This window comes from Lissotriton vulgaris, unplaced genomic scaffold (assembly GCF_964263255.1).
Source record: "Lissotriton vulgaris unplaced genomic scaffold, aLisVul1.2 SCAFFOLD_314, whole genome shotgun sequence".
NCBI lineage: Eukaryota > Metazoa > Chordata > Amphibia > Caudata > Salamandridae > Lissotriton > Lissotriton vulgaris.
The window spans coordinates 825,329-897,417 of record NW_028252733.1 but is presented as its reverse complement, the minus strand read 5'-3'; the positions used below and the strand labels follow the sequence as shown (position 1 = coordinate 897,417).

The 72,089-nt window shown below is 44.5% G+C and overlaps 1 long non-coding RNA gene across 1 annotated transcript; it reads left to right on the top strand.

Moving 5' to 3' along the window:
- The first annotated feature begins 35,534 nt into the window (after positions 1–35,534).
- On the top strand, positions 35,535–59,074 carry LOC147662047 (uncharacterized). The gene is made up of 3 exons (XR_015305991.1): positions 35,535–35,587; positions 52,300–52,350; positions 58,984–59,074. It is a non-coding gene; the product is annotated as an uncharacterized LOC147662047 (long non-coding RNA).
- The last annotated feature ends 13,015 nt before the right edge of the window (positions 59,075–72,089 follow it).

The following is a 72,089-nucleotide window of genomic DNA, read 5'->3' as shown; positions in this document are numbered from 1 at the left end:
TGGTATGGATGGAATATGTAAACATGAAAGAAAGACTGCTGTAACGGGTCAAGTGCAAAGCACTGAATATCCGAGAAGTGGCCTGCGTAGTACCATTTAGAAAACCTGTACTAGGTTCAAGTTGGTATTATGAGTATTTTGAAAACACGGGTTTATACATGAATGGATGAATCATGGGCTAAAAAAATACTATGGTGTATGACTAGAGCTAGTGGATAATGAAAATGATAAAAACAGGACGGATGGCCTAATAATACTGGCTGACTATGGTTTGCTAGTGAAAGAATGTGATATATATTTGGTGTGAATGCTTTAATTTTATGGAAAACTGTCTGAAGATCTGGAACATATTTCTTAATAAAATGTTGTCTGTTATTTAAACCTCGTGAGGATTAGAGTTCAGAAGATTAGAAAAGATGATGTGTATATCTGTAGATAAATGCCGGTGTGAATAGCAATTCAACACTTTAACAATACAATAAAGATTTATGGCTTAGCAAATTTTCTCCATACGGAGTGAGTCCCATTTACTACAAATTTCCAAAGATATGAATTACAAGAAACAGGACATATCTATTTTATCATTAAGACCTTTTGGTGTTTGAGTCTGTAGAAAGTCTATCCACCAAATTTCTCTTTGCGAGAGCCAAGATTCATTGTTACGGTCTGGTTTGATTTGTATCTGCTCCAGGACTTGAAATCTTAGTTGCGGAATTGTATGTTTCATCTCTGTCCAATGAGTTACTAGACTGGATGTCAGGCTTTTGTTCCGTATTCTGCTCTTGTGTTCTGTGATCCTGACTTTTATCTTTCGCTCAGTTTTCCCTATGTATAATTTTCCACAAAGGGCATTTTATGCTGTACATAACATGCATTGAGTTGCAGTTCGTTTGTTGTCTGAGAGTGATTCTTTTGCCAGTTTGAGGATGTTGTATGTATGGTCCTTCCATTACATTGTTACAGTCAGTACAATTATAACATTTTTTCATGCCTTTAGTGGATCCTGTAGATCCTGTGTCTTTCTTGGTGCGAGTCACAATTTCGTGTAAGTTGAGGTGTCTAGTATGGGCAAACACAGGTTTATTGGCGAAAATGCCATGAAAATCTTCCTCTTTTTGCAATAGTTCCCACCTAGAGTTGATAATACTTTTGATCAGATTGGTTTGTGAGGAATATTTGGTCACAAGCACTTGTCGTTCCATTTTAGGTTTAGTTTTGGTTTGTAACAATTGTTCTCTTTGGATTTCTCTGATTTTGTTTTCTGCTGTTTGTATCACTTCGTCCGGATATCCTTTTGCTTCAAATCTCTTCCATTTCTAAAGCTGGTGTGGTGGATGTAATTCTTTTGCAACGTATGAGTTGCGAGTATGGTAGGTTTCACAAAAGATTCCTTGGGTGAAAACTGTTGTAGGACAAGGTATTATTTCTGTCTGTAGGTTTATGGTAGACAAAAGTTTCTATTGTCTTCTTTTGCAATTGGACTAATACATCTAAATATGGTATTTCATGTTTGTTGATAGAAAAAGTAAATTGTATTCTTGAGTTTCTTTGGTTGAGTTCTGTGATTTTTTCAATCAATAGAGTTTCTGGTCCTTTCCATAATAGGAAGATGTCATCTATGAACCGTTTATAGAAAATGGTGTGTGTTTTCCAGATGTTTTCAGTTAGGATAAAATCGTTCTCAAATTTGGCCATAAACGTGTTGGCAAAGGATGGGGCTCCTGAAAAACCCATTGAGGTACCGCTGATTTGCAAGTAATACTCATTGTTCCATTTGAAGTAAGAATGTTGTAAACAAAATTGGAGAAGTTCAAGGATGAATACTTTGTTAGCTTTCAAGTTGGATAATTGTAACAGTGCCCATTCACAAGCTTCCAAACCTTCGGCTAGAGGAATCGAGGTGTAAAAAGATGTTACATCGATGGTACATAGTAGGATGTTGTCATCATCTATTGTTGTTTCACCTAGTGATTGAAGAAAATGGCTTGTGTCTTTTATGTAGGATTTCCATCCTTGTACAAAAATCTGCAAAAATTCATCAATGTATACTCCCTGGGGTTCAAACACTGACCCACAGCCGCTGACTATGGGTCTCATTGGTGGATCCGTGGCATTTTTATGGATCTTTGGGAACATATAAAGTTCCGGGCAATGAGGATGTTTGACAGTTAAATATTTTTTAGTGTTCTCATTGATCCATTCCATTTCTAGTGCTCTGTTTAGGATTCCTTCCAATGTTTTGGGGATTTCTTGTATGGGATTCTGTGAAAGTTTTAAGTAGGTAGTTTCGTCATGAATGTGGTTTTCTACTTTGGTATTGTAAAAAGAAGTGTCCATGATGATTAAAGCTCCGCCTTTGTCTGCTCTCTTTAATGTGATGGTGAAATACTCTGCCAGCTTTTTAAGTATGTCAATTTCATGTTTATTCAAGTTCGTTCTGCGATGATGATGCCAATTGATTTGTTGTAGGTCCTGTTTAACCAAGATTTCAAACATGTCCAGAACTTTATGTGATATTGGTGCCATATATGTACTTTGTTCTTTGAATTCTTTGTACTCCATTTCCACTCTTGGTTGTGCGAATTCTGGCATTGTTGGTACTATGTTCTCAAAAAAGTGTCTTAGTCTTAAAACCCTCATGAATTTAAAGAAAGCTATTTCAGTTTCTAATTTGGTGCCTTGGTAAATTGGTACAAATCATGTGCCTTTTTCTAAAACATTAAGCTGTTGTTTATTCAATTTTTTGGATGATATGTTTATTGCTAAACTCTGTTTTTGCTTCCCAAGTTCTGACTGATTGTGTCCTTTTCCCCGCCGGGTCTTACGTTTCCTGATGTTTGCGGGGGCTTTCCTGTTGAGGGACCCTTTTCTAAAAAACTCTGCTGTTCAGGTGTGGTGCTTGTTGAAGCTAGTTCAGTTTGAATTGTGTTTCCAGGGGCTGTTGTAGCTAACGGTTGACGAGTTGTGGATAAATCCTTATCTGAAACTACACTTTCCTGAGAGGATGATACAAATTTTGGTGGTGGTTTTCTCCTGGCATACACTTCTGCCCAAGTGCAAACTTCATTAAGTTTGTAATCTATTCTATCTCTCTTGAACTTTCGTAGTTTCATTTCTTGTGTATCCTTTTCATATTTGTCTAGTTTATCATTTAAATCTTTTAAAGTAGCCGATAGTTCATCCTGTTCCATTTGTTTTGAAATTTCTTGCTTTAGAACATCAATCTCTTCCTCTAACTCCTTGATAGTTTTTGCTAATTCTTCAACCAAAAGTAATATCAGATCCAAGGAGCATTTATTTAATATAGAATACCATTTGTCCATGAAATGTTTGTTGTATTGAAATTTGTAAAGCATGGGTTTGATTGAAAGCCTTAATCCACGAGAAATCCTTTGAACTTCATGATATTGTATTAAAGTTGAAGCGTGAAGTTTTTGGTTAAGTACTCTCCTTGAAATAAATTCCAGTTGTCTCAATGTTTGGGTCAGTGACGTCCGCCACGTGGTACCAGGTAAGTGGAATGAAAAGAAAATGTGCATGAAGAGATTGTCTGTGTTACACTGTTATAGTGTATTTCAAAAGACAGTGGTCCCTAGTAGTTCAGGGATTTAGGCAGAATTGATAGACATACACTCAATAGTCAGTATGACCTTTGTCCAGCAGGACAGGTTTTTATTTTAAGAGATTTTGAAAACATAAAAGGATTTTTTTACAAGGTGGGTACAGCCAGTAACCCACAGGGGACAAGACAAAACAGGGGGGTAAACTTGACGCAAACAAAGGCGGTCTGTGCTAGTATCTCAGTGAACAGACATTGGTAAAGTACAAAGCATCATTGTGAGCAATTTTCATTTGTAGGGTACATATGATGCTACTATGTCGACGGCGTTTCGATGCCTACACACAGATACATGGCATCATCTTCAGGACAAAAAGTTAATTTGTTTGTCTTGAAAGCATAACAGTTTGTAGGGCCAATGTTATGGTCCACAGAGTAGTCTGTTAAGCAGTACCGATGCTTTTTAGAATCAAAGCAAGTAGGGAAAATGAAGCGATCCCCGCCGACCTGTATCCTGCATTGACAAGGAGCAGCCAAACCAGGAATGAGACACGATCGGTCCGGTCTCGTATGTAGAGGCTCCCTTGCCCTGGTTTGGATACTATTGTGCTCCTAAACGCTTTGTTTGCATCAAGTTTACCCCCCTGTTTTGTCTTGTCCCCTGTGGGTTACTGGCTGTACCCACCTTGTAAAAAAATCCTTTTATGTTTTCAAAATCTCTTAAAATAAAAACCTGTCCTGCTGGACAAAGGTCATACTGACTATTGAGTGTATGTCCATCAATTCTGCCTAAATCCCTGAACTACTAGGGACCACTGTCTTTTGAAATACGTAACTGCCCAAGGTCCCTAGTGATATTCCTTTGGGTTTCACTTGTTCTTTGAAAAAAACACTGTTATAGTGATCATGGAAATTGTCCTAAGTGCATATATATATATATGGTTAGTCAGAGACTCATGTGTCACCCACTACGTAGCACCACAAGTCCCAGAATCCTTTGCATCAGAAAAGGCTAATACCCCCCCACCCAATTAAAAACGTGTGCACAGTACTGATGCCATACATACACAACCCAGCTAATTCAATAACTGTACATATTGACAGAAAATGTGCAATGACAAATGGAAATTTTAAATTAAGTTAAATAAATAAATTAGCTAAAGACAAACATTAGCAGGGAAGCGCCAGTACCAATGTGACATGTGACCAATTCAACCCTTGCGCAAACACTGATGCGTTGTGTACATATGGTGGTGCACTGTGGTGCAGGGATAGACAGATGTGTGTTGAATCTGATGGTGTCTAGGGGGGGCTTTGCCGAAGTTGTGTCGCAAGAGCGTTGCAACTCCAACAATATCCATGCACTGCCCATACCTAACGTGCTGTGCCACTCCTTACGTCTGCCTCAAGCAGGCGTAAGGTTGCGTCGCAGCAGCCTCTGGTAAGTGATACTGTGAAATCATGTAGATCAGTGTTTCCCAAACTGTGCTCCGCGGACCCCCAGGGGTCCGTAACACATTTCCAGGGGGTCCGTAGGCAACAGTTTGAAAAGCACAGAAACTTTCTTGTATAATTAGCAGCTTTCCAGCAACAATAAAAGTGTCAAGAGAATGCCAGTGATTAATGTACCTGCTGGAGCATGAGGAGAATGTTGTTCAGTGGCAGCTGTAATTTAACTAATGTAGCACAGAGAGTAAATGTCCGTGACCAGTGAGGGACAGCAGTACTTGTACTGCTAGATGTCTCGGCAGCTTTCGACACGGTCGACCACAAGATCTTGGTGGACCGTGTCGGAAGGATGGGCATTCACCACACCGCGAGAAACTTGCTCTCCTCCTTCCTGGCCGATAGAACGCAGGCGGTCACACTGGGGCCATACCAATCGGCCAAGCTGTCACTACCGTGTGGAGTTCCTCAAGGCTCATCCCTTAGTCCGACACTATTTAACATCTATGTGTCGGTCCTTGCTTGTGTGATCAAAGCATATGGGATGAGCCTAACCTCCTATGCGGATAACACGCAGCTGGTGTTGGCCATTAAAGGTGATGGGCTGGAGGTGGCAGAGCGCTTCCAAAATGGAATGATGGCCATTGGAGAGTGGATGGCAGGTAACTGCCTGAAGCTCAACTCCGATAAAACGGAGGTGGTCATCTTTGGAACCCTCTCCCCGACTTGGTCTGCATCCTGGTGGCCTCCAGCCTTCGGCACCCCTCCTAGCCCGACCCCTAAGGTCAGGAATTTGGGAGTAACCTTTGATGATCATCTCAACTTCATGGCACATGCGAGCAAAGTAGCGGCTACAGCCCATCATAAACTTAGAATGATAAGGAAAATCATCCCTTTTCTAACTGATGCAGCGGCTAAAACATTGGTCAGTTTTTTAGTTCTATCATCCCTAGACTACTGCAATGCACTTTTTCTAAATGCTCAAGCCAGGGTAACTAAAAAGTTGCAGACAATACAGAATGCAGCAGCACGTCTGCTGGCTAGAACACCTAAGTTTGCACCCATTTCCGATACTATAAGGACATACCACTGGCTGACGATCCAAAATAGGATCAAGTTTAAATCACTCTGCATAGTCTACAAGGCACTCCACGATCAAGGACCACGCCCCCTTAAGGACCAGCTTATACCCTATACACCAGCCAGACAGCTTTGATCCACAACCCTCAACCAATTAGTGGTTCCACGCTCCAAAACGGTCTCCTGGGGTGACCGCCGCTTCTCAGTTGCGGCTCCTAAGGTATGGAATACCCTGCCTCAACACATCAGAACCAGCCCCTCACTTCTGCAGTTCCGGAAGAGATTAAAAACCTGGCTCTTTAACCAGTGACATTGCCCAACTATCCTCCGTAGTCATCAATACCTTGGGGAAAGATAGCTGAATAGTCTAGCGCCGAGACGCCCACGGGTATTCGTTCGTGCTCAATAAATGTCAGAAATAAATAAATAAATACTGCAAAGAACCTATAAAATGCATCTTAAAAAGCAGTATTGTATGTACCTAGGTTGGTGGTTACTGCTTTTGTCACAGAGATTCTTTTGTTACTGTGCACTTCATGAGTGACAATCGTAATCTAGCAGAGGGACCCATAAACTGTCATCAAAGAGCTGCCTGCAAACTGCATGGTACCAGTTAGTAACTTAAATTTTCTCCCAGTTATTAATTATCCTGATGCTGCTCAAAAGAAATATTTGGGTGGAAAAACATTTTGTATGCTAAAGTCAATGCTAGCCACTGTGTCATGTTCTGAATCCTGAGTTTGTGCTTTTCCAGACGAAGCACTCTTTAAACATTTTATATACACACTGATTTACATGTACGATTCAATGTCTCTATATGTGTGTGATGTAAAGTGCTCTGACATTCTACATTGGTATGAAAGATGCTATAAAACAAATGAAAAACATTTGACAGAGGGCCTATTACTTCAATATAAAACACTAAGGGCCAGAGGTACGATCGGTTTTAATATGCGCAAACGGGTTCGCTAACCCGTTTGCGCATGCAAAAACCTATTGGGCCATGTACATAGCCGATTTCGCGAGTTGTAATTTGTTTGCAACTCTCTAAATCGGTTTTGCAACTTGCTATTTGGAAGCGGCATTCCCTTCCAAATAGCGAGTCTCAAAACCATGTACAAATGTTTGTGGCCGCAAAACAGTCACAATTACCACCTACTTCAAGTAGATGGTAATGCATTCGCAAAGGGGAAGGGGTCGCCAGGGGACCCCTTCCCCTTTGCAAATGCATGCAAACTTATTTTTTAAGGGCAGGCTGTGGTCCCAGGGACCTCTGCCTCCCCTTAGAAAATGTAAAGACAACTTTTTATTTTCTTAAATGCATTGTAAACAGGCAGCATTTTCTTTTCAAAACTCTTTATTTAAAAGCTGTCTCCGACATGGTGGCCTGCAGAGCCCAGCAGGCCACCATACCTGGGAGGGCTGGCATTCCCAATGGGCTTGCAAATTGCAAGAGGCTCAATAATATTAATGAACCTCGCAATTTGCGACCTCATTGGGAATCCCAGACAGTGTTAAACACACTGTTGTACATTTCATTTAGCGACTCGCAATTTGCCACTCGAAATGTGTCGCAAATTGCGAGGCGCTAAATTAAATGGTCGCACATCTTGCCCCAAAATCCTTAGTACTTTGAGTATTTGTTTTGTGCATTTTTCTCAAATTACTGTTAAAATGATTGAAATTTAACTCATAAAAATTGCATGGGGGACCCCGGCTTCCAGTGGTAACTCAATGGGGGTCCTGAGGAGTCAAATGTTTGGGAACCACTGATGTAGATTACACTGACTCACTTGGACGCGGCATATTCCAAAGGAGTGCACACCCTGCCTACCTCCAAGCTGACGTTGCGCAGGGCCTCACAACATGACGATTCACCATAGTAGCGTCACGTTGCGAATAATCCTAAATGTGTTGTCTATTGTACACCACTGTTGTGTCACAGAAGTGATGCAACAACAGTGTAAATATTTTTTCCCAGGGGCTTGTAAACCTGCCACAAAAGTCTCCAAAAAGTACATCACCCTGTGCCGGCCTAAATCACAAAGCAGATGGTGAGAGTATCCTCTGATGTGAATATGTCCAACACCTATCCTGTTGTCCAATTTCCAATCTGCCACGCCATTACATCCCCAACACACCACTGCTCCTACCGGCCCCGTCTGTGGCAGTTCCACGCAATACTGTTATCACACAGAAGATATGGGCAAATCCTCGAAACGTTACACAAGCACATTTCCCATTTGTCTACTTTTCTCTCTTCTCACCCATTGACACATCCAGCCAGAGCACCGACAACTTCAGTAGCAGAGGTCACCGCATCGCATAGGAGGAATCGGCAACGTACCGATGAAGGCATGTCAACCACACTAACTGGTAAGTCAAAGTGGACAGGAGATGGTCAAAATGCATACATCGTCAGAAGACAACAGAGGGACAAATAGTGCCCAGCTATGTAAGACAACCATTTATGCTACACTTGCTGCATTACAATTGGAGATGTCAATGGACATTCACCTTTAACATATGACATTTGTGAACAGCGAAAGACAAATTATAAAATGTCTTGCCCCATCATACCTTTGTAAATGTGGTACAAAACATGTATTACACCAACAGACCCAGAACGGGGAAAGCAATCCTGTAATCGAGGGCCACAACAAGTCAAAAGGGTGTACACACCATATTGTAATAGTGTTTGTAGACCTAATCAAGAAGTAACATTTGCACCGATACGGAAATGAAGACCAAACGGGGGGGGGGTTTCAGTCTCTGTAGTATTGACAATGCATACAATGTCCAACGTCTAATCTTTCATACATACTTTGTTCAGCACAGTCCACACAGCTGATCATGTACTGCGTTGATTGGATGGATAACATCAACAAAACACGATAGTGGACTTTACCTCTGGATTCGTAGGCATGTCATTGTGATATAGGTAGCATCAAGGTAGTGGGCCCAATCTAAGTTATATGTGGGATCACTCATTACATAATGTATGACACACTTCTGCAACAGTGGTGACCATGACTGCTTGTGCCCGTCCTGTTATAGGAATCCAATGCATCACATGTGGCAGCAGGATTATAAAGTTGCCAAACAAACTTATCATTGTAGGTCCAATGCGGTCCTCCCATAACCCCAGATGCCCACTGACTTGTGCTACTAGGTTGGACTTCACATCTGTCGAGGGACCACAGACTGCTCCGGTGCTGGGCCACGGTAAGTCAAGCTTGCTGAATGCTTATAAATTGTGCCTTTCACCTCCACCGTATGTGTTGTACAACACTGTTATCCTGCATCACAATATGCTCACATAGGGCATTTGAACACATGGCCGATCAGACCCTGGTGGCAAATGAGATGCTGACACAAAATGTATGCCAAGTGTGTGCACAATGGACATACAATACAACAATGTGTCATAAGAAACGTCCACAACAGAACAGGCTTGCAAGTCAATGATATGCTAAATCCCTAGCAAAATTAACATGGTCAAATCAATATGAAATTGGCATGGCTGAGGCACACACTGGTGCCAGTTGTGTACCTGTGAGATGGGTGTAGGGGCTGCTAAGGTGATTCTTCATGCAGTTACACCTGCAAAATTATTTTGCTGAAGAGCAACAGGATAATCCAGTGCAGGTGCGCGGATTCAAAGCTTCTCACCTCATCTGCAATGTGTGATCTAAACCAAATGTTGTCTTTTGCTTGTCTCCCTTCTACCATATTCACATGTATAGGTGAGTGTATGAAATATGAGGTTTGAATGTCTTCTGCACACACAAGACACTATCTGTTGTCATGTAAGTAGTACCATGATGTTGGAAATGGAGCATGGGAACAGAGAACACTCAAAGGATGGACATTAGTAATCTGTGTTCTCTCATTCAATAATGAGTTGTGTGACCTCATGTGTAGGCCCCTGACAATTGCACATCTCACATATGAACTCCTTACTGACTTGTCAACAGACAACATTACACCCATGAAAATAGTCAGTCACAATGGTAAGGGTGAAATCAGTAACCTTCTCATACAAGTCCGTCAGTTGATGTGTCATCTTATTGATGTCAGTGCCGCATGGCTGTAAGCTTACAAATGCTGCTTGTGAGCAGGTGCCCAGATGTTAAGTCAATGAGCTACGCATGCTGCACAGCGTCCTTGATTATCCACAAATGGCTAATGAGAATGTAGTTTGTTCTCATAGCTACGATCTGTTGTACTAAAATATGGACATGTATTTCTCATCACAGGTGCTGACAGGATGAGACCACTGCAGCGGACACCATTCCGGGGGATGCATGACATCCTGGCTGCAGCTGTAAAACTGTCACGCACCTGTCCCTCAGGTAAATCAGGCATGAGGAGTGTCAACAGCTTAGATTACAAAGCCATTACAGAGATTGAGATCCCCTTCTACATGGAATCAACAGTTGTTGATTACAAAGTGAAATACAGACCAGGAGTGACACATATGCATGTCTGTCATTTGGTGAGGCAGATTGTTGAAAATGTTGTTTCTACCCTCTACAGCTATGTCTACAACTACTATGGTGAGACAGGTGCAGCAGGATACACTAGGAGGGAACGCAAAGGGACAGAGAGTTGTGGCTGGAACTGGTGAGTTTGTTAGTATAATGTAGATCTCCGTGTAACACCTCAGGGCTATGGTGTGAGCGGCCATTTGTGGTGGTACCCAAACCAGATCACATGATCCTCATCTGCTGATGCAAGGTGCAGTAAATACAACCCTGGTGTTGTTGCACATGTAATACCTGGTCAATCACCAATACAGTTGCAACCTCTGTGTTTCAGATGATGCTGTGGGAGAGGCTGACAGACCGACAACCAGTGCTGGCTGACGGGAAATCCGAGGGGATAATCCCCTGATCCTCCAGGCAGCAATGTCGGCTGCAACTCATGCCCGAGAGGAGGAGGATCAAGATCAAGAGGACGTTGCCTTTGAGGAGGATGATGAGCACAATTTGTTTGACTCCAGGGATGACAATACTGATGTCTCCGCCTCACATCTTCTGACAAGCAACGCCCGTCTGCCTCCTCTCAAACCATCAATACCACAGCAAATATAAATACAGCCACGGCTACCACACATCCACTCACAGACATCACTCTCTCTTAGCCCTCACGTCCGGGACCGACATGGTGATTCCCCTCCCCACTCTTCCCTACGCAGTGAATCCCTGCAATTCTCTCCACCATCTGTGGGAAGTACCAGCCCTGTTGTGGACCAGGTATCCCCTTGGAACCCTTCTCCTGCCCACAGACTTCTACCTGCCAGCCCCCCTGTTTTTGGACCTGCTCATCTCATCCCTGGCAGACACCAGCAGAGGGGGCCTGCACATGACGATGGTGGCCTGGGAGCAGGACTTCTTCCGACAGCAGGCAGATGTGAGGCAAGATATTCGGGCCATAGGGGCTACCCTGTCTGACATTTCTGGGTCCCTGCAGGACATGGCCCAATTCCCTCAGGTGGTGGACAGGGTGGGCCACGCTTTGTATAGGATGGATAGCACTTGGCAGGAAATGTCTAGAAATATGAGAGACCTGATATCCATCCAAAGGGAAGAGAGTGCAAGATACCATGCCTTGGCCATGAAGATGATGGAGGGCATGGTGAGAGTGATCCAAAGTCTACCTTCACGGTCAATGCAGGGAGGGGAACAATCATGTCGGCCTGTAGGACAGCACATCCCCACACCTGTAACACAAACTGCACAGCACCACAGCCAAGGTACACAAACACACCCGCACCATGAACAGTCACTCCCACCACCCCCACTACCTGCCCGAAGACCACCAACCTCTGCACAGTCACTCCCACCACCCCCACTACCTGCCCAATCACCACCAACCTCTGCACAGTCACTCCCACCACCCCCACTACCTGCCCAAACACCACCAACCTCTGCACAGTCACTCCCACCACCCCACTACCTGCCCAAACACCACCAACCTCTGCACAGTCACTCCCACCACCCCCACTACCTGCCCAAACACCACCAACCTCTGCACAGTCACTCTCACCACCCCCACTACCTGCCCAGACACCACCAACCTCTGCACAGTCACTCCCACCACCCCCACTACCTGGCCAAAGACCACCAACCTCTGCACAGTCACTCCCACCACCCCCACTACCTGCCCAAACAACACCAACCTCTGCACAGTCACTTCAACCACCTGATCAACCAGCCCTTGTCCAGCCACAGACACCTAATGTGCAGACACCATCGGCACCTGCACCTCTTGATCAGCCTGGACAACACCCACAGACATGAAGGAGACAACCTCAACCTCACCCCTCACCGCGTTCCTCCCCACCACAATTGCGGAAACGCAAACATGACCGCCATTGAAATGGCTTATTTGTTTTGGGCTCCTTAGGAGTATTTTGACAATAAATATCTAATACAGCAATATCCTGTTGTGTACTATGTCTCTTCTGACGATGTAGGCATGTGTGTGAGACAGGTACAAGTGTAACACATCATAGCAACACGTTGTAGTGTACATAGCATATGACTTACTAAATATGTGTCTATATTTGGGAATAGACATTCAAAATGAAGTCAAACTAGTCAGACAAAGTACAATTCTGCAAAGTTATTTAGGTAGGAACACAAACAAACCGTCAGTTTGGAAGGGAGAAAGGAAAAAAAATGATGATCTTAATGCAGAAGGAGAAGGGAACTTGGATTTGGGTGGGGCAAAACAAATATAATATGTCAGGTAGCGTCATGGGAACCAGTCTATTCACAAGGGGAGAAAGAAATCTTCGTCCAAAACAATGTCTCAGTCCAACAGTCAAGTGTCTTTCTGGTCATCATCCAGGAGCACAATGTCTCTATCCTCAGGGTCGGACACATCCAGACGTCTGGCTGATGCAGGAACAGGCACCACACGGGAACGTGACACACGAGGAGTATGGGGGGAACCAGTGTGGGCCAACGGACAGGGGGACACATTGACGGTGGTATGGGAAGGCACTTGGGAGATGAAAGACGTAATGGCTGTGTTCAGGGACTGGACTTGGGTGCTGATGTTGTCCATAGATCGGACTAGGTGCGCTTGCATCGAGCGTATCTCCAGACACACCTGTAGCAAGATGCGAGCGGACATGTCAGGTTGACCCTCGACCATCTAACTCAAGTCCCCTGGCACAGCCACAGGAGGAACAGCACCGGCACTGGGGGGGGGGGGGACACACAGAAGGGACGTGGTGCCTCAGGTCCGGAGCGGATGGGTTTGGCTTGGCGGCTAAGAGGAGGGGGACAGGTATCAGGGGATTGAGCAGGAGCCCCCGATGGCATGGGGGACTCTAGAGGTACGGTGGGGCAGATGGCAGGCCCAGATTGAACGTTGGCCTGCCCTGGGGACACCTCTTTGTGACCCACTGGTGATGTACGTGTGGGTGAGGGGCTATCCCCCACATCATGGTCCGAGGTGTCCGGTCCTTCACCCCCCCCTTCAATGTCCACAGCCTCCACCCGGGACATAGTACCAGTGTCGTGTTCGTCTTCATCCCAGGTGGGTTAAACCCTCTGGCCTGCAGATGTTGATGGCCCCCCTCTTCCTCCTGCTCCTCCTCTCCTTCATCGCTGGTGGAAAGAGGGTTTAGCCGTCGCCGAACTGATGGTCTACTTCTCCGGACTTGTTCCTGCGGAACTCCTGTCTCATCAACCGTGCCTGCAGAAGTGTAAGCAAAATCTTGATGTGGTGGTTGTTCCATGCATGACGTTACACATACATAGAATAGCCTAGGTCCAAATTTGTTTATCTCTGATCACACTGTACAGTTATCAGGGGGCGATTTACAACTTCTGGCTCAGCTCCGCTAATCAGCAGAGGTGTGTCTGATGAGTTGCAACGCATCAGCCCACCCGTGCGTCACCCCTGATGGACCACATGTACAAAGCGGCACACCGTGGCGCTTGGGTGGGCAGATGTGTGATGCATCCCCGGTCAAAAAACTAATTGCACAGATCGCTGATCTAAAAAAAGAAATCTTGGATGATAAGGCCTTGACCAACGCTAAGGAGGCCCTAGAAAGGGCAGAGAAGGCCACAGCGGAATTCAACACAGTAACTCTAAATAAAAAATTGGAAAAACTAGCCAAGGACATCAAATCGTACGATAAGAAACAAACTTATCCCTACATCAGTGACGATTACTACGTCCAAGACGCCCAAGGATACTTTACAAATCGGAATCGTCAAACAGTCAGAAGGTTTACCACCTTCTCCAACTCCTCCTTTGGAAGCGGCCCTGAAAGTGAATCTGACAACACTAACCTAATCCCAAGGGGACAACAACAAGGGAACCACTATCAACAACAAGAACCGGTGTTACCACCAGGAGCAAATTACCCCGCAGGGGTTCAATATCAAGGTCCATCTTCATCGGCTTTTTTAGGAGATCCCTCCTGGAACAGCAGAGCCCCGAATTGGCGTCGACCATCCCGATGGAACCAGGGAGCAAACAACTGCAGAGGGAATACGAGAGTACACTTCAACCCCCAACCTCGTCAGAATCACGGCGAGATCAGCACCAGACAGAAAACGTACAAATGGTAGACGAAATTCCCACCATCTCTTCCTCGGAAACACATGAAATGGCAGAATCAGTAAATGAACAACCACTCCCAACTTCATCTACATCAACCCAAGAGCAACATCAGACAGAAAACCTACAGATGGTAGAAAATACTTCCATAAGGTCCTCCTCGGAAACGCTGGGACAAACCCCAAACTTGCCAGAAAATGCCGAGAGGATAGAAGGGATTCCCTCCACGTCTGCCACTGAAATACAGACAACCAACCTACATACCGATAGGAAAAATCTGATCATTAACATCTCGGACCACATGCTGACTAAATCAGAACAAGACATATTATCGAAGGGACTATCGTTTGTACCCACGACTCCACCCAATACCTTCAATGTAAAACTTGAATTGCAACAATTTTTCCGGAAGATTCGATTGAAATATTCTTCCACCAGAAAAAGGATGAATACATTAGAAAACCAGCAGCTACTAACTTTCGTCCAATATCCACATTCAATCCAGCAAACCACCTTATGAATGAAAGGATCTTAGCCTACGAAAAAATTGTGATGTCAGAGGTTATGAACGTACTAAAAGAATCCAAGTATATCAAACACAACATCACAAAAGAAGAGAGACGGGCTCTTATGACACTCAAAACCAACCAATATATTGTGATAAAAACAGCGGATGAAGGGGGAGCTGTAGTAATACAAAACAGAGAGAACTATATATCTGAAATACTGAGACAGCTGAACTGTGAAGATAGCTACACCAAAATACCAGGTGACCCCACAAAAGAGATTAGCAAACTTATAAAGAATCTGACCACGCAAGGGTTAGAAGATGGCTTCCTCACTGATCCAGAGTCACGTTTTCTGAACAAACTACATCCGAGAATTCCAACGATTTACACAATTCCCAAAATTCACAAAGACCTGACCAACCCACTGGGAAGACCCATCGTATCTGGATGTGGCTCAATACTTGAACCCATAAATCAATATCTAGTCAACTTTCTCCAACCGTTTGTTCTAAAAACCAAGTCATATCTCCGAGACACCATGCACACGATTCAAATATTCGAGAACCATCCGTTCAACAAACAAGAACAACTATTTGTCACGCTAGATGTTTGCTCTCTGTATACAAGCATCCCACAAAATGAAGCAATGGAAATAGTGAATAAAATACTGAATACCAGAGAAGCTCCACATTGGGTATCCACAGAATTCTTAATACAGCTTCTACAAATAGCAATGACCAAGAACTACTTTATGTTCCAAAATCAATTTTATGTCCAATGTAAGGAGGTAGCTATGGCGCGGGCTTTGCGCCTAGCCTAGCGAACCTCTACATGGATGATTTCGAGTGGAAGCACATCTACTCTGAAGAAAATCCATACTCCAACTGCATCACTAAATGGAACAGATATATAGATGACATCATAATGATCTGGAATGGTACTGAGTAACATCTAAATACTTTCTTGCTTTGGCTAAACGACCGCTCTACAGACATCAAATTCACAATGGCATGCAACAGAGGCGCGCTGCCTTTCCTAGACCTAACATTCGAGGTGGAAGATGACAAAATTGTAATGAATCTCTATAAAAAACCAACTGATCGCAACACATTGCTACAATATAATTCCCACCACCCCAGAAATCTTCGCGACAATCTACCATACGGACAATTTCTACGGATCCGTAGAAACTGCACCAAACGATGTGATTATTTCAAAGAAACAGACATTTTGCTCATGAAACTAAGAGACAGAGGATATCCCAAAGGCCTACTCAACAGAGCACGAAAGAGGGCATGGTATCGACCCAGAGAAACGCTACTAGAAGTGGTGGAAAAGCCTGATACAACTGAAAGATTGATCTGTGTAACAACCTTCAATACCAGGAGCCATGATATCAACAGAATAATTAAGAAATACTCGAATTTAGTAGGGCCAGAGATTGGAATTGAGGAAATACCCATGTGCACTTTCAAAAGGGCCAAAAACATTAAGGACCATGGGGTCTCCTCATTTTTGGATACACCTAACAACACGAACATCAGGAGCCAACTAGGAATGCCACCCATAACAGGACACCGTAGATGTGAAGCATGCAAAGCATGCAAATACACTAAGACTGTTAATTCTTTTATCCACAGAAATAAGACATACACAGTGAACAACTTCACAAACTGTAACAGCCAAAATCTCATCTATGTCATCAAATGCCCTTGTCAACTGTTATATGTAGGCCAAACCACCCAACGAGTAAAAAACAGGATCCTACAACACCAAAGTAGAATCCGGTGCAAAGTCCATGGTGCCCCGCTAGTAGAACACTACAACATGTCCAACCACTCACATGAACACCTGGAATGGTGGGTTTTGGAACAAATTGAACTACACCAGAGGGGAGGGGACATGGCCTCCATTTTGAACTACAAAGAGTGCCTCTGGATCCATAACCTAGACTCTGTAGCACAGGGTTTGAATAGCCAGGAAGAAACATGTTTACAAATGAGCAGACTTTAACAAACACATGTTATGTAACCCCAATTAGGCACTGTATGATAACTTGCTAATGTGTCTTTTGTATGTGCATTTATCAAAGATAAACATCCTAGATAAACAGTGTAATAATTGGATGCCGTACAGACCCAGCACAGACTGTGTTTTCTAACTTGTACGTTGGCGCTTACACGCTAGGACCTCCAGTTCCAACAGTCACAGTCACAATTGACATTGTCCCATTAAAAGTCCTGTTGCAATCGGCCCATTTCCACTACAATAGTGGTTGTAATTTAACCTCTGCCACTACGGGTTTTCCAATTAACCCTGTCATATGAACATGCCCTCCGGGTTTTGTATACCCCCTACACGTCACACATGGCGTGTTTTCGAGACGTGCACGCTACACTGACGCGATCGGCTTTTAACAGGTAATCAGACGCGATCCCCACCCATTGACTCATGAACGGGAGAGAGATACAGACGTCTGCTGTCATACTCCTCAAGTAAGTCCTCAACCAATGAATCCAAAAGGCTGATACAGTGCGGTCACCGTAAGTGACATGGCCACCGTTATGGTGCCTGGAGCACCCCTCCTTCCGTTAACCACTAATTCCTACCCATGTCGAAAGGAAGTTGACTAATTAAGGCATGTTCATTGTTTAGGTGATCGCGGCTGCGGCACTTCAAACCCGAATTCGTCACCGGACGGTGATAAATTCTTTTACGAAGGTACGTGTACCGATAACTCGAATGTTCATCCCCTCCCCCCTCCCCCTTTTTCAATTAACATGTAGAGCTGGTATTTATTGATATTAACAACCTACAGATACCACGCTTCCATATAAGAGAGAACAATCATCCCACGGAGGTTATGAATAAGACACCTCAGTCTCCTTCTTTAAGGTGAGCAAGTCCCGCCGTGCTTTTCCATTTCTGGATGAGTTATGCACACACCCATCACTAAAACAGGCACCTTTTATCTAATTTTAGGTTGTCCCCCCCTTATGTCCTGATGAAGAACCGAAACGGTTGCTAATAAACCGGCACCATACCGCTGGGTCGAAACGTCGACGCTAATCCACCAATTGGTCCTCACTACATCTCAACAGAACAATATGATTTAAAATACTGTTTGAGTAAATTGAAGTTATTGCTGGACCAGTGTATCTAATTGCATTTTCACGAAACTGTATCACTATAACAGTCACCATTAGTCACAGATCACGTTTATTCACTGCAACACTTATTTTTTGTCATTATATTTTCAATGTGTATGGACAACCGATCTTTTAATATTTAAAATGAAAAAAAACTTTGCAAAGTGATTGAATAATTACAACTTTGCGTACAGAAAAAAACGTTTGGTGTGTGCATTTTTCCTTTAAAGTATTTCTATGTTTTCCATGAAAAAGTACATATGAGAAAATACTGAGCCAAGTAACTGTGTAATCAAAGAGATTGAGTACAATCCGACAGAACCACTATTTGCATATCATGTGAAATACGTGGCAACAAGCAGATCACGGACTTGCATGCCCTGACGTCAGTCATGTGCAATAGCCCGGTCTCCCACATTCAGAGCTAGTCGAGGGTCGAGAGGCATGTGTAAGCCATGCATTAGAGCAATGTTGTGCAAAACACAACAGGCTAGTATGATCTTGCACACGACTACTGGGGAGTACAGAAGCACACCGCCTGTACGGTCGAGACATCTGAATCGCGACTTCAACAGACCAAAAGTGCGCTCGATGATGGCTCGAGTACGTATGTGTGCCCTATTGTACCTACGCTGAGGTACAGTGTTGGCACGCCTGTAAGGGGTGAGGAGATGTGGAGAGAGTGCAAACCCAGCGTCGCCTGAGGGAAGAATGGGCAGTTGTTAACATTTCACTCTTTGACTTTCACAGAACATGATCTATACATGCAGTGTCTGTTGGGCCATGTTTCTTATTGTACAATCGTTACTATTGGGGGGCATTCAGACATTTCAATGACGCATATCACTCATTTTCAGTGCTTGGCACTTACCCAGTAGCCACATAATACCAAATTCTCCAGCAGCCATACGCCGAGCAAGAGGTGACATGCGGAATATGAAGCGGTCATGTGTACTGCCTGGGAACGCTGCATGCACATTGATGAACCTTCCACTGGCATCAAAGACTGCTTGAACATTGATGGAATACCATCTGTGTCTGTTGCAGAAGATGTGTGCAATGTGGCGGGGTGGCTGAAGGGCCACATGGGTGCAATCTATTGCACCCAGCACACGTGGGAATTGTGCAAGGAGATAAAAATCTCTTGATGCCCTTTGTCTCATGTCCAGTGTATATGCATTTTGATGTAGTTGGGGGCTCTCTATCAGTGATGCATCTCAGTACCTGATGCAGGCACCGTGACTGGCTCGCCTGGGAAATGCCCACATGGTCACTGGTGACCCTTTGGAAGGACCCAGTAGCAAAAAAGTGGAGGGCAGAAAGGATCTTGAGGTATGCTGGTATTGCATGTGAGCAGCAGGTCACAGAGTCAAGTTCCTGCTCCCACTCACATAACATTTCCAGGATTACTTCAGGTGGGAAACGGTACCAGGGTCTTACATCCTGGCTGGGCATTCCAAATAGGTTGGTCCTCTGCCTGTAGATCCTCTCTGCTCTCCTCCTCCTCCTCCTCAAGTAGTTTTGCCGCATGGCAAGGGGTAGTGCTACAAACACGTTCAGTGACATCCTGAAAAGGGATTGTTTGTGTCTGCTCTGCATTAATACATGCTGCACTGCTGGGATTGGCTGCTGTGTGTCAGCTGATCCATGGTGGGGGATTGGTGGACCTTGGCCAGGTGTTTCCACTTGGCTAACATGACAAACGGCCCGTAATCGTAATTTACGGCCCGTAATCGTAATTTACGGCCCGTAATCGGATTTTGCGCTGATATGACGTAAAGTCCGCCAAAGTGCCGTAAAATCCGGCCAGGTGGCGGAAATTACGGCCCGTCGGCGGACGTAAAGTTAGTAGTCGTAAGTCTATTCTGTGAATCCCGAACAATAGTAAGTTCATTCTGTGAATCCCGAAAGTAGTAAGTTCATTCTGTGAATCCCGAAAGTAGTAAGTGCTTTCTGTGAATACCAGATGGTAGTAAGTGCATTCTGTGAATACCAAATTGTAGTAAGTTTAGGATTTAGTCTTAAGTTCATTCTGTGGATCAGGCCCAGTGGGTGCTAGGCTGTGACATTTGCATCCTGAAGGCTCATCACCAGGCTAATAGCCTACCCGCAGTAGATTAGGAGGGAGGGGTTGACACCTGCACCTGAATAAAGCTGTGCCTGTCCCCACACATAGAGCTGCATACTCCCCTGTAGAGCATCTGGAGCCAGGTAAGGAAGGGCAGGCGACATGTGAGGAGCAAATGCCTCTTCTGTTGTCTCCTACACTTCAAAGAAACATTTTGGTATAAGTACTAAACCTCGGACACCACCAAATCAGTTCACTTTGGGGACCTGAGCAGACTCTGTACCTAAGAGAAGCTGTGCTGCCAGGAGGGACGGCCCCTTTGTCACTGATTGCTGTGTTGCCAGGAGGGACTTCCACTGTGCACTGCTGTGTTGGCTTAAATTGTCAATAGGTGTAGGACATATCTCAGTCCAACCCCTCAAATAATCATTGCAGAGCTATGCAAATATTTTCCGAGCCCAAGGCAAAAAAACACAACAGCTCATTTTTTGGGTTCTCCCTCTTCCCCATCAAGACTAATCGGGGCAGTCTGGTACCCTCTTTTGCTGGCAAAGGAAGCAGCTGTCTGAAATACTAGGGTGCCAATTACTTGTGATACCTGTTCCCTCTCTATACTGTCTTAGGGGATGTCTTAGAACACTACCTAGATGGACAGGAAATTTGGCCCACTCCTGCCCTGCAATGGTGATCCTGGAGTTTGCAGCAATGTCTTTAAATGGAAGATGATATTAGACTTTGGACTCGACTTGTTATTTTAAACATTAGTTTTACTTACATGACCACTGCCTGTTACTCTTACACTTGCTAGGTATGGTAGGTTTTCTTTCTTTTCACCTTGGCTGTCCTCCAGTGGCCATTTACCTCTTATTTGGTTTCATTTTTAATAATTTAATCATGAACTGGGTGCCCCTGCGTGAGGGCATCTGAGGTAAATGTTCTACCTCAGGTTTAGGCAGAACACAGATGAGGTGAACAGACACAGACTTGTTCCCAAATAACCAGGGCGGTCCGGTTGCTGTTGCCAAGAGGGACTAGGCAAAGCTGCAAAAGCATTCTGACATTACCAGTGAGAAGGAGAAGGAAGGGGGAGTAGCGGAGGTTGCGGTACCAGCTCGAAAAAAGAACAAAAGTTAACTCAGATCGAGAACAATGAAGTCGCCATTAAGGATGGCAATCCCTTCAGGAAGAAATACCATAAAAGCAGGATTTTGCACGTGACAGTGGCTCATGCGCACTAAAAGAAATATACCTAACAACAGTAGTGCTTCAGAGATTCCCATACCGGGTCATATTCATTATATTAACATGCTATTCTTCCAAAACATGACTAAAAAACTTCATAGAGCATATTGCATTTATCTACAACTTTACACTTTAAAATATTTATTTTATTAGAGAGTCATGGACATCGGGGGTCCCCCACCACACCACACTACGTCACCTGTCATTATAACACAAAAAAGCAAGCAGCGTGTGCGCTGCTGCTCATTCCCGAGGCAATACTCTATGAGAGTTAACTTTAAAAAAAAGGTAGGACATGAAACATCCATCAGCCATTCCCACACTCACACTTTTAAGTGATACACAAATAAGCCAATCCTAAGCAAAGGAGGTGTCAGACTCCACAAAGTAGATACAACAGATCACCTACAGTGCAAGCGCTGTTTGGGCTCGACCTAAAAACTGGAGAAGGAAGGGCTGCACGCAGATACCAGGGAACAGCCTGACTGGATGGTCTTTCTGCTAATATTACTCTGGAGTTTTAACAACTTCCTAACATGGCAACACTCACAAACTTAAACTTTAAGGAGTGCATCTGTGTGGGTTTGAGGGGGAAGTGGAGGTGGGGGAGGGAGTCCTGGCAGTAGGTTCCTCTTGGCCTCTGGCGAAAAGGCTCATTATATTAATCTCCTACCCACAAGCCAAGGCGTTGTTCGAGATACCAAGGAATCCAAAATAAGTGGGAATGTGAATCTGCAGATGTTTAGCCAGTCCTCCACTGCCCCAAGCACCCACTCCTACATGCAAAACGAGATGCAGCTCTACAGAAAAGAGGCCCAGTCCCACAATTATTCCTGTAGGTAGGCGTTCTGCATTGAGTAACTAAGGTGTTAACTTCAATCCCAGATTATCGCAATGTACCACTCAAAGGTATCCATTGTATATAGAGAATATGGGTGCATTTGTGCCCTGTACCACAAGGATAAGTGGTCGCCTGAAGGGTGGATCAAAATATTCAGAACAGCGACAACACGTAGGAAAATAATGGTGACAAGATAAGACCATGACAGATTCTCTACAACAACCGATTTATAGGAGGCAGTTAATGTAGACGAGGGAAAGAAGAAAACCTGAGAATGGAAGAACGTTATCAAGCACCATGAAGAGAAGAAGCACTGCAGGCCTGACTGGGAAGAGGAGGAATGCAGCCGATGACCCCTCCTTTATGAGCTAGAGGAGCAATTAAATGCTCTACAGAGAATAGCATATCTAATGTAATTCCACGGTGATACACTCTACACAGAACAATATTAACTAGTAGAATTCCTTAGTTCTCATTCGGCATTCCCCGGCTGCCACGCTCATTCCATGCCCCTCGCTGTTTTCCTTTGTCATCTACCCACAGTCCTGGATCATCTTTTCTCATTCCCTGGCTGCTGAGTCAAATTAAGTTTGCGTTATTAGCTGGTAAGCCAATCAGCTCATCAATGACTATCTGTTTAGAACCACCCTTTTCACTAGTCATCTTGCCTCCCCCACGAATCAGCTGCGTTGTGTTTAGTGGTCTCTTACCCAATGAGAGGGCAGCAAGCATCAAATACTTTGATCACCTAGTCTGCCCCAATCATAAGTCTGCCTATATGGAGCATTCCATTCTATGCGCTAAATATCTTGGTTCTGCCTCCATTAGCGTAGCTGGTGGCACTGTCACTCACCCAGTTCTCTGCTCCACTGACTGCTCACTTTGCCACATTACTTCCTCACTGTACCGAGTTTACCTGTCGTTCTTCTGACTGGTTGGTCACCGTGCCTCATCTTATAGTCACTTTACATTCACCTGCCCATCACTGCTCAGTAATCCTCAGGAAGAGTAGCCTCCTGTTTCCTCACTGGTCATCACTACCCACACAATGACCCAACCGCCTAACTCACTGTTCCATCCACCTCATTCATTGGTCACCAACCTCCAATTACCGGGCAACGTCCTTCATTTGGTCACCATGCCTGCTCACTAGTAAGCCTGCCTCATTCACTGTTAACCCTGCCTTGTTCACAGACCAGACTAATCTATAACTTATCTTCCTTCTTCATTTACGGATTACTTTCATTTCCTACGTCATACAATGGTCAAACTTCCTCAGCCACTGGTGACTCTGTCTCTATCACAGGCTAACTTGTCCTACTGCTTTGCATTCTTGATATAATAAATGGGAGGCTGCAATCGCTCTAAAAAAATCTGTCTCCAATTAACATATTACACACAAATTCTGACGGCTCTATTTATCTGTATTAAAAAAATGACATAGCTGCACAACTGTATGTACAGTTGAGTTCTGATGTCAGGATGCCTGCTGCCAGAGCCAGCCACCGGAGTAAAAGGCAGGGCACGGAGCAGAATTACAGCTGCTGTTTAAAAAACGAAAATAAGAACTGCCTTTTCCTCCTGATTTGTTTTTCTAAAACGAATAGTGTCAGGAAATAGGTGAAACTCATGGAAACATTTATTTTTGGTGCTATGATTCATCACAGGAAAGATAGTCTCTATGCAAGTTTCTACACATTCTGAGCTGCCTCATTTTTAATCTCACTTATGTTAAACTGATTCTAAAACCTTTTGGCAACAATTTACTAACTGCTTTTGGTAGCTGTAATTTTGTACTATTAATTTCACTTTTATTCATATCTGCAACCAAACTCACTCTTTCATAAGAAAGAGCAAGACACCAAGGATATAAAGGGCTTGAGGAAAGGGTGATGGTGTGCCAGTGTATTATAAGGAATAAAATACCCTCATTAAAAGGATTGTGCAAGTCACCTTAAAGTTGCATTACTCTGTCTTTGTTCATCTATATGATCTTGACAGTGCTCTGTGACTTGCAGTATTGTTATAATGTACAGCTGGAGGTACCTTATTCCATAGTTGGTCACTGGTCACCCTGCACAATTCTTCCTCATTCACTGGAGTTCCATCCTAATATGCTCACTGATCAATGAGCATCCAAATCAATCTATAGTCTTTCATTCTTTTCTTGTCTCCTGTCCCTAAGAGTCTGCATCAGATTTCAATTATTGGTTTTAGTTAGATACTTTTCTGCTCCTTCACCTAGTCCCTCGTGGCTGCTGTGATATTAGGAATGTCTATTATGTTAAAAGAACTGTGGGCCTGATTAGGATGGTGGGCGGACGTGGGAATGGGGACTGCCCGACATAGTATTGGAGGTCCCACAGGCCAAATTACGAAGCAACCGCCACCGTGGTCGTCGTGTTGGCCACCTTTTCCATTGCGATGGGTGCTGCTGGCTGCTGCACCCGCCGCAGTGGAAAACAGGGATGTGTAACATATCCCTGTACTACATGAAAGGCACCATGCGGTGCCTGTCACTTGGTACTGGGATAGGTTGGGGGGCACCATAGGTGGCCCCCCAAACCCAAAAGAAAAGACCAGGAATAAAGGGGGGGGCCGCTACGGACCCTCAATATCAATCCCCACCAGCCTTTTCATGATGGGTGAACCGCCTTGGAAAGGCTAGCGGGAGGGAACATTCTAATCCCTACGGCGGTGCCTGGTATGCACGCCACCATTTTAGGGATGGGAAGGACTCCACCGCACCAGTGGGCTCAATGAGTCCGTCGGATGCGTGGCAGTTGAAGTTTATGACCGCCATGGAACAGCATGCCATTCTAATTTGGATGGGCGGAGAATGGCCGTCTGATGGCAGTGAGACCGCCACCAACAGCCTGTAATGAGCCCCTATGTGGCTATCAGGGCACATCACTATGCTGTTGAACATATACACTCCCAGCTTCTCTTTTACCATATTTGGAATCTTACCCATGGTAGCATAAATCTGGCTTACCCATGGAAAATTACAATACTTAAATTAAGTAATGAATTGTCTTGTGTGCTGGTGGCATGAATAATAGAGTCAGGTCTTAGAAGTTAATGAGGTTGGAAATGACTGCATATAGTGGGGGGACTCATGTAGGTCTATGTCACCTCTGTCAAAAGGATGATCAACAGAGCAAGGGCATAAGCAATTGTTTATAGCCCAATTAGTGACCTAAAAGACCTTTATATTTGTGCCTTTTGCTCCCTCTGTAAACCTCAGCAACCACGTGTTTTTTAGATTGCTCACCTTCAGCTTCTATAACCCACTATAACTACGACCTTCAGTTGGGAAGTAACTGCTGGACGTCCGTCACCCGAAGCAATTCTTGGCTGTGGCTGCAAACTTTGCGATCATACCCTCTGGTTTAGTCAGTCACATAGTCTACAGTGTTTCTCAGAGCCATGTCCATCCATATTTATTGGCCAGTCTGGTAGAGTTTATTGCCTATATGATGTATGTAATATCTGTGTAGCATGGGGCTGTGTCCATGTACAACAGGGCCACTGTTGTCACATTCCATCTTAGAACCAGGTATCTGCCCACACTGCTCCTTGACCATTTCTAAATTGTGAGGAAGCAGTATTTCGATGATGGGCTATTCTTTTTAAGTGCATACAGGTATATTAGCCAATACTTTCAAATAGGCCCAAGGGATGTGCACAAGACAGGCCTGAGAAGGGGCCCTAATTAAATGTTTTCTACCTGGGAACACTGTGTATTAATCCATTCCCATATCTCATCCCTCTCTGGATTTGCCTTGAATTAAACACAGAATTCAGATCATTCTTTGACTATCTCCACGTGGTGCATGCATCCCCGATCAAGGCAACTCCACACAGTGGCAGAGTCCAAGAGACTGATTTTGAGTTTGACGTACTGCGAGAAAAAGCGTGGTGGTGCACTGGTGGAAGACCAACCAGCTCTGCACCGGTGGTCCAACAACTAGATTACAGCTTGGGTGATCAGATCGCCCTGGGTCGCGTTCATTATGACGCAATATGTTTTGTGGTGCCCTAAGGCACAAACAAGCTTATTATGTCTTTCAGCAGTCTCATAGAGGTTGTTACAACGTGAAAATGCTGGCAGTGAGTAAAGGAAAGAACATGCACACGGTGGTCCATGCAGGGGGGCACATTTTGTGTCACCATGTGTGCATGCACCCAATACGAGCACAGCATGGACTTAACAGTCCATGACGTGCAGGAACGTGCACTAGTGGTCCCATTTGCCTTGCAGTTAAAAGCTCACATATGAGCCTTTACACTGCCACTCAGCGATACTGACACACTGCCAGCCAGACCATAAAATTATTCTTAATCTGTCAGGTGGGTGGCGGTGCAGTTTAACAGTCCTGGGACAGTTTTCTAAAACATTCACCATTGACGGTACTTTAAATTGCTAACTATTGGCTTTGTTATCACAATTTGATTCTCTGAAATTTTAAGTAGAATTGCGGTACTTGCTTGAAATAATTATTATGAATTGTTGATCCTGTAACTTATATCAAAAATACAACTTTAGTGCTGACAAGTATTGCATAATACATTAGGTTTATATATTAAAAAGTTATGGGCCTTATTTCGATGTCGGGCAGAATTCGTTGCGCCTGGGACCAACCGAAACCCGGTCGGTGCAGCCAACGATAGCAGTGAGACCCCCACCACCATCAGAAGGCCATTCCCTGCCTGCCACTTTAGGATGCCAGGCAGTTCCTTGGTGGTCGGAAACTCCGACTGCCAAACAACCGATGAGATCCTTGAGCACACCGTTGCGGCGGAGAACCTTCCTAGCCCTAAAATGATGACGGTGCCCACCAGGCACTGCCGTAGGAATTTGGACGTTCCCCCCCGCCAGGCTGGTGGAGAGGGACACTGGGGGCCCATAGCGGGCCCCTCTTCATCCCTGGCTCTCTTCTGTGGGTGTGGGGGGCTCCTATGGTGCCTCCCAACATATCCCTGTACCCAGTGACAGGCACCGCATGGTGCTTATCACGTGGTACAGAGATTTGCTACACATCCCTGTTTACCATTGCGGCTGGTGCTGCAGCCGACATTATGTTGGGCGGTCCCCATCCCCATCGTCCTAATCAGGCCCATTGTCCGGTCGGTCGTATTGCACTTTTGTTATTGGGAGCCTGTGTTATGGCCAGTTGATAAAAGGAAGGTGCAGTTCAAAACTGCAACCTGTGGCAGGCACCTCAAGGTGCGTGCCACATGGTCCAGGGACCAACAGGGTTGCACCATAGGTGCTGCCTTAGCCTCCAATCGACCTCTCTGCAGCATTCGACACAGTCTGCCACAGCACCCTTTTACAACGCCTCACCAACATCAGAATAAATGGAAAAGCACTTGAATGGATCACTTCGTTCCTCACCGGAAGAACCCAGAGAGTCCGCCTTCCACCATTCAAGTCCGAGGACACCGAAGTCATCTGTGGCGTACCACAAGGATCCTCTCTCAGCCCCACCCTCTTCAACGTATACATGAGCCCCCTCGCGACCATCGCCCGCCAACACAACCTCAACATCATCTCTTACGCGGATGACACTCAACTGATCCTTTCTCTCACCAAGGACCCCAGCACCGCCAAAACTAACCTACACGAAGGAATGAAAGAAGTTGCTGAATGGATGAAACACAGCCGTCTGAAACTGAACTGAGATAAAACAGAAGTCCTCATCCTAGGTACATCCCCCTCTGCATGGGACGACTCTTGGTGGCCGGAAGCCCTTGGAAAAGCACCCATCCCGACAGACCACGCACGGAACCTAGGCGTTATCCTGGATTCTTCACTTTCAATGAACAGACAAGTCAGCGCCGTATCCTCATCTTGCTTCAACATTCCTCGCATGCTCAAAAAAACATTTCGATGGATCCCCACCGAAACCAGGAAAACAGTCACCCATGCTCTAGTCACGAGCCGACTGGACTACGGAAACACCCTCTACGCAGGCACTACCGCTAAACTCCAAAAGAAACTCCAACGAATCCAAAACGCCTCAGCCAGAATCATATTAGACATCCCACGCAACGAACACATCTCTGGTCACCTGAAAGACCTCCACTGGCTACCCTTCAATAAGAGAATCACTTTCCGACTGCTAACCCACGCACACAAATCACTCTACGACATTGGACCAGAATGCCTCAACTCAAGACTGTCCTTCTACACCCCCTCCCGCCAACTACGTTCCTCCAGCCAAGCCCTCGCCACTGTACCTCGCATCAACAAGACCACCATGGGAGGCAGATCCTTCTCTTACCTGGCTGCTAAAACATGGAACTCACTCCCCACTCACCTTCGCCTTACCCAGAACCACCTAGCTTTTAGAAAACAACTTAAAACGTGGATATTTGACAAGTAATCCTCCCCCCCCTCCTTAGCGCCTTGAGACCCTCTGGGTATGTAGTGCGCTATATAAATTCTCTGACTTGACTTGACTTGACATGCACCCAAGGGAGGCCTGATAGGAACCTCCACAGTTGCATTCCGAAAGCCTTTCTGTGCTGGAAAAGCCGGCATAGAAAGGATGCCGAAACCCGATCTTGTAATCTCATGGGTGTAAATGAGATTACAGGCCAGATTCCAACTGTCCGACGGACTCTCAGAGCCAGTCGGAATCCAGCCGGAATACCCGGCCGGTTTCCCTTACAACCGCCTCCATCGTAATGAGGCGGTCGTAAAGTAAACTGACAGGCCCTTTATGATGTGGTTGTAAAGGATCCAACGCAGGGTGGGAGCCTTTTACGTCCGTATAGTAATCGGCAACTATACCTCTTTATATAAATTCTTTTTCAATATATAATTTTTTAGAGACAGATATAGTGCATAAATTGCTTTTATTAAATTGCGTATATATTTTGGATTATGTGAATGTACTTTCTTTTATACATATATTATTTACTGACATATATTTGAGTTTATTTAGAGATACATATTATAAATTTAAATGGCATTCTATTTGACATGCATACTAACTGAAACACTTTTATGCTTTGTAATTTTGGTTTTACTAATAGATGTGAATTTGTTTTACACTGGTAAAGGAAATAACACAAGAGTTGTCATTGGTGCTGAAGCTGCAAAAAAAATATTGTTTGAATTTCATTCATCTCTTATTGGTGGCCATTCAGAAATTAACAAAACAAAAAAATTTATTACCACCCAATTTTATTGGCCAAATATGACGGTTAAAATTGAACAAACTGAGGGTGAGCTAGAAATATTCGAGTGTTTCAAAACTAATTGTTGTGAAATAATCTCACGTGAAATTATGTCTTATAAGATATTTTTAATAACCGATTATTCTTTAAAAAATCTCAAATGTAAAATCTCTCCTTATTCTGCGGCATATGGGTATTTTGGCCCAACCATTACTGTTAGAAATATTGAGTAATTCAAATGCATATTCAATTTAGAGTGTTTCTTTAATCTTAAATTGTAGGTAACTGATTTTTAAGGCAACTATCAATTATGCCATTGTGTGCACCAATATAAAGATGCTATTTGGTAAGGATATGTTCCTTAAAATGTTAATGATTTGGCAGGTGTACTTTAACCCCTTGTATGCTGGTGACGAACCCCAGCCGTCACGCTTCACGGTGCTCGTGTGCTGATGATGGCTGGGGTTCATCACAGCCCCGCCCTGTTAGTTTGTTTACCGCACAGCGGCGGAAACGGGCCAGCAGCGAAGGGGTTAAATATTGTAATTAAGTCAGGCACTAGTGTTGCAGGGTATGGTATTTCCATGAACACCGTCTACACTTTGTAGAGATACGAAGTCAAAAAGATGTTGTAAATTTGTTATTTGGGAGACCCCATTTGAAAATTTTCTTTCAAAGATCTTTATTTTTTCATTTCTAGATCAAGGAGTGCGATACTTGCCAAAAGGAACAATCTGCACTCCGGATTTCTTCTGAGTTCAAACCAATTAAAGTATGTATGATATGTCTTATGTTTTGCTTTATGAACTTACATTTCTGTAGGCATGATTTTTAATAAAAATGTTTGACACTTGTGTACATTAACAGGTGAAAGAAGTTTGGGAACTTTTACAAGTGGATCTGGTGGGACTTTAATGACCACTCCTACAGGATACAAATATATTTTGACTAAAATCAAAGAGCCGAGGTTGCTTCCAGACTGTTGCAAATGTACATAGACGTTTGTGAATGAAGTGAGTGTACAATATAGGCCTCACATACTGATAATGCAATTATGATAATAACTAATTTGTGTATTAAATATATATAATATTTGTTTAATTATTAACATTTGAAAGGTATTTTTACTTTTTTAGATAAGAATTTATTGCAATAAGGTTTGAAAAACAATGTGTTTTTTTATATGATTTAAGAATGCAAAAAAGCATGGTATAGGTAAATCTCAATTATAATATTGAGACAACCTTAATGCTTCTCTACTATTCATTCACGTACTACATTAAAGTAACTGAGATCTTTTTATCAAAACAATTGTATGTAAATCTAGAAATTCATCATCTTCTAAGCCAAGGAAAATGGGATTTGGAAAAGTCATAGATATATAATTAGAAATGGCATGGTTAATTAATAAACAAGAGGAATTACCAATCTGTCATATTTAATGACAGTGCTATTTGAAAAATTGCTCTGCGCCCTTTGATTCAGTGGATGATTGCCCCCTTGGGATCAGAATCCTTTGTTACTCTGTTAGAGTCCCCACTAATTGCTACCCACTTATCAGTAATGTGCAAAATTAATTCCATGTGATGCAAATCAAGTAGCATTTTTATTACTCATTCTTTGAAAACATTTACATTTGACCCCTAATTTGGTCGCATATAAATTGAACAAACAGATTATACTCCAAATTCATTAAAGGCCAACAGGCACAGTCTTGTTATACTGTAGGTTTCTGTTTGTTTTTGAAACTTGGATGATTTAAATCTATCTTTATTTGAAAGGTATTATGATTCTGTCCTTGACAGTCTGATTGCGCTTTTAAAGGTGTGATACACATCTGTGTACTACATAATTAAATTTCACTCATTTTCTTTATACTTTTTACTGCTAATTCAAACATCTGAATATAAAATATGAAAACAACTTTTCAGGTTAATTCTGAGTTATCAAAATGCTTAGAAATAGAACGTTCTTTAAGTGCAGCATATCATCCACAGTCAAATGGTTTAGATGAGCGTACTAATGCTAGAATTAAATGGTAAAGCTAATTCTGAATCAGTTTTTTTATACACATGTTGATCAGTAATTTATTTATAAAATATTTTCAGTTAAATATTTTTAAGGGTGCAAGTACTTGGGGGGGTTATTCTGATGGCGGTCTAAGTGCATCTGACGGCTCATCGGGTGCGGTCCAACTGTCATCTGTTGCAGCTGGCCAACTGACGCATTACAATGCGTGCGGTCGGAGGCAGCTGGCGGAGAGACAGTCTGTGAGCCTGTTGGACCATTGGAGGGTCCGTAATCCCTACAATAGGGGCAGCGCCTGCTCAGGCACCGCCGTAGGGATTCCAATGGGCAAATCCACCGGGCCTATCATGGAGGTTCGCACACCATGAAAAGGCAGGTGTAAAGTGACTTTGGGTATTCCTAGGGGGGCCCTCTTGCCCTTGGGCGTCCACTATCGGGCCTGGGAAAACATCCCTGCATAGTGTGGCACACACAGTGGAGTGATGTTTTTAAAGTGTGAGTTTTCTATTGCGGCGCGGGTGCAGCCTGCAGCATGAGCAGCAATGGAAAATATACACTTTGTGACCGCTGTGAAAGGTGGTCGCATTTGAATGAGGGCAGCGGGACCGCCAACTCCTTTTCGGGAGGTCACACTACCGCTATGTTTGTTGTCAGTCAAACAAGAATCCGATCTGCAGGTCTTTGGTGTTCAATGATATATTAATAGTAACTTGAAACATTGAAGATTATATAAAAACAAATGTAGTTGAAAATATTTGATTAAAAGGGAAAGAAACTTGATTAATATACTGTCAGTAACGATCATGCCACATACTAATATATTTGGAATATTACAGCACGTTGTCTAAATTCTGTGTATTAGGTACTACAGGAGAAAGAAGTAACGAGGTGAGGTGATGGTTAGCCCTATTAGCAATATTGGTGTTGAAACAGTAAGCATGTCCTTGAAATTTATATACATATATACATGTGTTTTTTAGGCTTGAATAGCAGAAATAGAGAGGTGTGATTGGATGAAACGCTAAAAGGAATTATGGATATTTAAATGGTAAGCTAAGATTTGGGACTTGGAGTGGGAGCCTCTATGGTACATGTAAATAGTGAATGTGTATGGATAGTGAATGGGCAGACATTATGTTATGTCTTACAGAGACTTTAGCAGAAGACGTGGAGCAAATAAAGGGAAGTTGAGGTCCTGACTTGGAATATTATTCACTTAAAAGGTGAGACACTAGTTGAACCAAGGTCAGGGAACATGAAAGTAATGCTCAGCAATAATTAACTCTTCATCACATGTACCATGTATATCATTGGGATGTTTTTATTGCAGATATTGAATTACGATCAAACACTTATTGCTAACGTGGACTAGAGAGATATATCGCACAAAACTGATCATTTTGAAAGGTAGGCGTTTTGTTGGTTTTGGGTTACACCATAGTAGGTGTTGATTCTGTGAGGCTGGGATAATAGATCTTTTAAGTTCAATTGAATACTTCAGACTGCCAAATAGGCCGGGGTTGAAGTATACAGAATCTGTGAATTTGCAATGGTATATAAGCGCTGTAATGTGGAAGAAAAAAACTTTTGTAATGCTTCAGACTGTTAAATAGGCAGGATGATGGACGTTAAGTGTAAATGACTGTGTTTTCATGACAATATTGCAACATTGGTTTAATGTAACTTCAAAAAGTGTAATATACGTTTTTTGTTTGATTTATATTTTAACAGCCCTGATGATGTCCTTCACAGGATGAAACGCGTCGGCTGTCTGATGTTTTGAGTGAAATTTGGATTAATTATTTGTTGAAACTGATATTCTTGCCTTTTTGATGCGTCCAACTCGAGGGAGTGCGAACCACCCCCTGTGTTGCTGAGCCTTTTGGAGTCTGTGGGAGCCCAGGATCGGCAGACAGTTCAGCTGTGTTGTGGTGCTCCTTCACTTCAAGGGAGATTCCTTCAGGTGTCTTGGATGTCCACAGGCCTCGTGAGGAACCTGTAAGGAGCACGGAAACGGACGTAGCAGCAAGATTGCAGGACGAGGAGGCCAGTACCAGCAGGGATCTTCCCTGATGCGGTCTTGGTGCCCAGAGTGAAGTTCAGAGTTTACAGACTGTCAAAGTTGAAGTGGTGTCTGATCTGAATCTTGTCCCACAACGAATCTAGGGACTCACCCAAAGGTAAGCCTTTAAGTACCCTAAGGTGAGGGTTGGAACGATTCAGGGGTCCCTCCAAGAGAATGGGTTCGACAGTGGGAAGGATATGGTCTGCAGCATAAGCTCCCATTGAAAAGGGGGAAGTATACCCTGCTGGGCTAACCCAAAGTTGCTTTTCAACAGCCAATCCATACCGGGAAGGCAGACATGGATTTGCTGTAAGAAACCAACATCTTAATCCCTAAGGCGGAAACGCCTTCTTTAAGGGATTTAGTTTGGAACCTAGTAGTATTGACCGTCTGGTTTACCATCTGACCGCCTACATTGTGATTCGGCAGTCGGACTGTAAACCTACAATGTCAGTTGGAAAACCTCCAACCAGCAGTTGCAGGCTTTCCAAATGACATTGTAATAAGGCCCTAAATATTTATAGTTAATGTATGGATAACAATAGTTTTACTCTAGATAAGTTCAAGTAAGTTTAAAAAAAAGTATTCTAAGTAATCAAAGTATTTTGCTTTGGGTGACTGACAGTTTTGAGTTTATGAACGTGTCTTGCAAACTTGTTTAAAATTATGTTTATCACTTATGTATCCATAGACTTAAAAGACCATGCATCTAACAACCTGAAAATACTTTTGGCTGTAACAAATCAGTGATTGGACATTTAAAAACAATAGTGTCTATCATAAAACTGTATGATTCTTCATTCCATTCACTCAAAAAGTCCCAATGGATAGTTGATGAGGTTGGTTTCTATATCATGTAGACACAGTTTAGTCTGGTGAACGGCGTGGCATGTACAGAGTGGTTCCTCTTCCAAAGGTCATGGTGCTTTTCAAAAAGCCACTGTATTAGGAAATGCCTCACAATGTGCTGACCCCATGTGTGCATCCAGATGAAGAGGAGGCACAAGCGGCCCGGAAGGTACCCCTTGGATTCCTCTCCGCCACAGTAAACATGGAGGTGGAACCCCATATCACCGCTGTCAGAGAGGAAACTTAATATGCTTTGCGGTGCTGCAGCGACTCCACCGAGCATATTGCAGCCTCTGACGGGGGTGGTTGTACCGCCGGTGTGGCGGTGGCTGCACCGCCACTGCCGCGCTCACGCTAGTCTGGTGGTCCTCCCTCTTCCAGAGTCGTAATCGAATACTAGTTAACAACTAAGTGTCATTTTGAATAATTTTGTTAATAGGTAATCGATGCGTACCTTGCCAAGTTATGCTTGTCAAGAACCAATGTACGTATAGTTTCATGAATATTAAACCCAGACCAACCAAAAAAAATGTGTTTTTCAATCTATTTAATGATTTCCTTTATTTTCACTTTAGCGTTTAGCACTTTCTGCAACAGTGTTGTCCTCTATCTTCATGGGCAAATATCAATCGTGACTGTTCACTATATCAGGTTGTAATGACTTGGTAATATATCTGTTTGTTTATTGTTGAAGTGTACAAGAGACATACAAAAAAGTAATGAAAAAAATTGAACAATAGGCAAAAATTCACATGTCGGTATGCTGTGAATCTGTGTACTTCTTTTCAAAGAAAATACTGTTGCTTTTGAATTATGATGGAAAAGCCATTCATACCTTGGCATTTTTGTAAGTGTTTTCGTATGGAGTTTGGATGACAGGTAAAGTTATTCATGAGCACATTCTATTCTATTCTATGCAGGTACCTTATGAAACTTGTCCTACGAATACCGGTGTTCAATGGATTCTTGTAGTAAGTGCAACCCTTTTTTTTTCTTTTAACAGACAGACGTTTGAACGGTATTGTTGAAAAATACGTGAGTACTTGTAATATTAAGAGAGGCCTTAATTGATTATTTCATATATAAATTGGCAATTTGTTTCACTATTGTGTTTTGGGATGTAACACAAGCTGACACCTATAGCAAGAAATTGTAAAACTCAATATTAAAAATTTAAGTAAGGCAACAATACATAATATTTGCAGCATGAGTCAGAAGGACTATTCTAAAACTGTGTCAGGGTACTTGCATGTTATGGACAATTCATTTTTGTTAGGTATAATTCAACACACATTATATTTCAAAGTACTATAATGATAGAACAAGTGGTTTTAAAGTACAACTAACATTCATTTATTGCCTTTGTCTTGCTGATGGTTTTTTTCCAATTGCTTTTATATAATTTTCTCTGATATTGAAACCTTTTACAAAGGAAATTATAGTTCATGATTCACTGACAGCATCTCTTCAGACCTACCAAGTCTTCCTGAGAAATTGGAGGTACCCTTTCCCCTAAAAATTTTTACTTATCTAGTTTGTAGTTCTAAGATTGCAACAATTGAAGCAGGCGCAAGGCTTGATGCAGCATTTGGGAGATAGGGCCCCCAGAGCATTGCTGGGGCTGCGTTGCCAGCTCGACGCAGCTCTAGCAATGCGCTGCTTTTACGGCACAGATGTGTGACGCATCTGTGCCGTTTTTGCCACATGGTGCGCCTCATTGTAAATGCGGCGCACCATGGGTGGGGGAGCTGCGGCGAACAATAACTGGCGCATCCCTGGGGATGCGCCAGTTATTGTAAATTTGCCCCTATACATTTAGCCAACGAGGGAACACTTACTGATTAGACAGTAGAAAGTACTCCAGTTGAGTAGAGGTATTGCACAAAAAGGTGGCCTCTTCGTGGACAAACAGGCAGGGAGGGATTCATTCTGCCCACTGTTAGACTCGTTTTTTGTGCCCTTCTGCCCTCTGCTACTCGTTTCGTTTTGTTTCAAAAGCTTTATTCGATTATTTCAAAGAACAATCATAAAAGCAAACATAATATATACAATATACATCCACTGATACACTCTATTTCCAATATCACAACAAATACCAGTTAAAAGACATTATTAAAAATATAGACATGATGCAGCTCGTAATAATTAAAAAACAGCTTAAAAGATTAAAAGACCATGCTTTTCCTAGCGGACATTGATTTCAAAATAAATATAGCTGTAAAAAAACAGATATCGGGATCCTCCAGGGAGAACAATAGACTCATAGCTGATTTTATCGTTGTTACAGCCTTTTTTTTAAATAAAGGTTTCAAATAGCAGTCCGAAAGTGTAGATAAAGATCACAAATAAATATTAAATGCACCGTGCTCTGTTTTGTAACCTTATTACAAGGGCAGGGTATGGAAAGGTGATTTTTCATACGGGGAAACGCCACCAAATGGTGGACGATTCCTAATCGTAATCTGGTAAGGACAAACCGGTGGGATGGTCTAGTAACTATCCTCAGATAATTTTGAAAGCCAGGTGTAACCTCATTGGAATAATAAACTTGTGGTGTAATTAGCAGCATATTTACATTTCTCCGTAATTGTGCTTTTTTTACTCAAATAGCGACACTTTAACTCTTTCTTGGGGATATCGGATAATCTGCTGGGGTCGGCCTGAACATCTAGATTAAATACATCTTTGGCTGTTTCCACAACATAATGAATCCATGGGATCTGTGAGCATTTATCTAGGCGAAGGCAATCACTAACAATACTCCTGGTAAAACCAGTTTCTTCCTTCACCCAGATTGCTCTCCACACCATCAGGGGCCTTAGGGTAATTAAGTCGGACAGATACTCCAACCCCAATTCTTGGTTTGTAATCTCAGTTGAGGCTGCTTTGGGTAAGCATAACATTTTTTTAATAAAACAATTCTCTTCCACGTGTAGATCCACATGGCGACTATACCCCCATACACCGGATCCATATAATGCGATTGAAACACATCTGCAACAGTAGATGTGCAGCATATCACGGATACGACGGTCCCCAAGCTTGGTCGCAAATTTAAAAATTCCATGGACATTTTGGCTTTAACATTAGTTATCGCTTGAGACCACATACCATTACTGCTAAACGTAATACCTAAATAGCAGAATTTTTTTACGATTTCTATTTTCTTATCCTTTATATAAAATGGCTTCAGCTTCCTCATCTTCTTCCCACACTGCATAATAAAAGTTTTAGTATTATTAATTTTTAACCCTTGATGAAGCCCGCAAACTTGTCCATTAACCTCTGCAAACCACAAGGGGTTTTAGATAAAAGCACCGAATCTTCGGCATAAAGTAAAACGGGAATAGCCAGACCATCTACTTGTGGGGCATTAGAATTGACCTGCTTAAGTTCAGTTCTCCCCCTTGACCATATCTTATGCGGGCAGATAATTTAGAGTATAATCTAGCTAAGAAATAAATAATCTCGGCAGGAGCACCTTGCTCTAATAAGGTTGACCATAGCAAAGCATGGTCTACAAGGTCAAACGCGCTACTAAGATCAGCGAAGCAGAGAAACAACGACCCCTGCTTGGCGCGCGTATACTTTCCTATTAGGAGGTCTAAATTTATACACTGTTCTATGGTTCCCAAACCTTTACGGAACCCAAATTGGGACCGCGCAAGGATGCCACCAGCTTCCGCCCATTCCTCTAACTTGGCCAGCAGTACTCGACTCATTGTTTTAAGTGATGAGTCTAAAAGGGAGATAGGTCGGTAGTTCTTCGCATCCGACCTATCGCCTTTTTTAAATATTGGAATAATTATGGATTCACCCCAAGTATATGGGATGTTTTCCACAACTGCCGCATTAAAAACCTTGGTCAGGACGGGGCCCCATAATTTTATGTCGGCCTTATACAGGTCGATGGGGACCCCATCAGGTCCTGGGGTTTTCCCACCCTTACTACGTCTAATGGCAAGCTCTACCTCTAGAACAGTAATGCCTAAAGGGATAGTTGGCCATTGTTTGGCCACCATGGTCACGGAATTACCCACCCCTTCCGGGTCAAAAATGCTCGTAAAGTGTGAGACCCAGCATTCCTCACTAACTTGGGCAGTGAGGGCTGGTGTGTTATCGCTCTTAAGGAATGGACAATTAACAGTATCCCAGAAAAGTTTACTGTCAGAGAGTTCGACAGCCCTGGTCAACTTATCCCATGCTTCCTCCTGTAGTTCATACTTCCTGCGCTTTAACTGTCCTTTATAAGCAACCCTAAGATTTTTAATAGTCAACCTATCTCTAGGCCTGCTAGCTAGGGCCTTCTTTAGCTTCCGTAATGACTCCGAACAGGCGGTGTCAAACCACCCAGCCCTCGGTTTCTTATTACTAGTTTTAGTGATGGTCATAATATTACCAATTAGGGCATTGATCTTACTGAAATGTATCAAAATGTCCCTTGAATCTGTGTTCACATCCAAGCAACAATGCAGGTTAGGCAAGCAGGCCGCCACTATTTTAGCCAATAGGTTTTCAGAGTTATCTCCCCTCCATTTAATCCTATGGCCATTTGGTCTGCTTGGGACAATATCAGTAACAACAGTTTTAACTGCTAGTACTTTATTGCCCCAGATAGTTAATACCAGTGTGACACAGTTGTGGTCACTCATCGCAAGATCCAATACAACTGGGGTATCACAAAACCCGCTGATATTATTTAAGATCAACACATGGTCAATAACCGTAGCGGCATTCCTCCCGGTAAATGTAGGAACAATATGTATAAAATGCAGACAACCATCACCACTATCATCTTTGAAGCCACATACTTTGCTTAGAACATTAAAATCCCCCCCCAGATGAATACAAAATTAACAAAATTAGTCCTGCAGATCTTGTCCATGGCCTTCTCCAATTCAATAACTGCAGTTGAGCGTAATGAGTCTGGCAGGTTATTATAATAATTAATCAACAAAACGTTACGGCCATTTTTATGACGCAGCCATAACAGTTGGGAGTGACATCCAACCTTCTCATGTAAAATAACTTGCACTAGGAGGTTAATAAAAAGCAGAATCAGGAGACCGCCTCTGGCTCTGCCCATGGTCGAACCTTGGGCTGGTAGGTTAAATGAGACAAATCCCTCATAACTTATGTCTTCCACACACCATGTCTCTTGGAGGCAAATGATGTCATATCTATCCACAATATCTCTCCATCCCAAGGACCCTATTTTGCTGTTCCACCCTGCGATATTCCAACAGGCAAATTTATACCCCCTCTGAACTTTTGCTTGTTCCAATTCGGGTATGATATTCGTTTCCCTGGATACAGCATCTCTAGCCCCCGGGTATACTGGGTTGGGGTTCACGCTACATTTCCCCGTCACAGGAGGAATCGGTTGGCCACATATCTCACCCTTATCTACACCCTCCTGCAAACCTGAGACTACGCTACCTTTTGGGTCACAAACCTCCATAAAGTTAAGCTCTACTTGACTTAATGGCTCTAACTGTTCTAAATTGGCCCTTACCTCCCCTTCCTGATCCTGGTGAAACCGTATCTCTAACAATGAGCACCGTCAATCTACCGCCTCAAGACAATTAAAACGATTGTAACTAATGAACCTGTCCAGAATGTATATAGGATCCGGTCTACTCCAGGTTCCCCTATTCGCTAACCTCCTTTCAACCCTTGTTCATTGATTAGACCTCTCCATGGTTGCCCCTACAAAGGGTGGCGGATAAAAAAAGGTTAAAGGAAGAGTCTGGATAACTCCATTCAACCCTTGGCTAGGCCATGCAAAAATATGAGAAACAGTACTAGGGTCTCTAAAGGTAACCACAATGCATCACCTTTTATCCTTTTTGCCGTTCTACCTATCCAGGGTGTTCTCCTTACCATAACGATCTCGCTGGTAATTTGGGGAGGCAACGGTCTATTCAGATTGAGCCAATTAATCACTTTATTTTTAAGCGAGGCAAAAGATTCCTGCGCATGCTCCCTCAAAGTTGGAACGCCAGCTAGAATAACCACTAAAGGGCTTGCTTCCGGGGGTAGCTCCGGTGTTAATATTCTCCCCCTCTTACTATAAGCTTATTCCCCCTTTTCTTTGGGTGAGGCATCAGGCTCCTTATGGGTAGCCAGGGCTGCCGCTGGAGGCCCGGTAAACAGTTTAAATGCAGGATTATTATTTGTAGCAGGTGTGATACCTCCCTGACAGTACTGGGGGTCAGCATTAGGGGTGTGTACAGTTTTACTTACAGGCTTCTTAATAATTACCCATTCAGCACCGCAATGTCCATGTGGCAGACTATCAGTAACAGGTGCCTTGGCAGGCTCCCTGACAGAGACTAGCTTACCCAGTGTGTTAGCATTATCCTTTACCAGCTTTTCTAGCTGGTCCAATTTGCTGTTAATCATTTTTGTTCGTTCAATGAGGGGCAATATTAGAGATTTCATTAAACATTCTATTTTCCCCAGTAGCTCATTATGTGTACTGCGTTCAGAAGGGTAGATGTCACTAGGGAGCCCGATCTGTAAACTAGAGGGCTGGGGGCTCCCGATTGGATGAGCTAATTTAGGTATTTTGGCCAGACTCCCCTTCTGGGCCCCGCCCCCTCTTTACTCTTACTATTATTATTGTTGATTATCTTTTTCGGGCTAGGTTTACTTTTCTCCCTTAGGACAGGACTCAGTGTTTTTTCTAGGGGACTAAGTGGTAAAGGTGGGGTAGGCGGTAAGGGAGAGGTTATGGAGATACCTTGCAAAGTCAGTGACTCAGGAGTTCCACTAAAAGCTGTACTAATTTGAGTGGAATTTAGGGTAGCCTCTACAGTATCTGACTCTAACAACATGGAATTTGACATAGGACGTTGGGCAGCTGTTAGATCTCGTAATCCTGGATCAGGTGAAGCAGCTACCCCAATATGACCCAGGGATGAGCGTTTTCCTGTCACAAGATCTAAAGACAGTCTTTTTTCTGTCAGGGCTATTTCCTTTTCCAGGATGTCCGTAGCCCGCTTAAGACATTGGTCCATAGTCCCCGTTACTACACCACCAGCAGTCGAAAGGGTTACCTTCCTTCCCTTCCCTGAGCGAAGAACCATATTGCCTTGCACTTAAGAAGATAGAATAAACCGAACCTAAAAATACAAAACGCAAGGCATGGTTCGTAGCAAGGGAAACCAAAACGGAATAAGCCCGGCCCGGCCTCATACGACCCCGCGTCCCGCGGTGCGTGAGTGGGGCCTTATGAAATAGAGCAAGTAAGCGGGGCTGGTTGGGGGGGAAGAGGACCGGCTGTTATCAACAACAAAGGATGCTGATCCTCGCATTCCCCCACAGCCGCGTCTGCAAAGCAGTCACCAGTTCCACAATTCAGCAATGGCTCCAGCAGCGGGATTGTAACCGCTTCATTTGGTCGTTAGTCTTATGCTATAGCAAATAGCCAGCAGGGGTCTGAGTCAACACGACCAAAACAGCAACAACAATGCACAGAATGTAGGAATATATCTACGGGAGGTGGCGCCAGATATTACACTACCTTTGTTTTCATAGTCCGATAGGCCGATAGGACCTGGTGAGTGATGGAAAGGGTATGGCCCAGCCCAGTCTCCTCAAGCCTCGGAGGGCCACAGAAGGCCCGCCCTTTGCCCGGATTTAGCCCGTCGTCGCCCGCGCGCGTCCCGCGACGCGGGTGCTGGGCTCGATTTTAAAGCGCCTCCAGGCACGCGGATCAGCTGTGGCGGCGGCTCCTGACGCAGAGCACCCTGGATGATAGAGTCTCCCCCACTCAGCGGCCGCGCCGAGGATGGTGAAAGCTGCGGCGGCAGGGGGAGACAGGGGCGTGGGAGAGGAATGCTGGATAAGCCACAAGTCAGGTGGGCAACAGCGACAAAGTCCTGCAGCAGAGTTACCGGAAACCCGCTCCCCTGGGGCTGGCCTCGATTTTAAAGCGCCCCCAGGTGCGCGGATCAGCTGTGGCAGTGGCTCCTGCCGCAAAGCACTCTGGATGATAGAGTCCCCCCCACTCAGCGGCCGCGCCGAGGATGGTGAAGGCTGCGGCGTTGGGGGGAGACAGGGGCCGTGAGAGAGGAATGCTGGATAAGACACAAGTCAGGTGGGCAACAGCGACAAAGTCCTGCAGCAGAGTTACGGGAAACCTCTGTTACTAATTTTTCCCTTGTTTTTCTGCCCTTCTGCCCTCTGTTAGACTCGTTTTTTGTGCCCTTCTGCCCTCTGTTATTCCCTTGTTTTTGTGCTCAACTGCCCTCTGTTAGACTCCTTTTTGTGCCCTTCTGCCCTCTGTTAGACTCGTTTTTGTGCCTTTCTGCCCCGTTAGACTAGTTTTTTGTGCCCTTCTGCCCTCTGTTAGACTCGTTTTTCCCTTGTTTTTCTGCCCTTCTGTCCTCTGTTAGACTGTTTTTTTGTGCCCCTCTGCTCTCTGTTAGACTCGTTTTTCCCTTGTTTTTCTGCCCTTTGTTAGACTGCTTTTTGTGCCTTTCTGCCCTCTGCATCACCACATCACTCAGCACTACCCCAGCATCACTCAACACCACCACATTATAACTCAGCACCACCACATTATCACTCAGCACCACCACAGCACCACTCAGTGCCACCACAGCATCACTCAGCGCCACCACAGCATCACTCAGTGCCACCACATTATCACTCAGCACCACCACAGCATCACTCAGTGCCACCACATTATCACACAGCACCACTCAGCACCACCACAGCATCACTCAGCACCACCACAGCACCAATCAGCGGCATCACAGCATCACTCAGCACCACCACAGCATCACTCAGCACCACCACAGCATCACTCAGCACCACCACATTATCACTCAGCACCACCACAGCACCACACCAGCATCACTCAGCACCACCCCAGCATCACTCAGCACCACCCCAGCATCACTCAGCACCACCACAGCATCACTCAGCAGCACCACTCAGCACCACCCCAGCATCACTCAGCACCATCCCAGAATCACTCAGCACCACCACAGCACCACCACAGCACCACTCAGCATCACCACAGCACCACTCAGCACCACCACAGCACCACTCAGCGCCACCTCAGCATCAATCTGAGCAACCTTTCAACAACAACTGGTTCAAATATGCTCTCTCAATGCTTCAAACTTTATTACAAATATCACAAAAAGATGTTAATATTTCACTTCTGTTCTTGGATTTTCGTCACAATAAAATACACTGAACATAATCTTCACAAAAGTTATTTACAAAAGTTTAAGCTATTGCCATTATAAATTAAAATCACTTTTATTTAAGTATTAATTTTTTTAAAAAAATGAAAAGCCATTGTAATTTGTAATATCAATACAGGTAAGCCATGTAAATACAAAACATGTTGCATTACAAATGCTAAAGGTGTCACATTTGCGAAAGTTATAACTATTGGCAATGTAAATGACAAAGCTATTAATTTAGCTATTTTCAAAACCAACACATAAATAAAAAAAATTGTAATTTACAAGACCAATAGCTCAAACTTTCCTAATGCGAGACCTATTGCATTGCAAATGCTTGTTTTTATATCTGTCAGTACTTCCTGTTGAGGTTTAATTTTCGTGACAGGCGCGTCATTGCCTACTTGTAACTATTCTTTGACCCTGCTTCAAGGGTCAGAGCAGGGTCAGAGAATAGTTGCAAGTAGGCAATGAGGCACCAGGAAGCACTTACAGGCTTACAGCAGCAGGTGCCCAAGTTGAAGTTAATTTCTTTGTAACCCTTTTGTAAAAGGTTACAATAATTAGCTTCAACTTTTGCACCTGCTGCTGTAACCCTGTAAGTGCTTGGCTGAAAATTCGTCCCCGCTGATTCGCGGATTTTACCGCGATTTCGCGAGATTCGCAAAATCGCGGAACCGCAAATTCCGCGAGCGGAATGAATTTTCAGCCCATGCTTACTTAGCAGCAAATCTAAAAACACCGAAAGAATTTTTGGCCATTTTATTCCGAATGTTGGTAAATTCTTCGGTCCATTTCCTGTCTTTGGAGAAGGTGATACCAAGGTAACAAAATGTATCTACCTGCTGCACCTTTTCGCTATCGATAAAAAAGGCATTTGAAAATTTGCTTTTAACCCCACAGGTCATAGTGTGTGTTTTCCCCTTGTTGATTACTAGTCTTCTATCCGTAATAAAGGTAGAAAAACTATCAATCAAACGTTGTAATCCCAAGGGGGTTCTAGAAAGTACACGACTTCATTGGCGTATAATAACACCGGTACAGGGACGCCATAGATCTGGGGGGCATCTGCATTAATCTTTTTCAGAATGGCATCCATTCCATTAATAAATAATATAAAAAGAAGGGGGCCAATACACAGCCCTGCCTAATCCCTCTTTTGACACCACATTTTGGGGTGCATTCGCCTTTGGTGCCATAGCGCACACATGTTTGTAGATTCCCGTACAACCTGGCGAGGAAGAAGATTATGCCCTCTGGAGCTCCCAACTGTAACAAAGTTGGCCATAAGATAGAATGGTCTATCATGTCAAAGGCGCTACTTAGGTCAGCAAAGCAGAGGTAAAGTGAGCCAGGTTTTGCTTCAGTATATTTCCCGATAAGTAAATCAAGATTGATGCACTGGTCGAGTGTACCCCTGCCCTTCCTAAAACCATACTGGCTGTCAGCCAGTATGCCCTCTCTCTCGACCCATTCCTCTAACCTGACAAGCACGACTCTACTCATGATCTTAACTGAGGAGTCAAGAAGAGAATTGGGGCGATAATTCTTCACAACGAACCTGCTGCCCTTTTTATAAATCAGGACAATGATAGATTCTCCCCAGGTTTTGGGGGCCTCAGTACACACAGCTGCATTAAAAACATTAGCCAGGAGAGGTCCCCACATCCCAGGTGCTGCCTTGTATACATCAATTGGCACCCCGTCAGGGCCTTGGGCTTTGCCCCCCTTACTCGCACGTGTGCCAAGTTCAACCTCGCCAGCTGTTATATCCAATGGTAAAACAACCCACCAGCTAGGGTCGGTGTCTACACTTCCATTTCTATCAAAGATGTTAGAAAAGTGAGCGACCCACCCTTCACTCCGGACATTAGAGGTCAACTCTGGTGTCTTTTCGTCTTTAAGAAAAGGAGAATTGACCGTCGCCCAAAACAGAGTATTATTGGATAACTCCGCTGCTTGATTAAGGGAGTCCCAGGTCAGCTGCTGTAAATCACTCTTCCTCTGTTTCAGTGCAAGCTTGTAGTTCGCTCTTAATTTAATGATTGAAGCGGTGTCCCTGGGCTTTTTTGCAAGCGCCTGTTTAAGCTTAGATAATGAGATGGTACATAAATGATTGAACCAACCAGGTTCATTTCTACGCTTACCGGTATTGTGTTTAGTGAACCTGGCATCAATAGAATTATTAATGCCAAGGAAAGAGGTTAAAATCTTCTCATAATCAGCACTATTTTCAAGAATGAAAATAATATCTGCCAAGCTGTCTTTCACTATAGAACATATTAGGTCATGGGCCGTATCCCCTGCCCATCTTAATCTGACCCCGTTAGGTCTGTGTGGCTCAACATTTGTGATTGTAGTTCCTACTTTAACCAACCTAACACCCCAAAGAGTGGTGTCCAGGATGATGTAATTGTGGTCACTTAATGTGGTTACTTTGATTCGGGGGGGGGGACAGTCATTTTATACTATAGGTGTCTGTTTGGTTTTGAAACTTGGATGATTTAAATCTATCTTTATTTGAAAGGTATTATGATTCTGCCCCTGTTAGTCTAATAGTGCTTTTAAAGGTGTTACACATCTGTTGACTACATATTTACATATCACTCCTTTTCTTTATACTTTTTACTGCTACTTCAAACATCTGAATACAAAATATAAAAACAACTTCTCAGATTAATTCTGAGTTATCAAAACCCTTAGAAATAGAACATTCTGTAAATGCAGCATATCATCCACAGATACATGGTTTGGATGAGCATACTAATGCTAGCATTAAAAGGTAAAGCTAATTCTCAATCTGTTTTTTAGACACATGTTGACCTGTAATTTATTTATAAAATATTTTCATTTAAATATTTTTAAGTTTACACCTATTTGGGGGGTTATTCTGATGGCGGTCTGACTGCATCTTACAGCTCATCCTGTGCGGTCCAACTGACGCATTACAATGCGTGCGGTCAGAGGCAGCAGGCTGCGGGACAGACCTTGAGCCAGTTGGACCATTGGAGGGTCCGTAATTCCTACAATAGGGGCATTGCCTGCTCAGGCACCGCCGTAGGGATTCCAATGGGCAAATCCACCGGGCCTATCATGGAGGTTCGCACACCATGAAAAGGCACGTGTAAAGTGACTTTGGGTGCCCATAAGGGGGCCCTCTTGCCCTTGGGCTTTAACTATGGGGCCTGGGTAAACATCCCTGCATCATGTGTGGCACACAAGGTGCAGTTATGTTTTTAAAGTGTACGTTTTCTATTGCAGCGAGTGGAGCAGCCCGCAGCACAAGCCGCAATGGAAAATATACACTTTGTGACCGCCGTGAAAGGTGGTCGCATTCGAATGAGGGCAGAGGACCGCCCACTCCTTTTCGGGAGGTCACACTTCCGCTATGTTGTCGGTCAAATAAGAGTCCGATCTGCAAGGAAATCAGGTCTTTGGTGTTCAATGATATATTAATAGTAATTTGAAACATTGAAGATTACATGAAACAAATGTAATTGAAAATATTTGATTAAAAGGGAAAGAAACTTAATTCATATATTGTCAGTAACAATCATGCCACATGCTAATATTTTTGGAATATTACAGCACGTTGTCTAAATATGTGAATGAGCATCAAAACGGCTTGGATTTATTATTGGATCATGCATTGTTTTTTTTTTAAAACCTTTATTAAAGATTGGATCATGCATTGTTTGCTTTAAGATCGAAGCCACATACCGCAACAAATGTGTCCCCTTATTAACTTATGTATGGACGTGAAGCCAAATTTCCAAGTGAGGTTGCAGGGGATCTGGTATGAAATTTTTATTGTGTTTTGAATTAGAAGAATTGTTCAAATGTTCTTTGGGGTCAGCCTTCGTGTGATAATAGGCATACTATTTAACCACTTAAATTGTGTAGAGTGCAGTAGGAATCGTATCTAGGTCCTGATGAGAAACACAGTGGGGACTGCGTTCGAAAGTTCGAAACATGTCGACCAGGTAGGAGTAAATTTAACCCCACTTATTTGATTCCCCTTTTTAAGGTTGCCAGCTAGGGAACTGAATACAGTGTTTTTTTCCACTGGCCAGGAAATTTTTAATCGTTTATAATCTTCACTTTCCCTATCACTCTCACTAATTCCACCACACACATAGTCTTTTCACAATAAAAGTGCTCCCGCGTAGTCGTAGGTCGTAGCATGCCCCACCCGTAGAGGGACGGGAAGACCCCTATGATGAAGCATGACACTATGGGACTCATAGTGTGTGAGGGGTATTTTTAAAAACACATAGTGCTTCTCTCTAACATCTGCAGAGAAAAGCCTCTTTCACCAGTCATAAAAGCAATTAAAAATTAAAAAAGAGATATACAGGATAGAATCCCATTGTTTTTATAAAGTCTATCAGGAGGCAGATTCTATTCATTAGAAACCTCTATCCTCCCTCTTTTGTTGTTTTGATAACAATAGTTTTACTCTAGATAACTTCAAGTAAGTTTAAAAAAAATTATTCTATGTAATGAAAGTATTTTGTTTCGGGTGACTGACAGTTTAGAGGTTTATGAACGTGTCTTGCAAACTTGTTTAAAAATATGTTTATCACTTATGTATCCACAGACTTAAAAGACCATGCATCTAACAACCTGAAAATACTTTTGCTTGTACCAAATCAGTGATTGGACATTTAAAAACAATAGTGTTGATCATAAAACTCTATGATTCTTCATTCCATTCACTCAAAAAGCCCCAATGGATAGTTGATGAGGTTGGTTTCTGTTGGACTTGGCCCTTCTGGCAGGTTCACCCCTGAACTTTTTGCTTTTAATTGTGACCTGGTGTTAGTGATTTTTGGCTTCTGCGCACTTTACCACTGTGTCCCAGGGTAAAGTGCGTGCGTGTGGTAAGGTTGGCCTGCCCTCCCATAGGAATGCATGGGGAATGTATGTGTCCCTGGTAGTTCCTGATGCGTGGGGAGTGCAGGAGCGAGTTTGGTATGTGCAGGCTCGTGTGATTAAATGCTGCACGATGATGTGTGCGGCGTTAATGTGTCTAGTGTGGAAGTGCCACTTCTAGAAGTTGCCATGTCTGTGTAATAAAGGTGAAATGACCTTTTGGCTTGTGATTGGCTGGAGCTGGCTCCAGGAGTCAGTATGGGTCTGTCCCTGTGGTGAATAGAGATTGACAGCCAGATGGGTGGGAGGAGTGCAGCTGGGACCACAATGCTGGCTCCGCCCCCTGTGGTGCAACTGATGACCCTAGCCTGACTAGCGAATGGGGAGAGGGGCTGAGCATAACAGAGTGCTCCAAAACCAGCTGCGACTGGTCTTCCCCCACCCTGCGACAAAGGATTTCTGGGTATAAGAAGGGGCTGTGACCCCATACATGTTGTTCTCTTGCTGATCCTAATTGGGAGGGGGACTGCTGCTGGGCGCCAGGAGGACCGCCACTGGGACTGCCTCCTTGCCTGGAGGGCCCTGTGAGCTGGCCCCTGGGCCCAGATTTGCCCCCCCACCTCCTACACAACTTCCCTGGACTTCCTTTTGCCTTCAAGTGCCTGGAAAGCACTTTGTTTTTCCTCCCAGGGGAGCACTTTTATTTCTAGTGCAGCACGGAGCTGGAAGCCTTGGGCGTAGGGATTCTCCTGCATTTGTGTCTCCATCACGGGAGCTCACCCCGCTGCATGCTCACTGTTGCGGGCGGGTACTCACCCCGCTTTGTGGAGATTTGGGGCTGCTCGCGTCACGGGTGCCCACCCCGCCTGCCGCATATTTGCAGAGTGTTTTTTTAAAATATATTTACCATACGTGTGTCCACCCCGTTGTTGTGTCTGGACGTGGGGGGAGCCTACCCCTCGTTTACCTTCCCTGTGTCACCGCCGCAGCCCAGGAGTACCAAAAATGTAGCCGGGACCGGAAGTCAGGCACTCCTCCCCGTGACTTGGGTGAGGCCTGAAATCCGTCCGAAGAGGAGGCAGCAGCTTGGAGCCTTGCAGACTCCACACGGAAGGCCCAGTCCCGAGACGGGGGACCGGGTGAAGCCGGCGCCAGCAGTCTTGCCCTAAGGAAGGGGCTTCCCTTGGAGAGAGGAGAGTCCCGTGCGCAGCTTCCCCAGCTGCCGCGAGACCGGAGCCCAGCGGAGACTGCAGCTCGCACCAGACAGGGCCCGGTGAGTGTCGACCGGCCCGAGGAGTCCTGCAAACCTGGTGAGTGGGGCCAGAGATCGCCTAAGTGGAGCGGGAGGTCGGGTCACACAAGGAAAGGTGTGCAAGGCTCCTGGGGGCATTTGCTGATTCCGGGCCACCCGAGTGGGACTCCAACAATTCCGGGCAGTTGTCATAAGAGCCCACGTCTGAGAGCCATTGTCTTTCGAGTTCCCCGAGAGGGACTCCAACGTCGGGGACATTGTGTTTAGAGCCCCGTGGTTCCCACTTCTTTGGGGGCATTTCGGAGGGTAGAGCGGCCCCGGTTGACAGCCGTCCGCTCCCCCCAGTGCGGCAGCATTTTTCAGAGCCCTCAAGGCTTAAAGAGGGCATATTTGGTTCGGAGCCCCGTGGCTCCAACCTGGGGGCATTTTGTTTATCTAGAGCCTAGAAGGCTCCAAGTGCGCATTTTATTTCTAGAGCCCACGTGGCTCTCACGTCGTGCTTGGGCCCCATTGTCTCTGTTGGAGCCCAGAGGAGATCACCAGCTGACCAGCACTTAGTGGGCAGCTGCTATGTTTAGGCTTGTCCCTCTGGCGCATTTCTGTTGGCTGCCCGCACAGCCTGCCCTGACATTTTGGACAAAGGGCGTTTGAGCCCCGAGAGGCCAGTTGACCTGGGGACAGTTTATGTGTTGTGCCCTTGCGTGGGGTACGTGTTTATGCCCTGTGTGATCTTTTTCTTTTGCGCAAATGTGATTAGCTGCCTAATGTGATTGCTATATCATATGCAATGCTTTTATGCCTATACCTCTAAATGTATTGTTATGCTTAGGAGGGTGTTTCCTAGTATAGGTGATGCTAGTGAGTTCATGGTTCCCTGTGTGATATTTGCCTAAGGTGTTTAAGATTGCATAGGTGGTACTTACCTTTTACCAGTGGTTACTGGTTGTGTGCTGCATTTGCTAGTTGGTGCTACAGTTATTATATGTGCTATGGGCTAAGCAATATTCCTACAGAGTGCTAATTCTACCAAGTTCGAGTTCTAAAAGTGCTTATTCCTGACAGTGGCCCAAGTGGCCCTGTCCCATGTACACAATCCCCTGTAAATTCTGCCCGTGCCTATGGCACATTGTAAAGTGTGTGTTTATTATCTAATGTGTTTGGTATAATACAAAGGCTATTTTTATATATAACCTTGTGTGGAGTTTCCTTTGTGGTGGGCCTTGGGTGTTGTTGCTGGGTGCGTGCACACACGCTTTACACATTGCCTCTGAGATAAGCCTGACTGCTCGTGCCAAGCTACCAAGAGGGTGAGCAGGGGTTATCTTGGCGGGTGACTTCCTTACCCTGACGTAGAATGGTGGTTTCTGCCTGGCTTTGGCGCAAGCCTTAGCCAACCGGAAATCGCCATTTCTAACAGTTTCTATATCATTTAGACACAGTTTAGTCTGGTGAACAGCGTGGCATTTACAGAGTGGTTCCTCTTCTAAAGGTCACAATGCTTTTTAAAAAGCCACCGTATTAGGAAATGCCTCACAATGTGCTGACCTCTTGTGTGCATCCAGATAAAGAGGAGGCACAAGCGGCCCTGTAGGTACCCCTTGGTTTCTTGTCTGCCACAGTAAACATGGAGGTGGAACCCCATATCACCGTTGTCGGAGAGGAAACTCTTAATATGGTTTGCGGTGCTACAGCGACTCCACCGAGCATATTGCAGCCTCTGACTGGGGTGGTTGTACCGCCGGTGTGGCGGTGGCTGTACCGCCACCACCGCGCTCATGCTAGTTTGGTGGTCCTCCCTCTTCCAGAGTCGTAATCGGATACTAGTTAATAACTAAGTGTAATTTTGAATAATTTTGTTAATAGGTCATCAATGCGTACCTTGCCAAGTTATGTTTGTCAAGAACCAATGTACGTATAGCTTCATGAATATTAAACCCAGACCAACCAAAAAAAGTTGTTTTTCAATCTATTTAAAGTTTTCCTTTATTTTCACGTTAGTGTTTAGCACTTTCTGCAACAGCGTTGTCCTCTATCTTCATGGGCAATTATCAATTATCAATTGTGACTGTTCACTACGTCAGGTTGTAATGACTTGGTAATATAACTGTTTGTTTATTGTTGAAGTGTACAAGAGACATACAAAAAAATAATGAAAAAAATTGAATAATAGGCAAAAATTCACATGTCGATATGCTGTGAATCTGTGTACTTGTTTTCAAAGAAAATACTGTTGCTTTTGAATTATGTTTGAAAATCCATTCATACCTTGGCATTTTTGTAAGTGTTTTCGTATGGAGTTTGGATGACAGGTAAAGTTAGTCATGAGCACATTCTATTCTATTCTATGCAGGTACCTTCTGAAACTTGTCCTACGAATACTGGTGTTCAATGGATTCTTGTAGTAAGTGCAACCCTTTTTTTTTTCTTTTAACAGACAGAGGTTTGAACGTTATTGATGAAAAATATGCGAGTACTTGTAATATTAAGAGAGGCCTAAATTGATTATTTCATATATAAATTGGCAATTTGTTTCACTATTGTGTTTTAGGATGTAGCACAAGCTGACACCTCTAGCAAGAAATTGTAAAACTCAATATTAAAAATTCAAGAAAGGCAACATTACATAATATTTGTAGCATGATTCCGAAGGACTATGCTAAAGCTGTGTCAGGGTGGGGGCGTGGCCACGGAGACAACTAAGATGGCTGCCTCTGCCTGAAGCAACGCAGGTCGGGCTTCCAATCGTACATTTTTTCATGTCATAGCACATTTCTAGGCCCTACAACACACCTCCATCCTGAAGCGGTGCCGATCTGCTGTCATCTGGTGCCCGAACAGTGTTTGGGGAAGGCGTGAGGAGCGAGAAAGGCGGAGGAGATCAAGGGCCTCACTCCCCTCCTCAGTGAAATCCCTAGCTGCGCCCGGCCGAAAGGTGAGTGCTGCGCCTGTGGGGCCTCGGCTATGTCCTGCACCCGATCGCGGCGCTCGGTGCGCCCCCTCTTGCTCCCCGGGTTCAGTTCGGGGTCGGGCCGTGCTGATCCCGGTCTCTGGGGCGCGCTTGCGGCTCTTGGGCCTACGGCGTGGGCCCGGACCGGGGCCTCTAAGCGGCCCTGTCCGGCGGGTTTGTGTTGGGTGTTCTGTGGGCAGCGGTGGTGGCGGCGGGCGCTGCGGACGTGAGTGCCCCCCCTGCTTAGTGGCGGCCCGCCCTCCCTCGCTGCCTTTTCCCTAGCCGTGACCGGGCTTATCTTTAGCTCTGCACAGGCCTCTCCTGCTCTATGCTGGCTGACGGTGCTCGAGGAATCCTTGGAAAGTCGTGGTGGCCGAGCCAACTGCTCTCCCTGGTCATTTCACTTCGGCCAACTGGGAATATTGCAACTGCACATCGCAGCTATACGGTGCTAGTGGTGTCTGGCCTGGGGCTGTGTTGGGTCGAGTCTGTGGTCCCCCCACTGGTGAGCCATTTCAGAGACACGCGCCGATTGCCGCTGGGATTGACACAACTTCAGTCTTCCGCCCTTTGGCCTCTGACACTGGGTCTCTACACCATATCAGTCTCCTGACTGGTTGGAGGATACACCACTGACTTTGGTGCGGTTCTTATGTGCCTTGTCGTTGGTGCCCCCTAGATATCTCATTGTCCGCTTGAGCCTCTGCCTATATCTCTGCCAATTCGTTAATAGTGGTAGTGGGTGACCCCTCGCTGACCCTGGTCTCCCCCCTGCTGTGCGAAATCATTGTCCTCTACCGCATAGCTGTCTCGCCGCTGCTTACCATCCCACTGCTTCCCCTATGGGGAAGAGGGATCCGAATCAACAGAAACTCAGCTTTGATAAAACCTCTATTCTAACTGCTGATGCCCCTACTGGCTCTTCCACGGGCGCGATGGAGTTCTCTGATCGTGAAGACGCAACCTCTTTGGTCACCGCCATGATGAGTGAGATGAGGGCCGGTTTCCAGTCGCTAGACAACCGATTTGATAGCCTCAAACAAAAACTGGCCGACATGGGGTCTAAGGTGCAGGCTCATGACCAGCGGTTGGATGTTGTGGAGTCCAGAGTTTCGGACATGGAAGACAGCGCAGCAAAATCATTGAAACGGCTAGAAGTAGCTATCAAGAACGAGGATCTTGAAGCGCGTAGTAGACAACATCCGCAACAACATCCGCATCATTGGCGTGGCGGAGACGACTTCAACTGGACGCATGGATATCTTCGTAGAAAAACTTCTCATCGACCTGTTCAGCAGAGAGACATTCACGCTGGGGTTTGTGGTGGAGCGTGCCCATAGATCCTTGGGCCCCCGACCTCGCCCTGGCCTGCCACCACTCCCCACCATGGCAAGGCTTATTAATTTCTGCGACCGCGACGCTGCTCTCCGTGCTGCCCGTGAAAAAGGAGAGGTCCAGTGGCAGGGTAGCGCATTGTCTTTCTTTCCGGACTTCACCTTCATTGTCCAGGAGGCACGACATAAATACAACGGTGTCAAGGCCACCCTGAGGAACCTGGGCCTTAAGTACGGTATGCTCTACCCAGCACGTCTAAAAGTTGAAGTTGCCAGCAGGTTCCGCATTTTCGACACGTCTACAGAGGTGCAAGAGTTTTGCCAGAACTACAAAAAACATGGGTAGAATGCAAATGTTGCTTCCGGATTCACAAAACAGCGTTACATTTTTTACAGACCCGGGAACTGCCTGACGGCCCACCATGCCATATCCCTTTCTTTTTGCTGTGTTGAATGATTAAGTACATTCCTTGTTCATTCATGACTTGACACATTGGTCTGCCCGACCGTCGAGGCGTTGCTGCCCCCCATGGCGGATGCCTTCGTTTACTTGCTTTTTGTGGGCGTCTTTGATATTGTGGATTGCTTTCTTAATTTGTCAATGTCATGTATCTTGCTACGCTCTACTAAAAGATTGCAATGGGTTTGCCTCTTGGGGGTTGACAAGAGGCTCGGTGGTGGGTGTTTTTTTTTTGTTTCATTCATGACTGTTACATCGTTTATCATGCCGTTGAGTGGGAAGGGAGCTGCACACAGTTCAGATTATTCTTGCTACGGTCATCCAAATGGCCAAGTTAGGTCTTCAGCCCAGTCCTTCCGAGCTCTAGCTGATGTCCTGGAATGTTCGGGGGCTGAATAATACTAAAAAGTGTAAGCAGGTCCTCAACTATATAACTAGACACAAGGTTGACATTGCCTTTTTGCAGGAGACACATCTGTCCCCCTCTGACACCTCTCAGGTTGCCAGAAGCTGGGGTGCCCTCCGTTTTTTTCCCATTATAGCAGGTATTCTAGAGGAGTAGCCATAATTATCCATAAACGTGTGCTGTTTGCTCTTTCCAACAGCATCATTGACAAAGAGGGCCGATACATAACGTCACGGGGACCCTTATGGGATACAAGTTCACATTAGTTGGGATTTGCGGCCCTAATACAGACTCCCCTTCTTTTTTCCAAGATTTACAGGTGCACCTCTTTAAGCTTGATCCAGGATTGTTAATTGTTGGAGGGGACTTTAATTTGTTATTGAATCCCACTAGGGACAGCACGTCCTCTTCCCCCAACACTAAAGCCTGATCACGCCCGGTATTGCTTGACATATGCACACACTTCTCCTTAATTGACATCGAAGCAAAACTGCACCCACTGCTGCCTGCCTATACCCATCACTCTGGGTAGCACAATACCTGGACCAGAATTGATTATTGGCTCCTCTCCACTGGGGTTGTTGGTTCGGTTGATAACCTTCTCACGCTCCTGCGTATGCTGTCGGACCAATGCCCCATAGTTCTTAAATTTAAGATCCCTAGATTGGGTGGATACGAGAGACAATGGCGATTTCCTGGAAGAGCTCTAGCTGACCCCGTTTTCACTGAAGAAGTTCAACAAGCCATTGAGGAATACTTCGACCTCAAAACTGGTACGGTGGATTCCTGGGCAGTTCTTTGGGAGGGATTCAAGGCTACCATTCGTGGTGTCTGCATTGCCAACCATGTTGGCGTTTTAAGAGACATTCGTTCCACACTGTCCCGCGTTGAAAGGGACATTGCTGCGCTAGATGAGGAACTATTACAGACTCACTCATATGAGAAGGAAGCCAAATGGCTGGCGTTAATGATAGAGTTTAGAGACAAGGCAGATAGGGAGCTGAGGTTCCTGACCAAACAATACACAGCACGGCAGTATGGAGAGGGTGACAGACCAGGCAAGCTTTTGGCACAGTTGCTTCGCCCCCCTTATAATTCGTCTTATATCACAGAAATTGTGGGGCCACTGGGTGATATACTCCATTCCACGCCAGAGGTTTGCAACACCTTCTTGTCCTACTATAAAACCTTATATACATCCACACTATCAGATGGCCAGGGAGACCGGGGTAGCTATCTCAACGAGATTGCTATGGTATATCTTGAAAAGCACATGCAGGAATTCCAAGCTACACCCATCACTCAGGACAGCATAGCTGAAGCTATTGATTCGCTGATAGGTTCCTCGGCGCCTGGCCTTGATGGCTTCTCCGCTGAGTTCTACATGGTCTACAAAGAGATCTTAGTCCCCCACTTAGTGGAAGTATATGCTGAGGTGCTTGAAACGGGCTGTCTGCCTCCCACGTTCAGAGAGGCAATCATTCTTCTTCTTCCAAAGCCAGGCAAGGACGTCACTTTATGCAGTTCATACAGACCTCTCTCTTTATTAAACTCTTGATTATAAGATTCTGGCTAAGGTTATCGCCATTCGACTCTCATTGCTGATGGAGTATTTCATATCCCCTGCTCAATCTGGATTTGTCCCACATCGCTCAACTTCGTTAAACCTGAGGACCATTTTCTCTGTTCTGCATCGCATAGATCCCTCCACTCCGGCCGCAGCGAACCTTCTTGACGCGGGGAAGGCGTTTGATTCCTTGGAGTGGCCCTTCTTCCTGTCCATCATGAGACGCATGGGCATGCCTGAATGTTTTGTCTCCACAGTGGCACTATTATACACAGCACCAACGGCCAGATTGCGCCATAATGGCACCATCACTGAGCAATTCTCTTTATCGCGTGGCACAAGTCAAGGATGTCCCTTATCCTCTCTACTTTGTATCCTGGCAATGGATCCTCTGGTCCGTCATTTTCAAGAAAAACATTTACATCGTGGACTCCAGTTTCGTACTGGTCCACTTCTGATATCGCTGTATGCGGACGATACGATCTTATATGTCAGAATGCCTCACATTAACCTGAAACCACTGATTCTGGAAATAACTCGTTTCTGCAAATTCTCTGGTTTACGCATTAATTGGTACAAAACAGTCATCTTCCCGCTCACCCCATGCACTACCACATGGAATTGCTCTTTCCCCCTCGAATGGAGTCACGACTCAGTTAAATATTTGGGGATCCATATTCATCTAGACACCGCCCCCATCATTAGACTAAATTACGGTAGTGCGGTTGCTGCACTAGAAAGCCAGATTGAGAGATGGATTCGCCTCACCCTACCTATGCCCGGGCGAATTGCCATAATTAAAATGGTTGTTCTTCCTCGCTTTTTGTATCTTTTTAATAATATCCCCATTCCTCTCACCAATTTTTTCCCCAATTGCGTTCATTGCTATTGCGGTTGGTCTGGGGTGATAAGAATCCGCGTGTTACTTGGCGGGTTTTGATGCCTCCATATGAACGAGGCGGCTTTGGTGTTCCTGATCTTTATTTTTTAATTGCACAATGCTCATATGCGTACTCTTAGTTTCACGCAGATGCCCGCATTCTGTATCTGAAATCGGAAGCAGACCTGGTCCTTTCGGGACTCTTATCCACTGTTCTTCCTGGGGGCTTCCCTCGAGATCCGCTAGATATACAGACGGTTTCATCAACCTGCTGGGCATGGGATAGATTGCGCAGACTTCTTGGCCTGGACCAATTGTATTCACCAGCCCTTCCTTTGCCCAACGCTTCTTGGCTCCCGATCACCGGGGAGTCAGTAGTAAAACACACTTTGGCCAAATTCCACATTCGCACCATTGGCGATCTCTTTCCTGATGGCCATGCTTTTTCTGCATCTGAAGATCAACGCTTCACAGACCGATCGTTCATGGACTCCTTTGTCTTGACTAGATTACGATCCTTGTTGAGGGCCTCGTTTCCTACATTTCCGCTTGCTCCCGTAGAGGCTTCCCTGCTCACCTTCCTCATCCAGCACCCATCGGGAGCTCACTTAGTTTCCAAAATATACAGAATGTGTAGTGTTGCACTCCCCAACCTTGGCGCTAAGGTACGCGATGCGTGGGAGGGGGACCTGGGAAAAGCAATATCTGACGAACAATGGGAACAGTGCTGCAGAGCCACGAGGGAAATTTCCCTAAACAGTAGACACAAACGAATCCATTTTAAATGTTTACGTAGGTTGGATCACACCCCGGCACACTCACACAAAATTGATCCTAATCGTCCCCACTAATGCCCCAAATGTAAGGCCCCCTTCGCCGACTTCGTCACCTCTCTTGGACCTGTCCCCTTTTACATGATTATTGGTCCCACATACATCGCACTTTCAGCAACATGCTAAGCCTAAACCTGATCCCCACCCCAGAAATTGCACTGCTGGGCTATGTTGCCAACTTTTCACGTAACGTTCGTAAACTTGCAGCACTGGGATTCTTGCTGGCAAAACGGGAAGTTGGGTTGCTATGGTGTGACAGACGGCCGCCAAGACTGAAGTCCTAGCTCAGGAGTATGGCCTTTTGTAACATTAATTGCGAGGAGTACTCGACGCTGGTCCCCTGTCAATCCCGTCCTATTGATATTTGGGGCCCATATACACAGCCAAGATCACGGCTGAACGCCAGTCTCAGCCTGAAAATCACAAAGACTCGGAGGGAGTGGGCTGAGGAGTTGTGTAATATTGTATTGTGGTATCTGTAATTTATTTGTCTGATTGGTTATCCTTATCTTTCAATTATTTGTGTGTTGTATACAGGTGGGATGCCATTTCAACGTGCTTATGTAAGCCGCTGTTGTATTGTTTTTGAATTTTTCCCCTTTTTTAGGTTTCACACCTGCGAACCAGATCGCAAAAGCGATCCGTCGCAGCGAGACTCTATTGCAATCATTTCAGCTTTCAAGGACTCTAGGGGAACAGACAGGAGACAAGAGATCTGAACGCGCAGATATTCGACTTGGATTAGGTCGGACGCGTCAACTGTGAACAGCATGTCAGTTTCAGTTTTACACACGCGCTTCTAGTGTGCTACTTTGTTGCAGTTTTAAAGTTTCGTTTTTGTTCTTACTGGTTCAGGGGCAGTAAAATAACATAACGGATCCATGTTACAAGTGCTTTACAGCTTTCCAACTGCGTGTAAAGAGTTTTAAATATAGTGTGCGTGTTTTCAATACAATGAGTGTGTTGAAAAGTGGGTGTTTTCGATATAATGAGCGCGTTAAAAAGGGTTTGTGGTTAACTACAATAATAATGTGCGTGTTTTCAATACAATGAGCGCGTTAGGAAGGCTTTGTGGTTAAGTACAAAAAAAGTTTGTGTTTTCAATATAATACAGCGTTAAGAAGCCTTTGTGGTTACCTACAATAAAGTGCCGTATACAGTTTCTACAGTCAATAGCATTTTGTTGCAGGTGTTTACAAATCTTTAAAATCTTAATTTCCACTCTGCACTTAACAGTTAGCTGCACTCAACAACAATTCGCACTCTACACTTAATAGCAATCAGCAAACAGCATTTGTTACCCTGCATTCAGCATAAAAGTGCGTCCTGCACTCAGCAGCAAAGTCCACTTTGCACTTAGCAGCAATCTGCACCTTGCCTGCACTTAGCGGCAATCTGCACCCTGAACTCAGCAACAATTTGTACTTTGCATTCACCACCAATCTGCGCCCTGCACTCAGCAGCAATCTGCTCTCTGCACTTAACAACAATATGCACTCTGCACTTAACATTCTGTACTTAGCAGCAATCTGCACCTTGCACTCCGCAACAATCTGCATTTTGCATTCAGCACCAATCTGCACCCTGCACTCAGCAGCAAACTGTTCTCTGCATTTAACAACAATATGCACTCTGCACTTAACATTGTGCACTTAGCAGCAATCTGCACCCTGCACTCAGCAACAATCTGCATTTTGCATTTAGTGTTCATCTGCACCCTGCAATCAGCACCAATCTGCACTTTGCATTCAGCACCAATCTGCATTCTGAACTCAGCAGCAAACTACTCTCTGCAATTAACATTCTGCACTTAATAGCAATCTGCGCCCTGCACTAAGCAACAATCTGCACTTTGCATTTAGCACCAATCTGCACCCTGCACTTAGCAGCAAACTGCTCTCTGCACATAATAACAATATGCACTCTGCACTTAACATTCAGCACTTAGCAGCAATCTGCACTCTGTACTCAGCAACAATCTGCAGTTTGCATTCAGCACTAATCTGCGTCCTACACTCAGTAGCAATCTGCTCTCTGCACTCAACAATATGCACTCTGCACTTAACATTCTGCACGTAGCAGCAATCTGCACTCTGCACTCAGCAACAATCTGCACTTTGCACTTAGCAGCAAACAGCTCTCTGCACTTAGCAACAATAGGCACTCTGCACTTAACAACAATATGCATTCTGCACTGAATACCAATCTGCACTTTACACCACTATGCACTTTGCCCTCAACAACACATACCGCTCTACAGCACATACGACTCAACAGCAGACACCCACTACAACACATACCGCTCTAATACAGCACACACCATACTACAGCACACACTATTTTACAACACATACCATTCTACAGCACACACCATTCTACAGCACACAACGCTCTGCGGCATACAGCACTCTACAATGTGCAGCACTCTACAGCACACAGTACTCTACATCACAAAGCACTTACCATCACACAACACTATTCCCTTAACAGTACTTTACATTACACAAAGCTCTGCACTGAATAGCGTTTTCGGCACTAATTAGCGCTCTGTACTAAACAGCACTGTAGTAAAGCATTTAATAGCGCTATGCATTAACCACTACTATGCATAAAACAGCACTTTGTATTAAACAGCACTTTGCAGTTTACTATTTTTAGTTACATGTTGTATTTGTTAAAAAGTTATTTTCGTTGTTACTCTTGTATGGGTAGCTGGGGTCACGAAATGTACAAATTTTTTCTATCATAAACTGATGCCTTATCAACCACGCCAAGTCTTGGGCGCTTAACCTCACCGTCCCCGACGAGGAGATCTCTTTCCTGCAGGGGGTCACGCCCTATCGCTGGGCGGACAGCCATATTCAATACCTGGGCCTGGACCTCACGCCCCATCTTGACTCGTGGTCCTCGAGGAATTGGGCCTCTTGCCGCAAGGAAGTTCTGGCTGACCTGCGAAAATGGAAACCCTTGATGATCTCCTGGCTGGGGCGGCTCAACGCTGTCAAGATGTCCGTCCTCCCCCGCATTCTGTATGTTTTCCAGTGCCTCCCCACCCCGATCCCGATTCACTGCATCAGAAACCTTCAACGCGACCTCACGTCCTTCATATGGGGGGGCAAAAGACCCCGATTCTCGCAGAAAGTCCTGATGGAACCGAGAGACAGGGGCGGCCTTGCCTGCCCGAATCTCCTCCACTACTATTGGGCGGCACACCTCCGGTACGTGATCGAATGGGGTGCACGCGAAAGCGACAAACACTGGTTCCACATGGACCGATCGGTCACGGGGCGCACCATATGGGACCTGCCTTGGTTACCGCGGGTGGCACGTTCCAGAAGTGCATATCTTGCGGTCCCCACGAGGACGGTTCTTGAAGTATGGGACAGGGTGGCAGTGGCCAAGGGTCTCACCACGTTTCCCTCTCCACACACTCCCATTGCAGGTAACCCGCACTTCCCCCCAGCTGCCCGGACCCGAGCTTTTGAGAGCTGGACGCAAGGCGACTGCAGAGTTGCAGGAGACCTTTTTCTTGGCGGGTCGCCTAAAACATGGCTAGACTGCAAGGAGGAATTCAGGCTCCCCTTCACCGCCCACTTACAGTATGCGCAGCTGCGCCACTGGACCTCGGGAGATGACATGTACCAGGCTGCTACTAGGGCATATACCCCCTTTGAGAAGTTGGCACGATCCCTCGGGGGACTGAAACGGCTCATCTCCCAGATCTACAACATCTTGCAACACCCCACCGCCCCACCTGTGCACCCCTATCAGAAGCAGTGGCAGTCGGCGACAGGCACTGACATCACACCCTCTCAATGGACTCGGCTCTGGAACGACATCCCCAAAACCTACCGCAGCATCCCGCAAAGGGAAAACGCATACAAGATGCTGACCCAATGGTACTACACCCCCCTGCGACTCAGCAAAATGTTCCCCGCTTCCTCGCCGTTGTGCTGGAGGTGTGGCACTGCGACTGGTGACTTCGTACACATCTGGTGGTCCTGCCCTACCCTAGCTGTCTTTTGGAAGGAGGTCCTCAGTCACATCAAGAAGGTGTTGGGTTTCCCCCTCCCTGAAGAGGTTTGCACACTCCTACTGGGCGTTCGACCCCCCACACTTAGAGCCCTCACGCGCAGCGACTGGATTCTCACCCTTCACATGTTAGGTGCTGCCAAACAGCTCATCGCCCTGCACTGGAAGCGAGCAGAGGCGCCGCCGATAGCATCCTGGTTCGTGCGCCTCTGGCAGGTCCTGACTATGGAACTACTCACAGCGCGGATACAATACAGGGGGGTGCGCTTCAAGGAAGTGTGGGAACCCCTAGTGCGTCACTTGTGCTCCATCAGCTATGCCCGCCACATGCCTCCCAGGCTTCGCGCTCTGCAACTGTTCGAGGACGCCCTCATTCCTGCTGACCCAAGCAGACTAGGCTCTTAACCGCTACCCCCAGTGCCGCTTTGTGTTTCGCATTTCCTGTTTGTGGCCACGAGTGCACCCCTCTGCCTCCTCTTCACCTTGACACTGCTAGCTCCTTTCCCGACTTTACTTCCTTCCTACTTGCCACTCTGGCTTCCACCCCTCTTTGGGGCAGTTAGGTCCCTGTTGGGCCTGTTGAAAATGTGACATCATTGCTATTCCTCACATACGTGCCTACCCCACACAACGACGCATTGCCAGCTTATGGCCACCTCTTGCTCTGCTCTCCCCTAAGCCACGCGGCCGGCCCCCCCTCCGGGGGTTGTAGGCAGGGCGCTGTGTTAATGACTCCACCTCCCCTGTCTAGTTTTACCTACTGGCTTTTCTATGCGCGGCCGGCTCCAGAAAGGGGTTGTAGGCTTATCGCTGTGTTCACAATAAAAACAGATTTGAACAAACTGATGCCTTGCAAATTCCACTTATTCTTTAGTTACGCTAAAAACTAATCCTTGAGATAATAAAAAAGCTTTCTAAAACAACAGTACTTTTGTTAATACTAATCATAGGTAAGACACATATAGCTTCAGTGAAGGGCAAATGCTTAAACAATTGTAAGACATACAGCTGTTTAAATCGAGGTAGAGGTTCACTGTTGTTGAAAAACATGTTTTTGCTTAGACATTTGGTTTCATTCTTAGCCGTGCTTACACATTTGGTTTAATTTTTCAGTCGTGCATGGACAGCTGGCTTCAATTCGGAGAAACAAAACTGTTTCAAACACAGCGATAACCTTTGCCCTTTTAAATGCTATACATTCGTAGAAACTTTCTTCTAACACAAAAGCCATTTTAGCACAAAGCTAAAGCGTTTTCAAAGTGCGTACGTATAACTTGTACACTATAAAGTTTTCTTTGAAAGGACTTAGAACATAAGGTATGTCGTAAATAGCCTTTAGAAGTAACTACAATTCCTCTGAACAATTACGTTTAAGTTATTATTCTCTTTATGTGTTCTAGTTTATATTTTCACGGCTGTGAAATACATACAGAAACACAAAACACAAGCTCAAACAACTGTAAAGGTACATTCGCAGTTACATCCTACCAATTAGGTGCTTTTGCATTGTTACTTAGACAAAATAGCTTCACATTCGCACTATTATTCTGTATTGCAATCTATAATTTCGCAGTTTCAACTAATGCTCAGAATAATATGCCGTATTGTTAGCAATATGTAATTTATTTACACGTTATTAATGCTTATTACGTATACACAGTTCTTATAACCAGTCTACAACGCACACTCCTTTACAGCGAGCGCGCATCATACTACAGCACGCACCCTGACAACGCGCACCCCTAGACAGTGCGCAGCCCTTTACAGTGCACATTCTTGTACAGCGCCCACCCCTCTACAGCGCGCACCTTACTACAGTGCGCACCCCTCTACAGCGTACATCCTGTTACAGTGCGCACCCTTGTACAGCGCGCAACACTATAGCACGCACCTATGGGAAGCCGTTCATGTCAAAATTACATATCCCCATATAAGACACCTTCTAAAATCCGTAGCCTGCTGCAAAATGAAAATGGCACACACCAGAATGAATTTAATATGTGTCAAAATTAATATGATACCTGGCAGAGTGAATCTGACCTGAATTGAAAATAAATATGAAACCTGGCAGATTGAATATGCTACTTAGTGATTAATATGAATAAAACACACTCCAAACTGAATAAGGGCAGTACTGAAATATATATCAATTATACAAAAATAAATTTGGCCCTTACTGTAAATAATATAGCTATCACTGAAACAAATATAATGTGCATCAGACAGAATGGGACATTCCTTGAAATGACTGACATATGCTAAGAGGTATACAGCATGCATTGTAATGAATATGAAAGATTAAAATGAATGTAAGTTTCTGAAATTAATATATTATATCCTGAAAAGAATATAATGCACATTGAAAACAATATAACATAAACTGAAATAAGGATTACACGTGTTGCAATGAATAAGAATTGTGGTGAAATGAATGTCACCCAGATTGCAATGAATATGACATACAAAAATAAAAGAAGATAATTTCAAATGAATATGGCTTGTGTTAAACTGATTATAAGCCCCATTGAATTGAAATTGACATGCCTTAAAATGAGAATGACCAACGATGAAATTGTCATGGCATTGGTCACAATGAATATGGCATGCATAGAAATTAATATGACACATTTTTCAAGTGAATATTATATGTGCTAAAACAGAAAAGTTGCATCTTAAAATAATATGACAAGCGTTAATATGAATATGGCATCCATTGAAATAAATATAGCATTGATTAAACTGAATATACCACATGTTAAAATTAATACTTAATGTGTTGAAATGAATATGAGCTTCATTGAAATTAATTTGACATGTTTTAAAATGAATACAAGTAAAGTTAAAATGAACATGATATGTATCAAAATGAATACGGGTTACATTGAAAGTAATATGATACACATTAATATGATTATGAAAAGTGTTGAAATGGATATGTTTAATGTTAGAATTAATATAAGATGTGTTAATATGAATGAGACATACATTGAAAGAAGTAAGACACGTGCTAAAATGACTATGACATGGACTGAAATAAATATGAGGCTCATTGAAATATATTCAACATGTCTTAAAATCTGTATGACCAATGCTGAAATTAAATTGAAACTTGTCAAAATGAAAATATTATGCTTTGAAATCAATCTGATACACATCAAAATATATATTGCATGTACTAAAATTAATATGACCTATGTTGAAATGGATATGACTCATGTTGAAATTATTATAGCGAGTGTTAAGGTGAATATGACATCCATTGAAATAAATATGTCATTCATTGCACGGAATCGGACACATGTTAAGATGAATATGAACCACTTTGAAATGAATATAACACTTGGTGAAATTAATATGGCCCATATCAAAATTAATATGACATTTCTTAAAATTAATATGACATGTTTTGAAATAAATAAGGAACTATGTGAGATAAATGTAGCATCATTTGAAATGAATAAACCACATATCAAAATGAACTTATGCTATGTTTAAATTAATGTGACCCCTGTTTAAATGAATATGGTTTGCATTGAACTTATGTTGATCAACTTTAAAATTAATATTACATGTTGAAATAATATTACATATTCTGAAAGCATATGATAAGGACTAAAACAAAGTAACTAAAATTAATATAACACACAGGAACCAGCCTTTACCAAGCATCCATTACATGCATCCATTTGCCACACAGTTAAGCATGTCTAGATTTGTCACACAGTACTTTATCAGGCAGGTAAGTATTTTTGTAAATAAGATAATTTGTTATGTGTACATAGAGATCAAGGGAGGTAAGGATGATTTTATGGTTTAAAGGTAGTTAGAGGTAAAGTGAGGTGAGGATAATTTTTGGTTGTAGGAAGTGGGTAGAGGTAAAGGGAGGTAAGGAATGAAAAAAGGTGGTTCTCCATTAAAAAATAAACACACACATTTATATTTATATATATATGCATAGATATATACATATATGTTCCACATGCCTACGTGCAGAAAAAAAGGATTTCCCAGGTATTTTTTTACGGCAGTGCGAAAGGGAGTAAAAGAGATGTTACATCTCCTCTTGCCAACTTGGACTCTTTGGCATTGTGTTCAAAGATATGGTGATACCATGGGCAGCAATTCATGAGGACTTTAAACATGACAGGTAAACGCTGCACAATGTATACGTCACATTTAATTTTTGGAACATTACAGTGCACTCAGACTTTTAAACTATGATTTGCAATGCTATCCAGCAATATCTACATCACGTCACAGTCTAAGCACTGCGCAATGATTTTAATCAGACTTTGGCATCAAGACGCTATATAGAATTATTGTACATCTACCACAGTTTGCAACAACACCCGGGTGCATTTTGGGAATTGTAGCATTGCTCCAGGTCACGTGATCATTGTGATTTAAACAGTGCGAGTTTATTCAATGAGACTTTCCTCACCTGTGAGCAAGGCCATGACCAATGGCTGAAACATATAAGGATTGATGCTCTGCCACCCTTGAGACACAATATAGCCAGTGATTTATCAAGTTGTGCTTCACTTCTCTTTTTTCTTTGGTGTGCAAAATGACAGGATACTCCATGCCCATTTCTGTGAAGCCGCCCTGCAGGGATTGGGGCTCCTTTGTGTGTGTATATAACTTATTTTTGTTAGGAATTTACTGAGTAGACACCCCAATCGGAGATGACACAAGAGACGGCACACCAGGAGACGGCATAATGATTCATTGTGCACCAAGTGAAAGCCATTAATGTTTTATGCATTCATTGCTCAGAAATCAGTAATTTCCGAGTTGTGGATGGGTGGATTGGTGGTGGATGCATGCATGCAGGTATGTATGTATGTAAGGATAGATAATTGATGATGTGGGTGGATGGGTGGGGGAGTGAATAAATGTGTTTGAGATAGATGGATGGATGAATGGGCAAATATGCTGATGGGTGAATGAATGGATGTGTAGGCTATGGGTCGATGGATGAGGTTGTGGCGCGAAAAGAAGGATGCAGTAAGGAAGGGGTGGATGAATTGACTAGAAGATTAAAGAAACCACCAATGCTGACATAATTATGCAGCACACGCTGCAGGATGACACAATTTGTGGTTCTGTTCATAGCACACAGGGAGGATTATCAGTCGAAGCAGTGACAATTCCTTCTGCTGCAACCGCCCTTTAACTTGAGAACTTAAACCAGTGAAGCACTTAGCAGAACGTGCCATTAATTCTGTTTATGATGCAGACAGGAATATTCTCTCCTTTCATTACTGATGTGTGCAGTCATGAATGTCCTACAAACACCACCAACAGCCCTGTGTTAACCCCTTCCATGCTGCCGTCGGCCATTGGCCGACGGCAGCACTACCTCCCCAGTGCTGCCGTCGGCCAATGGCCGATGCGGCCCTGCCCATTTTGCGGAAGTGCTGCACTGCCGCAAATTCGCTGCACCGGTAAACTGGTTAAAATGAGTTTGCACATGTTATTCCGACTAGGAAGCAGGTGGGAGACAGGAGAGCCCTACTTAAGATCATTACTGACAGATTTGGGGCTCTTGCTCACCAGCTCAAAACACCATTCTAGTAAAATAACAAGAAATCTGTTCACTCAAGCAGCACACATGGATGACGATGAAGCCTGTATGAGCTGTCATGAAGGAGGCAGACTGAGCACTTTCCGCTGCACCAACAATGCACATAGTGCCTAAAGCCACACACGCCAGCCTGACACCTGAGTAGATGTGTGCTTTCCTTTTTACACTGTGACAGGGAAAGAGATGGCGTTTTGTAGCACTGTCCAGCCCATAAACCAAAGCCTCCTATCTCCCCACAGAAGCTGTGCTCTTTTGCCTAGGCATGCAGCACTGATAAGTGTTTGGGGCAGGTTTTAATTCGACAAGGTGGTCACGGTAAGACACCCATACTCAGAACAGAGCACCATGTAAAACAACAAACTTTACTCGTCATCTGAGGCGTACATGTACCGACACTAGGTACAGGCATATGACGTATGTTTTCATTTAACAGAGTGGCAGGGAAGAAGCATAGGTTGTTTTTTAACCCTTGTCACCTGAAAAGTGAGTAAACGCTCTATCGCTACTCCTACTTAAATCATATTGCCCAGGAACCTAGCCACACATGACATCTGGCTTATGCTATGTGCCAGTTGGTTGTCTGCTTTATACAAATGACAACCCACAACAGGATCTCTGAAGACATCTCATTACAATGGAGCCCAAACCAGAGCAGGACAGCACAGTACACCAGGCAAGAGGGCCCGTGTACAACAGGTTACACCGGGCAAGTGACATCATGGCAAAGCACAGAACCGCACTCCAGTGAACCACAAACACCCCGTGACATCAGAGCACATGTCAACAAATCCTGTGAGAGCTCGGCATGCCAGAGTGCCCCATGTTTTTACTAAAGAACAAGGGAACCCACTAGGTAAGCAAGGACCTAGGGTATCAATTAAGCTAAAGACAACGGTCCTTGACGGGGAAAAAAAACCACAGCAATAATTATAGGCCACAATATGCACTATAATGAAATAAAGTCCAGCCGGACTTTGAAATGTATTCAATATTTAAGTATGTTAGATCAGACGAACCAACAATGAAACAGTGGGACACAATCCTGCATCCACAGTGCTACACATACATTCAAACAGTACATATAATTGGGGTATTTCAGGCATATAGAAAACAGGAGCAAAAAGGAAATTTAAAGTGCATTTGCTTCACATATGTGGGAAACATACGGTTTTTGGCACATAATAGTACACTAGTGTTTTAAACCACATATTGTGTCGACGGCGTTTCGATCCAATTAGCAATAATGGATCATCATCAGGACATTCATTGCTTGCCTGAATGCAAAGGCATAGGCTCCAGTTATCCCGGTGTGGAAGGTGAAACAGCATACAGTTCTGGAGCCTTGGAACGATGAGACGGTGGAGAAGTCAATTCGTGCGGTGCCTCGTCGAGTATGGCTATGGTTTGGCCACAGAAGGTAAAGCTACAACCCGATCGGTTAGTAGGGAAGCTTAGGGTAAACAATTCCTGTATTGGTAGTTCCACTTCTAGCTAGTTACGGTGGTCCCGATTATGGCGCTCACCTCACAAGGGTCTCAATCAGGGTCCCGATGGGGCTGAAGGAAGACGCGTTCCCGGAGATTGTGCCGGTATTAAGTAGATACCTGCGGACTGACGATTATGGCTCCTGCTACGGAGCGTGGTAGCTGTAGGACAGCACGTTCCCGGAGATTGTTCCGGGTGTTAAGTAGTTATGAGGAGATACCTGCGGACTGACGGTTATGGCTCCTGCTACGGTGCGCGGTAGCCTGTGATAAGGCTCCTCGGGTTCACAATGGAACTCGGACCAGCGTCCCGGTGCACACTGTTACTCAGACTGCATTGAGTGCTGCCGCACGTTGCACTCAGAGCATGAGGGGAAATCTTGTGATGTAATAATGACCTCTAAAGGAACGGTGCAATGCACGCTGCCGAACGTGCAGTGTGACAAAAGGGAATAAATACCCTGCGGTCAAAGGCGTAGCTTACGTTGGTGCAGCAGGTGCAGTAGCACCGTAGTCCAGAGGCCTGACAAGCCAATTTAAACTTGATTATTACGTCTTTTTCAATTCAAACATCAGCCAGAGGCCCGAATCTTTTCTGGCACTTCGGTCCACGTCACACTGGCTACTCTATTGTCTGTGGTGTAGTCACCTGTGCACGGACGGTGACTTGGGATAACCTCTTGCCACGAGTGATTATCCTATGGTGTAATAACTTGTCCACGGATAGTGACGTGCACCTTGCAGATTATGGACCGGGCACGAGGGAATATCCTTTTACACAATTACTTGTGCTCACACGGCGAAATGCACCTTGCACAAGATACACCCCGGACACGAGGGAGTAATCTTTGGTGTAATGATATGATGACCTGTGTACGCATGGTGAAGTGCACTTGGTCCACCATGCTCCCAGGGCTCGAGGGAATACCCTGTGGGTTAATGACTGGAAGGCACACTGCCTGCGCATTGTGCATCATGAACAATGGGCACGAGGGAATACAATGTGATCTAATCGCCTGTGCACACAAAGTGAAGCGCGCTTAGTGCACCTTGCAGATCACGCATCCCGTGCACTAAGGAGTTAGGGTGACCAACCGTCCGTAAATTTCCTCTTTACGGATGCCTTTTGTCCGTAATTCTGGCCATCACAGGGAGCAGCGCAGCTCCCCTGTGAGAGGCCTCACCCCCCTGATGGGGCGCCTCGCACTCCTCTTGGAACACAAGGGCAGCCCCACCCGCCCACTGTCATTCTGTATGGGGCTGATTGCCACATACAGAATGTCAATGGGCAGTCTGGGCTGCAAAGCATGTGGTGGCCTCCTCCTACCTCGGCGTACAGCAGGGCACTTTGTAGGAAGCCTGTAAAAGAAGTTTAAAAAAAGGGTTATCGTTCTTTCACTGTCTCATCACTGTCTCATCATTTTTTTAACTGAAGTATTCTTAATATTAATTTGAACAAAGCTATGGTTGCTGCTTTTTTATTTTAAGCCACAAACAACCATTGACAAAGCCAATAGTCCTGGCTTGTTGTTAGTGTAATGATACTTGCTGTATTATATAAGTGGATGCAATGACAACAGCAACATAATACCAGTCGGGCGGAACACTATCCTAAGCGCTGATTTTTAGACTAGTTGTTTTAAACCATGCCCTTAATTACATAGAACACCCCCTTTGAAGAGACCTCCCAATTTTTTTCGCACCACTTAAAGCCCTGGAAATAAAATCATGTCACAATCCCCTCAAATCCTGGCACTGCCACGTTTTCAGATTGCCTATGTGCAGCAGCATAGTGAACCCTCCCCCACCCCTTGCTTTAGGAGCTACATCGAGGGTGAGGTTCATGATGGGCCTCTTCTGTCAGCAAATCTGCAGACAAAGGCTCAGCTCATAATGTGAAAAGGTGGGTGAGTAAATAAGTGAATGAATGTGTGAATGGCTGGATGGATTAATGAAAGGATGAATGGAAGGGTGATTGTATAGATAATAAAAGGAAGGATGGATGGATGAATGAGTGGAACTATTTATGAGGTTACTCGATGGATGTATGGGTGGAAGGGTAGATGGATGGGTGTGTGAAAGGATGGATGAGTGAAAGCTTAGATGATGGGTGAGTAAATTGGTGGATGTATGAGTGAAAGGATGGATGGATATAATTGATAAGTGAAGGGATGGATGAGTGAAAGGGGGTAGATGGAAAAAAGGATGGATAGTTGAGTGAAGAGTTGAAAGGGTACATGGATGAGAAAACGGATGGATGGATGAGTGAAAGGACGGATGAGTAATAGGATCAATGGATGGAATTAATGAATGGATGAGTAGATAGATGGGTGGGTGGAAGGATGGCTTGATGGGTGGATAAGTGAAAGGGGGATGGAAAGAGAAAGGGAGGATGAATTACTTAAAGGGTGAATGGGTGGAAGGATAAGTGACTGGGTGGATGGATGAGTAAGTGAATAGATGGCTGGATGGGTGAAAGGGTAAATAGCTGGATGGATGAGTGAATAGATGGATGGGTGGAAGAGTGGATGGATGACTGTACAGATGGATGGGGTGAAAGGGTGGGTAGATGAAGGATGGATGAGTGCAAGAGTGGACGGAGGGATGAAT